General features: G+C 49.8%; 1 protein-coding gene across 1 annotated transcript; it reads right to left on the bottom strand.

Moving 5' to 3' along the window:
- Positions 1-15,334: 15,334 nt before the first annotated feature.
- Positions 15,335-66,777, bottom strand: MSLN (mesothelin). The gene is made up of 18 exons (XM_038762705.1): positions 66,699-66,777; positions 58,862-58,943; positions 53,858-53,895; positions 44,217-44,366; positions 35,804-35,853; positions 35,555-35,675; positions 35,312-35,400; positions 34,875-35,097; positions 33,894-34,057; positions 29,364-29,454; positions 28,973-29,102; positions 27,953-28,131; positions 23,168-23,326; positions 22,750-22,910; positions 21,426-21,553; positions 19,642-19,736; positions 18,081-18,267; positions 15,335-15,732 (listed from the first exon to the last, which is right to left on the bottom strand). The coding sequence occupies exons 2-18, from the start codon at positions 58,911-58,913 to the stop codon at positions 15,632-15,634; spliced, it is 2,118 nt and encodes a 705-aa protein (XP_038618633.1). The 5' UTR covers positions 58,914-58,943; positions 66,699-66,777; the 3' UTR covers positions 15,335-15,631.
- Between the last annotated feature and the right edge of the window lie 2,674 nt (positions 66,778-69,451).

The following is a 69,451-nucleotide window of genomic DNA, read 5'->3' as shown; positions in this document are numbered from 1 at the left end:
CATCATCATCATCATCAATCGTATTTATTGAGCGCTTACTATGTGCAGAGCACCGGACTGAGCGCTTGGGAAGTACAAATTGGCAACACATAGAGACAGTCCCTACCCACCAGTGGGCTCACAGTCTAAAAGGGGGGAGGCAGAGAACAAAACCAAACATACCAACAAAATAAAATAAATAGGATAGATATGGACAAGTAAAATAAATAAACCCCTGACCTCTGACCTCAAAGCCCGGGCTCTTTCCACAAGTTTCTCTAAGGTTGCCAGGCTCTGGGTGGTGAGGGTGGAGGGGAGAGGGGGAGGGACAGAGCCACTTTTCATTTGTTCATTCATTCAATCGTATTTATTGAGCGCTTACTGTGTGCGGAGCACTGTACTAAGCGCTTGGGATGTACAAGTATAGCGACGGTCCCTTCGCGACGACGGGCTCCCAATCTAGAAGGGGGAGATGGAAAACAAAACCCGTAGACGGGTGTCAGAATCGGCAGAACAAATAGAATTAAAGCTGTATTCATTCATTCAATTGGATTTATTGAGCACTTATTGTGTGCAGAGCACTGTACTAAGCGCTTGGGAAGTACAAGTCGGCAACAGATAGAGACGGTCCCTACCCAACGACGGGCTCCCAGTCTAGAAGGGGGAGATGGAAAACAAAACAAAACACGCAGACGGGTGTCAGAATCGTCGGAACAAATAGAAATAAAGCTGTATTCATTCATTCAATCGGATTTATTGAGCACTTATTATGTGCAGAGCACTGTACTAAGCGCTTGGGAAGTCCAAGTCAGCAACCTATAGAGACGGTCCCTACCCGACAACGGGCTCACAGTCTAGGAGGGGGAGACGGAAAACAAAACAAAACATGTAGACGGGTGTCACAATCATCGGAACAAATAGAATTAAAGCTGTATTCATTCGTTCAGTTGCCTTTATTGAGCGCTTACTGTGTGCAGAGCACTGTGCTAAGCGCTTGGGAAGTCCAAGTTGGCAACATCTAGAGATGGTCCCAACCCACCAGCGGGCTCACAGACTTAGAACATGTCTGCTGTGTGACCTTGGGCAAGTCACTTAACTTCTCTGAGCCTCAGTTACCTCATCTGCAAAATGGGGATTAAGACTGTGAGCCCCACGTGGGACAACCTGATCACTTTGTAACCCCCCCCCAGCGCTTAGAACAGTGCTTTGCACATAGTAAGTGCTTAACAAATGCCAACATTATTATTATTATTATTAGAAGGGAGAGACGGACGACAAAACCAAACGTATTAACAAAATAAAATAAATAGAATAAATACGCACAAGTAAAATAAATAGAGTAATTCATTCATTCAATCAATCGTATTTATTGAGTGCTTACTGTGTGCAGAGCACTGTACTAAGCGCTTGGGAAGTACAAGTCGGCAACCTACAGAGACAGTCCCTACCCAACGACGGGCTTGCGGTCTAGAAGGGGGAGAGAGCCAACAAAGCAAAACATATTAACGAGATAAAATAAATAGAATAAAATTGTACGAGTGAAATAAATAAATAGAGTAATAAATATGTGTGACTGTGGGCAAATCACTTCGCTTCTCTGGGCCTCAGTTCCCTCATCTGTAAAATGGGGATTAAGACTGTGAGCCCCCCGGGGGACAACCTGATCACCTTGTAACCTCCCCGGTGCTTAGAACAGCGCTTTGCATGTAGTAAGTGCTTAATAAATAATAATAATAATAAGGATGGCATTTGTTAAGCGCTTACTCTGTGCAAAGCACTGTTCTAAATGCCATCATCATTCATTCATTCAGTCGTATTTATTGAGCGCTTACTGTGTGCAGAGCACTGTACTAAGCGCTTGGGAAGTACAAGTTGGCAACATATACATATATACAGGTGCTGTGGGGAGGGGAAGGAGGTGAAGCGGGAGGGATGGGGAGGGGGATATATATCATCATCATCAATCGTATTTATTGAGCGCTTACTATGTGCAGAGCACTGTACTAAGCGCTTGGGAAGTACAAGTTGGCAACATATACATATATACAGGTGCTGTGGGGAGGGGAAGGAGGTGAAGCGGGAGGGATGGGGAGGGGGATATATATCATCATCATCAATCGTATTTATTGAGCGCTTACTATGTGCAGAGCACTGTACTAAGCGCTTGGGAAGTACAAGTTGGCAACATATACATATATACAGGTGCTGTGGGGCGGGGAAGGAGGTGAAGCGGGAGGGATGGGGAGGGGGATATATATCATCATCATCAGTCGTATTTATTGAGCGCTTACTATGTGCAGAGCACTGTACTAAGCGCTTGGGAAGTACAAGTTGGCAACATATACATATATACAGGTGCTGTGGGGAGGGGAAGGAGGTGAAGCGGGAGGGATGGGAAGGGGGATATATACATATATATGTATATATGTCTGTACATATTTATTACTCTATTTTACTTGTCCATATCTATTCTATTTATTTTATTTTGTTAGTATGTTTGGTTTTGTTCTCTGTCTCCCCCTTTTAGACTGGGAGCCCACTGTTGGGTAGGGACCGTCTCTATATGTTGCCAACTTGTACTTCCCAAGCGCTTAGTCCAGTGCTCTGCACACAGTAAGCGCTCAATAAATGCGATCGATTGATTGATTGATTGAGGGGGAGAATCCCGGCTTGGCCACTTGTCCGCTGTGTGACCTTGGGTAAGTCACGTCGCCAATTTGTACTTCACAAGCACTTAGTACAGTGCTCTGCACATAGTAAGCGCTCAATAAATGCGATTGATTGATTGATTGATTGATTGATTCCCCGAGCCCGGGAAGTTAGGCAGGGAGTAGGCCGGGAGGGAGGCCGAGGCCAAGCACAGCCTGGCTCTGGGCAACACCTGCTTTCCCAAAACACGCATGGAATGCTTCCCATCCGTCTCCAGCCGGACGGGATGATCCAGGGAATTGCCTCACTGCTGGCAGGAGTTAAGGGGCTCCTCCCTTGGCTCCACCGCAGTGCTCTGCACACAGTAAGCGCTCAATAAATACGATCGATTGGGGGATCATCAATCGTAGTTATTGAGCGCTTACTGTGTGCAGAGCACTGGACTAAGCGCTTGGGAAGTACAAATTGGCAACATATAGAGACAGTCCCTACCCACCAGTGGGCTCGGGATGTTCCCAGCCGTCCCTTCCCACCACCCATCACTTGCCTTTCCCATTAGTCCAGTGCTCTGCACACAGTAAGCGCTCGATAAATACGATTGACCTTCCCAAGCGCTCAGTCCAGTGCTCTGCACACAGTAAGCGCTCAATAAATACGATCGATCAATTGATTGGGGGATGTTCCCAGCCGTCCCTTCCCACCACCCATCACTTGCCTTTCCCATTAGTCCAGTGCTCTGCACACAGTAAGCGCTCGATAAATACGATTGACCTTCCCCAGCGCTTAGTCTAGTGCTCTGCACACAGTAAGCGCTCAATAAATTCGATCAATTGATTGGGGGATGTTCCCAGCCGTCCCTTCCCACCACCCATCACTTGCCTTTCCCATTAGTCCAGTGCTCTGCACACAGTAAGCGCTCGATAAATACGATTGACCTTCCCAAGCGCTTAGTCCAGTGCTCTGCACACAGTAAGCACTCGATAAATACGATTGACCTTCCCCAGCGCTTAGTCCAGTGCTCTGCACACAGTAAGCGCTCAATAAATACGATCGATCGATTGATTGGGGGTGTTCCCAGCCGTCCCTTCCCACCACCCATCACTTGCCTTTCCCAGTTAGTCCAGTGCTCTGCACACAGTAAGCGCTCGATAAATACGATTGACCTTCCCAAGCGCTTAGTCCAGTGCTCTGCACACAGTAAGCGCTCAATAAATGCGATCGATCGATTGATTGGGGGATGTTCCCAGCCGTCCCTTCCCACCACCCATCACTTGACTTTCCCAATTAGTCCAGTGCTCTGCACACAGTAAGCGCTCGATAAATACGATTGACCTTCCCCAGCGCTTAGTCCAGTGCTCTGCACACAGTAAGCGCTCAATAAATACGATCGATCGATTGATTGGGGGATGTTCCCAGCCGTCCCTTCCCACCACCCATCACTTGACTTTCCCAATTAGTCCAGTGCCGTGCACACAGTAAGCGCTCGATAAATACGATTGACCTCCCCAAGCGCTCAGTCCAGTGCTCTGCACACAGTAAGCGCTCAATAAATACGATTGAATGAATGAATGAATGACCTCCGGCTGGTGCCTCAACTGCTCCGGGCTTATTTTTTCCCCCCAACCTATGGCAGGAGGAGCCTGACGTAGTCACGAATCTGTGGTCACGGGAAGGTCACGGGTGGTGGGGGGCTATGGAGATGGCCAACAAGGATAGACTGTGAGCCCACTGTTGGGGAGGGACCGTCTCTATATGTTGCCAACTTGGACTTCCCAAGCGCTTAGTACAGTGCTCAGCACACAGTAAGCGCTCAATAAATACGATTGAATGAATTCCCAGTCCCCTGTCCCCTTCCCCAGGCCCCTCCTGTTTCCACGGCTGCACAGCCTCACGCCCATCTTCTAGACTGTGAGCCCGCTGTTGGGTAGGGACCGTCTCTATATGTTGCCAACTTGGACTTCCCAAGCGCTTAGTACAGTGCTCAGCACACAGTAAGCGCTCAATAAATACGATTGAATGAATTCCCAGTCCCCTGTCCCCTTCCCCAGGCCCCTCCTGTTTCCACGGCTGCACAGCCTCCCGCCCATCTTCTAGGCTGTGAGCCCGCTGTTGGGTAGGGACCGTCTCTAGATGTTGCCAACTTGGACTTCCCAAGCGCTTAGTACAGTGCTCAGCACACAGTAAGCGCTCAATAAATACGATTGAATGAATTCCCAGTCCCCTGTCCCCTTCCCCAGGCCCCTCCTGTTTCCACGGCTGCACAGCCTCCCGCCCATCTTCTCGACTGTGAGCCCGCTGTCGGGTAGGGACCGTCTCTATATGTTGCCAACTTGGACTTCCCAAGCGCTCAGTACAGTGCTCTGCACACAGTAAGCGCTCAATAAATACGATTGAATGATTCCCAGTCCCCTGTCCCTTTCCCCAGGCCCCTCCTGTTTCCACGGCTGCACAGCCTCACGCCCATCTTCTAGACTGTGAGCACGCTGTCGGGTAGGGACGGTCTCTAGATTTTGCCAACTTGGACTTCCCAAGCGCTCAGTACAGTGCTCAGCACACAGTAAGCGCTCAATAAATACGATTGAATGAATTCCCAGTCCCCTGTCCCCTTCCCCAGGCCCCTTCTGTTTCCACGGCTGCACAGCCTCCCGCCCATCTTCTAGGCTGTGAGCCCGCTGTTGGGTAGGGACCGTCTCTAGATGTTGCCAACTTGGACTTCCCAAGCGCTTAGTACAGTGCTCAGCACACAGTAAGCGCTCAATAAATACGATTGAATGAATTCCCAGTCCCCTGTCCCCTTCCCCAGGCCCTTCCTGTTTCCACGGCTGCACAGCCTCCCGCCCATCTTCTCGACTGTGAGCCCGCTGTCGGGTAGGGACCGCCTCTATATGTTGCCAACTTGGACTTCCCAAGCGCTTAGTACAGTGCTCTGCACACAGTAAGCGCTCAATCAATATGATTGATTGTATCTACAGCAGAGAATCCGTAATTTATCTGTATTGATGTCTGCCTCCCTGTCTCTAGACTGTGGGCTCATTGTGGGAAGGGCTGGGAGTCAGAAGGACCTGGGTTCTAATTCCAGCTCCGCCGCTTCTCTGCCGTGTGACTTTGGGCGAGTTACTTCACTGCTCCGTGCCTCAGTTACCTCGCCTGTAAAATGGGGATTAGGGTTGCGAACCCCATGGGGGACATGGACTGTGTCCAACCCGATCAGCTTGGAGCTACCGCAGTGCTTAGTACAGAGCCCGGCACATAGTAAGTGCTTAACAAATAGCATAAAAAAAACAGGAGCAGAATCCCCTCCCCACAGCACCTGTATATATGTATATATGTTTGTGCATATTTATTACTCTATTTATTTGTACATATTTATTCTATTTATTTTATTTTGTTAATATGTTTTCTATCTCCCCCTTCTAGACTGTGAGCCCGTTGTTGGGTAGGGACCGTCTCTAGATGTTGCCGACTTGGACTTCCCAAGCGCTTAGTCCAGTGCTCTGCACACAGCAGGCGCTCAATAAATACGATTGAATGAATGAATGAATGAGAAGCAGCGCGGCTCAGTGGAAAGAGCCCGGGCTTTGGAGTCCGAGGTCCTGGGTTCAAATCCCGGCTCCGCCAACTGTCAGCTGTGGGACTTCGGGCAAGTCACTTCACTTCTCTGGGCCTCGGTTTCCTCATCTGGAAAATGGGGGTGAAAACTGTGAGCCCCCTGTGGGACAACCTGATCTCCTTGTCACCTCCCCAGCGCTTAGAACAGTGCTTTGCACATAGTAAGCGCTTAATAAATGCCACTATTATTATTATTATTATTACTCCCTCCCGCCAGGCCCAAGTGGGGCTAGGCTGGTCCTGGTGAGTGAAAATCTTTTAGACCGTGAGCCCACTGTTGGGTAGGGACTGTCTCTATATGTTGCCAATTTGTACTTCCCAAGCGCTTAGTACAGTGCTCTGCACACAGTAAGCGCTCAATAAATACGATCGATGATGAAAATCAAGCCAAACTGCCGGTTCCCCAGCCCTCTGCCACCTCGGCCGGGCCGGGAGCTCCCCAACCCCAGCCCGGGGCTTCTCTCCCCCTTCTAGACTGCGAGCCCGCTGTTGGGTAGGGACCGTCTCTAGATGTTGCCACAGTGCTCTGCACACAGTAAGCGCTCAATAAATACGATTGAATGAATGAATGAATGAATGAATGAATGGACAGGCCGGGCCCAGCCGGAGGAGAAACCCCGCTCTCCCCATCTCTCCTCTGCACCTTCCCAGGTTGGGGGGGACAACAAAGAGAACGGGTACCGACCTTGACGACAATCCTCAAACTGAGACCTCAGTTTCCCCTCTGTGAAACAGGTCCACGCTCCCCCCCCCTCCTCCCAGAGCCTGGTGGGGAGAGGGAGGCTGGCCAGATGGGCTAGCGGGATCCAAAGTTCCCGCTTTCCGGCTTGTTTTGGAGTTTGAGGGAGGGAGCGTGGGCACCAGATGCCCTAGGCCAAGGACAGAGGACTGGCTGCACCCGCGTCCATCCGGCCCCGCCTCTGCCATGCCCCCCACTCCCAACCTTGGTGCCCACCCGTAGCGGCATGGAGTGGGGAAAACCAGGCTGTCGTCTCTGTTGTCTCTCCCTTTTAGACTGTGAGCCCGACGTTGGGTAGGGACTGGCTCTATATGTTGCCAATTTGTACTTCCCAAGCGCTTAGTACAGTGCTCTGCACATAGTAGGCGCTCAATAACTATTGATTGATTGATTGATTGATTGGGAAACACAAACTTGGCTGGAAAGCGGAGCCCACGGGCCCATCCAGGGCATTGACCGTGCTTAGTAGTTATAATAATGATGGTATTTATTAAACACTTACTCTGTGCCAAGCACCAGAATAGATCCAAAATCATCAGCTCGGGAGGAGCCATGAAAAGCCCCTTAACTCCTGCCAGCTGCTGCCCCCCATGCCACCACTCGATGCCACAGTGGTCAGGCAGGGTGCCCACGGCCACCTCCAGTTAGCCAAATTAGTAGGCCGTGTTTAGTAGTTATAATAATGACAGTATTTATTAAACACTTACTCTGTGCCAGGCACCAGGGTAGATCCAAAATCATCAGCTCGGGAGGAGCCACGAAAAGCCCCTTAACTCCTGCCAGCTGCTGCCCCCCATGCCACCACTCGATGCCACAGTGGTCAGGCAGCGTGCCCACGGCCACCTCCAGTTAGCCAAAAGAGTAGTCCGTGCTTAGAATCAATCAATCAATCATATTTATTGAGCGCTTACTATGTGCAGAGCACTGTACTATGCGCTTGGGAAGTACAAATTGGCAACATATAGTCATATATAATGACCGTAATATATAAATATAATATATATATATATCCAAATTAGTAGTCCATACTTAGTAGTTATAATAATGACGGTATTTATTCAACACTTACTCTGTGCCAAGCACCAGGCTAGATCCAAAATCATCAGCTCGGGAGGAGCCACGAAAAGCCCCTTAACTCCTGCCAGCTGCTGCCCCCCATGCCACCACTCGATGCCACAGTGGTCAGGCAGGGTGCCCACGGCCACCTCCAGTTAGCCAAATTAGTAGTCCGTGCTTAGAATCAATCAATCAATCAATCATATTTATTGAGCGCTTACTATGTGGAGAGCACTGTACTATGCGCTTGGAAAGTACAAATTGGCAACATGTAGTCATATATAATGACCGTAATATATAAATATATTATATATATATGTAGCCAAATTAGTAGTCCGTGCTTAATAGTTATAATAATGACGGTATTTATTAAACACTTACCCCGTGCCAAGCACCAGACTAGATCCAAAATCATCAGCTCGGGAGGAGCCACGAAAAGCCCCTTAACTCCTGCCAGCTGCTGCCCCCCATGCCACCACTCAATGCCACAGTGGTCAGGCAGGGTGCCCACGGCCACCTCCAGTTAGCCAAATTAGTAGTCCGTGCTTAGTAGTTATAATAATGACGGTATTTATTAAACACTTACCCCGTGCCAAGCACCAGACTAGATCCAAAATCATCAGCTCGGGAGGAGCCACGAAAAGCCCCTTAACTCCTGCCAGATGCTGCCCCCCATGCCACCACTCGATGCCACAGTGGTCAGGCAGCGTGCCCACGGCCACCTCCAGTTAGCCAAATTAGTAGTCCGTGCTTAGTAGTTATAATAATGACGGTATTTATTAAACACTTACTCTGTGCCAGGCACCAGGGTAGATCCAAAATCATCAGCTCGGGAGGAGCCAAGAGAAGCCCCTTAACTCCTGCCAGCTGCTGCCCCCCATGCCACCACTCGATGCCACAGTGGCCAGGCAGTGTGCCCACGGCCACCTCCAGTTAGCCAAATTAGTAGTCCGTGCTTAGAATCAATCAATCATATTTATTGAGCGCTTACTATGTGCAGAGCACTGTACTATGTGCTTGAGAAGTACAAATTGGCAACATATAGTCATATATAATGACCGTAATATATAAATATATTATATATATATAGCCAAATTAGTAGTCCGTGCTTAATAGTTATAATAATGACGGTATTTATTCAACACTTACTCTGTGCCAGGCACCAGACTAGATCCAAAATCATCAGCTCAGGAGGAGCCACGAAAAGCCCCTTAACTCCTGCCAGCTGCTGCCCCCCATGCCACCACTCAATGCCACAGTGGTCAGGCAGCGTGCCCACGGCCACCTCCAGTTAGCCAAATTAGTAATCCGTGCTTAGAATCAATCAATCAATCATATTTATTGAGCACTTACTATGTGCAGAGCACTGTACTATGTGCTTGGGAAGTACAAATTGGCAACATATAGTCATATATAATGACCATAATATATAAATATATTATATATATATATATCCAAATTAGTAGTCCATACTTAGTAGTTATAATAATGACGGTATTTATTCAACACTTACTCTGTGCCAGGCACCAGGCTAGATCCAAAATCATCAGCTCGGGAGGAGCCACGAAAAGCCCCTTAACTCCTGCCAGCTGCTGCCCCCCATGCCACCACTCGATGCCACAGTGGTCAGGCAGGGTGCCCACGGCCACCTCCAGTTAGCCAAATTAGTAGTTCGTGCTTAGAATCAATCAATCAATCAATCATATTTATTGAGCGCTTACTATGTGGAGAGCACTGTACTATGCGCTTGGAAAGTACAAATTGGCAACATGTAGTCATATATAATGACCGTAATATATAAATATATTATATATATATGTAGCCAAATTAGTAGTCCGTGCTTAATAGTTATAATAATGACGGTATTTATTAAACACTTACCCCATGCCAAGCACCAGACTAGATCCAAAATCATCAGCTCGGGAGGAGCCACGAAAAGCCCCTTAACTCCTGCCAGCTGCTGCCCCCCATGCCACCACTCGATGCCACAGTGGTCAGGCAGCGTGCCCACGGCCACCTCCAGTTAGCCAAATTAGTAGTCCGTGCTTAGAATCAATCAATCAATCATATTTATTGAGCGCTTACTATGTGCAGAGCACTGTACTATGTGCTTGGGAAGTACAAATTGGCAACATATAGTCATATATAATGACCGTAATATATAAATATATTATATATATATATATATATATATATAGCCAAATTAGTAGTCCGTGCTTAATAGTTATAATAATGACGGTATTTATTAAACACTTACTCTGTGCCAGGCAGCAGGCTAGATCCAAAATCATCAGCTCGGGAGGAGCCACAAAAAGCCCCTTAACTCCTGCCAGCTGCTGCCACCCATCATCATCATCATCATCATCAATCGTATTTATTGAGCGCTTACTATGTGCAGAGCACTGTACTAAGCTCTTGGGAAGTACAAATTGGCAACATATAGAGACATGCCACCACTCGATGCCACAGTGGTCAGGCAGCGTGCCCACGGCCACCTCCAGTTAGCCAAATTAGTAGTCCGTGCTTAGAATCAATCAATCAATCATATTTATTGAGCGCTTACTATGTGCAGAGCACTGTACTATGTGCTTGGGAAGTACAAATTGGCAACATATAGTCATATATAATGACCGTAATATATAAATATATTATATATATATATATATAGCCAAATTAGTAGTCCGTGCTTAATAGTTATAATAATGACGGTATTTATTAAACACTTACTCTGTGCCAGGCACCAGGCCAGGTCCAAAATCATCAGCTCGGGAGGTGCCACAAAAAGCCCCTTAACTCCTGCCAGCTGCTGCCACCCATCATCATCATCATCATCATTAATAGTATTTATTGAGCGCTTACTATGTGCAGAGCACTGTACTAAGCTCTTGGGAAGTACAAATTGGCAACATATAGAGACATGCCACCACTCGATGCCACAGTGGTCAGGCAGCGTGCCCACGGCCACCTCCAGTTAGCCAAATTAGTAGTCCGTGCTTAGAATCAATCAATCAATCATATTTATTGAGCGCTTACTATGTGCAGAGCACTGTACTATGTGCTTGGGAAGTACAAATTGGCAACATATAGTCATATATAATGACCGTAATATATAAATATATTATATATATATATATATATATATAGCCAAATTAGTAGTCCGTGCTTAATAGTTATAATAATGACGGTATTTATTAAACACTTACTCTGTGCCAGGCACCAGGCCAGGTCCAAAATCATCAGCTCGGGAGGAGCCACAAAAAGCCCCTTAACTCCTGCCAGCTGCTGCCCCCCATGCCACCACTCAATGCCACAGTGGTCAGGCAGGGTGCCCACGGCCACCTCCAGTTAGCCAAATTAGTAGTCCGTGCTTAGTAGTTATAATAATGACGGTATTTATTCAACAGTCTGTGCCAGGCACCAGGCTAGATCCAAAATCATCAGCTCAGGAGGAGCCACGAAAAGCCCCTTAACTCCTGCCAGCTGCTGCCCCCCATGCCACCACTCGATGCCACAGTGGTCAGGCAGCGTGCCCACGGCCACCTCCAGTTAGCCAAATTAGTAGTCCGTGCTTAGAATCAATCAATCAATCATATTTATTGAGCGCTTACTATGTGCAGAGCACTGTACTATGTGCTTGGGAAGTACAAATTGGCAACATATAGTCATATATAATGACCGTAATATATAAATATATTATATATATATATATATATAGCCAAATTAGTAGTCCGTGCTTAATAGTTATAATAATGACGGTATTTATTAAACACTTACTCTGTGCCAGGCACCAGGCCAGGTCCAAAATCATCAGCTCGGGAGGAGCCACAAAAAGCCCCTTAACTCCTGCCAGCTGCTGCCACCCATCATCATCATCATCATCATCAATAGTATTTATTGAGCGCTTACTATGTGCAGAGCACTGTACTAAGCTCTTGGGAAGTACAAATTGGCAACATATAGAGACATGCCACCACTCGATGCCATAGTGGCCAGGCAGCGTGCCCACGGCCACCTCCAGTTAGCCAAATTAGTAGTCCGTGCTTAGAATCAATCAATCAATCATATTTATTGAGCGCTTACTATGTGCAGAGCACTGTACTATGTGCTTGGAAAGTACAAATTGGCAACATATAGTCATATATAATGACCGTAATATATAAATATATTATATATATATATATATATATATAGCCAAATTAGTAGTCCGTGCTTAATAGTTATAATAATGACGGTATTTATTAAACACTTACTCTGTGCCAGGCACCAGGCCAGGTCCAAAATCATCAGCTCGGGAGGAGCCACAAAAAGCCCCTTAACTCCTGCCAGCTGCTGCCACCCATCATCATCATCATCATCATCAATCGTATTTATTGAGCGCTTACTATGTGCAGAGCACTGTACTAAGCTCTTGGGAAGTACAAATTGGCAACATATAGAGACATGCCACCACTCGATGCCACAGTGGTCAGGCAGCGTGCCCACGGCCACCTCCAGTTAGCCAAATTAGTAGTCCGTGCTTAGTAGTTATAATAATGACGGTATTTATTCAACACTTACTCTGTGCCAAGCACCAGGCCAAGTCCAAAATCATCAGCTCGGGAGGAGCCACGAAAAGCCCCTTAACTCCTGCCAGCTGCTGCCACCCATGCCACCACTCGATGCCACTAGTAGTTATAATAACGACGGTATTTATTCAACACTTACTCTGTTCCAAGCACCAGGGTAGATCCAAAATCATCATCTCGGGAGGAGCCACGAAAAGCCCCTTAACTCCTGCCAGCTGCTGCCCCCCATGCCACCACTCGATGCCACTAGTAGTTATAATAACGACGGTATTTATTCAACGCTCACTCTGTTCCAGGCACCAGGCCAGGTCCAAAATCACCAGCTCGGCCCCAGTCCCTGCCCCACCTGAAGAGGCAGCAGGCATCTTCTCCCCATTTCTTAGGTGAGGAAACCGAGGCAGGCAGCGGGCCAGGGGCGGATCCGGTTCTCCGCGCTCTCTCTGCAGGCTCTGCTGTTTGGTTACCGGGCGGCCTGCTGGGGCCGGACCCAGACGAGGCCAGCCGCCTCAGCCTGCCCGGCAGAATAATAATAATAATAATATTTGTTAAGCGCTTACTACGTGCCAAGCACTGTGCTGAGCGCTGAAGGGGACGGTCCTCACAGATCCCCTGTGGCCTAGTCCCTTGAGGACAGGGCTTGGGGACCAAGGCTGTCGGCTGGCGGGGATGGGCGGCCGTGTCCATCTCAATGCCGGGAGGGTGGCATCGTAACATCATCATCATCATCAATCGTATTTATTGAGCACTTACTGTGTGCAGAGCACTGGACTAAGCGCTTGGGAAGTCCGAGTTGGCAACATATGGAGACAGTCCCTACCCAACAGTGGGCTCACGGTCTAAAAAAAAAAACTCTCCACGCCTGCCGCCCCTCAGCGCGGGAAGTGTGTTCTCTTGTCCGGTCCTTTCCCAAGCGCTTAGTACAGTCTTGGCACACAGTCAGTGCTCGATAAACACCACTGATTGATTGGTCCTCACCATTAGGCCTCGTTCTCCCCCGTCCCACCATCGACCCCCGGCCCACGTCCTCCCCCCGGCCCGGAATGCCCTCCCTCCGCACATCCGCCAAGCTAGCTCTCTTCCTCCCTTCAATAATAATAATAATGATGATGGCATTTATTAAGCGCTTACTACGTGCAAAGCACCGTTCTAAGCGCCGGGGAGGTGACAAGGTGATCAGGTTGTCCCACGGGGGGCTCACAGTCTTCACCCCCATTTTAGAGATGAGGGAACTGAGGCCCAGAGAAGCGAAGTGACTTGCCCAAAGTCACCCAGCTGACAATTGGCGGAGCCGGGATTTGAACCCATGACCTCGGACTCCAAAGCCCGGGCTCTTTCCACTGAGCCACGCTGCTTCTCAAGGCCCTACTGAGAGCTCACCTCCTCCAGGAGGCCTTCCCAGACTGGGCCCCCTCCTTCCTCCCCCTCTCCATCCCCCCCACCTTACCTCCTTCCCTTCCCCACAGCACCTGTATATATGGATATATGTTTGTATGGATTTATTACGCTATTTATTTATTTTACTTGTACATATTTATTCTACTTATTTTATTTTGTTAATATATTCTGTTTCGTTCTCTGTCTCCCCCTTCTAGACTGCGAGCCCACTGTTGGGTAGGGACCGTCTCTTTATGTTGTCAACTTGTACTTCCCAAGCGCTTAGTCCAGTGCTCTGCACACAGTAAGCGCTCAACAAATACGATTGAATGAATGAATGAATTTGTGACTCAGATATGGGAGGAAGGGACAGCGGGGGTGGGAATTCATTCATTCATTCATTCAATTGTCTGCACACAGTAAGCGCTCAACAAATACGATTGAATGAATGAATGAATTTGTTGGGTAGGGACCGTCTCTAGATGTTGCCAACTTGGACTTCCCAGCGCTTAGTCCAGTGCTCTGCACACAGTAAGCGCTCAACAAATACGATTGAATGAATGAATGAATTTGTGACTCAGATATGGGAGGAAGGGACAGCGGGGGTGGGAATTCATTCATTCATTCATTCAATCGTATTTATTGAGCGCTTACTGTGTGCAGAGCACTGTACCAAGTCCCAAGCGCTTAGTCCAGTGCTCTGCACACCGTAAGCGCTCAATAAATACGATTGAGTGAATGAATGAAGTGCTTGGGAAGTCCAAGTTGGCAACGTATAGAGACGGTCCCTACCCAACAGTGGGCTCACAGTCTAGAAGGGGGAGACAGAGAACAAAACAGAATATATTAACAAAATAAAATAAGTAGACTAAGTATGTACAGGTAAAATAAATAAATAAAGAGCGGGCTCACCGTCTAGATGATGGCATTTATTAAGTGCTCACTATGTGCAAAGCGCTGTTCTAAGCGCTGGGGAGGTTACAAGGTGATCAGGTTGTCCCACGGGGGACTCCCAGTCTTCACCCCCATTTTCCCGATGTGGTAGCTGAGGCCCAGAGAAGCGAAGTGGCTTGCCCAAAGTCACCCGGCCGACAGTTGGCGGAGCCGGGATTTGAACCCACGACCTCTGACTCCAGAGCCGCGGAATCCGAGGGGATGGGGCTGCCCCCCACTCCGCCCGCCGACCCAATGCAGGTGCCCCGCCGCCCTCATCATGGCGGGCAGAGCCTCAGCGGGGTCCGTGACCGGAGATGGAGACCACCTCATCCCTCCCCCGCCTTCGACGCACCGGCAAACCAATCAGTCAATCAATCAATCGTATTTATTGAGCGCTCACTGTGTGCAGAGCACTGTACTGAGCGCTCGGGAAGTACAAGTCGGGAACGTATAGAGACAGTCCCTACCCACCAGTGGGCTCACGGTCTAAAACCAAGTACAGCGGTCTCACGATCGACCCCGTTTATTCACCGTGACCCCCGCCACCAGGAAGAGGAGGATTTTAGGAGTGCGGAAGCGCTCCCGTCCTCGGGAGGAATTCCCAGCCCAAACCTAGAGGAATAAATAAATCCCGGCCACCATCCCAGGGAAGGCCCCGGCTTCCGGGAAGTGACCGCCAGGCCCGCCGCGGACCCACCGTGGGCCCGCGATGGCCGACGGGGGGTCAGGCAAGATGGGGGAGCAGAAAGGCGCTCAGCAGGAGCAGGGTGAAAGGTGGGACGTGGAGCTGGGCGGCGGCGCCGGAGGTGGGTTCGAGTGACGACACTAAAAAACAGAGAGAGAACCCATGCTGCGGATGCGAGAGGGCGACTGAGGCCCGCGTCTCCCAGCGTCACCCCGCATCCCACGTGCCCGGCCGAGTCTCCCTCGCCCCAAGCTCCCTCCAGCTTTATGAGTTTCCCAACCTCCGCCCGGATCCAACTCCCGAGAGGGAAATCGATCCATCGTATTTATTGAGCGCTTACTGCGTGCAGAGCGCTGTACTGAGCGCTTGGGCAGTCCAAGGCGGCAACGCAGAGAGACGGGCCCTACCCAACGGCGGGCTCGCAGTCTAGAAAAACTGTTCTAAGCGCTGAGGAGGTGACGGGGCGATCAGGTTGTCCCATGTGGGGCCCATTTTACAGATGAGGTCACTGAGGCCCAGAGAAGTTCAGTGACTGGCCCGGAGTCATACCTGACAAGTGGCGGAGCGGGGATTTGAACCCATGACCTCCGACTCCAAAGCCCGGGCTCTTTCCACTGAGTACAGTGCTGAGTAAAGCGCTTAGTCCAGTGCTCTGCACAGAGTAAGCGCTCAATAAATACGATTGATGATGAGTCGTATATATGTATATATGTTTGTACATATTTTTTACTCTATTTATTTATTTTATTTCTACATATCTATTCTATTTCTTTTATTTTGTTAGTATGTTTGGTTTTGTTCTCCATCTCCCCCTTTTAGACTGTGAGCCCACTGGTGGGTAGGGACTGTCTCCATACGTTGCCAACTTGTACTTCCCAAGCACTTAGTACAGTGCTCTGCACACAGTAAGCGCTCAATAAATACGATTGATGATGAGTCATATATATGTATATGTGTTTGTACATATCTTTTACTCTATTTATTTATTTATTTATTTTATTTGTACATATCTATTCTATTTCTTTTATTTTGTTAGTATGTTTGGTTTTGTTCTCCGTCTCCCCCTTTTAGACTGTGAGCCCACTGGTGGGTAGGGACCGTCTCTATATGTTGCCAATTTGTCCTTCCCAAGCGCTTAGTCCAGTGCTCTGCACAGAGTAAGCGCTCAATAAATACGATTAATGATGAGTCGTATATATGTATATATGTTTGTACATATTTTTTACTCTTTATTTATTTATTTATTTATTTTATTTGTACATATCTATTCTATTTCTTTTATTTTGTTAGTATGTTTGGTTTTGTTCTCCGTCTCCCCCTTTTAGACTGTGAGCCCGCTGTTGGGTAGGGACTGTCTCTATAGGTTGCCAATTTGTACTTCCCAAGCGCTTAGTCCAGTGCTCTGCACAGAGTAAGCGCTCAATAAATACGATTGATGATGAGTCGTATATATGTATATACGTTTGTACATATTTTTTACTCTATTTTATTTGTACATATCTATTCTATTTCTTTTATTTTGCTAGTATGTTTGGTTTTGTTCTCCGTCTCCCCCTTTTAGACTGTGAGCCCACTGTTGGGTGGGGACTGTCTCTATAGGTTGCCAATTTGTACTTCCCAAGCGCTTAGTCCAGTGTTCTGCACATAGTAAGCGCTCAGTAAATACGATTGATGATGATGATGAGTCGCGCTGGAGCTCTGGGGGCGGAAAACCAGGTCACACTCACTGTGATCATCAAACAAATGATGGCAGGCCCCGGGCCCCGGGCCGACCCTGGAATTATCCCGACGCAAATGGAATATCCGTTCTACCCGAGTCCTGCCTGCTTCCGCAATTTACAAATAGTCATCTTTTCCCATCAAACTGCAAGCTCCTTGAGGACTGGGAGCGTGTTTCTCGTGCCCCTCAGGAGCTCAGCACAGAGCCTTGCTCAGCAGGCGCTCAGCATCATCATCATCATCATCATCAATCGTATTTATTGAGCGCTTACTATGTGCAGAGCACCGGACTAAGCGCTTGGGAAGTCCAAATTGGCAACATCTAGAGACAGTCCCTACCCAACAGTGGGCTCCCAGTCTAAAAGGGGGAGACGGAGAACAAAACCAAACCTACTAACTAAATAAAATAAATAGGATAGATATGTACAAATAAGATAAATAAATAATAAATAGAGTAAAAAAAATTATGTACAAACATATATACATATATACAGGTGCCGTGGGGAAGGGAAGGAGGTAAGATGGGGGAAATCGGCAGATTCCACCGATGGGTTGATCGATCCACGGAGCTTACTGGATGCCGAGCACCAGAGTAGCTGCCTGCTGGACCGTGAGCCCGTTGTAGGGACCGTATAAGTCGCCAACTTGGCCTTCCCAAGCGCTTAGTCCAGTGCTCTGCACGCAGTAAGCGCTCAGTAAATACGATTGAATGAATCGATGTAGGATCAGCGCGATCCGGTGACCGGCCTCCCCCGGCCGCCAGCCTCACTCTTGCCAATCCGCGGGATGACGAGGTAGCCGTCGGGCCTCCCTCCGACATAGCCAACGCCGAGGGCTTCCAGGGCAGCGGCCGTCTGCTTCCCGATCCAGCGGCTGATGAGCGGATTCCTCCTCCGGTCCCTCAGCTCCTTGACGTTGCTCCCGAGTAAACCGCGGACTTCCAACGGAGTCAGCTCCTGGGATTGGGGGGGACAGGGGAGCGTGCGACGGGGAGCGCGGGACGGGGCCCACGGGACGGGGAGCTAGGTCAGAGGAAGTAAAAATGTCCCTTCATCGTCATCGATCGTATTTATTGAGCGCTTACTGCGTGCGGAGCACTGGACTGAGCGCTTGGGAAGTCCAAATTGGCAACATCTAGAGACGGTCCCGACCCACCGGCGGGTTCCCGGTCTGACGCCTCCGCTCCCGGCCTCGGCTCCCATATCAGGGAGCCGGTGCGGCCTAGCGCACTGGGGCGGCAGGGGGAGAGGGAGGGTGGGATGTGTTGTCGGCCTGCCTTTGTAACCCAGGGCGAGGCGCTGAACGTCTCCGGGCCTCAGTTTCCTCATCTGTACAGTGGGGTTAAGATAGATGTATATATTTTTATTTTGTTGGTAGGTTTGGTTTTGTCCTCCGTCTCCCCCTTTTAGACTGTGAGCCCGCCGTTGTGTAGGGACCGTCTCGCTATGTTGCCAACTTGGACTTCCCAAGCGCTTAGTACAGCGCTCTGCACATAGTAAGCGCTCAATAAATACGATTGATGATGATGATGATGATAAAAGGGGGAGACAGAGAACAAAACCAAACATACTAACGACCTGCAGCACCTGCTCCGGTCCCGTCCACGCTCCCCGTCCCCTTCCCACAAGCGTCCTACGCCCCGCCAACTTCGCCCACCTTCTCCGGTGCCCGCCGCGCCCCGTGCCCCTGTATATATGTTAGTACATATTTATTACTCTATTTATTTTACTTGTACCTATCTATCCTATTTATTTTATTTCGTTCGTATGTTTGGTTCTGTTCTCTGTCTCCCCCTTTTAGACTGGGAGCCCGCTGGTGGGCAGGGACTGTCTCTATATGTTGCCAATTTGTACTTCCCAAGCGCTTAGGACAGGGCTCTGCACACAGTAAGCGCTCAATAAATACGATTGATGATGATGATGATGATGCTCTGCCCCTGCATCCCCTCGAAGCCTTCCCCTTGGGAAGTAGTCGAGAGAGAGGAGCGAGGGCCCCCCGCCGTGCCCTTCGTGCCCCCCGCCCGGGGTTGGCTGAGCGCTGGATAATAAAAATAATAATAATAACGGTACTTATTAAGCGCCTACGATGTGCACTGTTCTGAGCCCTGAGGCAGATATAAGGTAATCAAGTTGTCCCCCGTGGGGCTCACAGGCCTAATCCCCTTTTTATTCATTCATTCAACAGGTGAGGTAACTGAGGCCCAGAGAAGTTGAGTGGCTGGCCCAAAGTCACACAGCTGACAAGGGACAGAGCCGGGATTGGGATGCCACAAGGACACGCCGCTCCCGGGCACGGCCGGACCCCAGGACCCCCGCGCCGCACACACTCACGAGGACCGCGCTTTCCTGCAGGGTGAGGAATGTCGGCACGTCCATGTTGAGGTCCTTCCGGCTCAGCCACCTGAGGTCCTTAAGAGACGCCCCTCCTGGGAGAGGAACGGAGGCCCCCAGATTCCTTAGCCCCAACGAGGACCACAATCCGGGACCCCCACACACTGCAACCCAGCTCCATCATCATCATCATCCATCGTATTTATTGAGCGCTTACTGTGTGCAGAGCACTGTACTAAGCGCTTGGGAAGTCCAAATTGGCAACATCTAGAGACGGTCCCTACCCAACAGTGGGCTCCCAGTCTAAAAGAGTCCCAGCCCAGTTCCCGGGGGACAGAAAAAGGCTCTGACTTGGGCTGACGATGGGGCCTTGGGATCCACCCACTCATTCATCATCATCATCGATCGTATTTATTGAGCGCTTACTATGTGCAGAGCACTGTACTAAGCGCTTGGGTAGTCCAAATTGGCAACATCTAGAGACAGTCGCTACCCAACAGTGGGCCCACAGTCTAAAAGGGGGAGACAGAGAACAAAACCAAACATACTAACAAAAGAAAATAAATAGAATGGAATAGAATAGAATAGAATTCATGCATTCATTAATTCATTCAATCGTATTTATTGAGCGCTTACCGTACCAAGCGCTTGGGAAGTCCCAGTTGGCAACATATAGAGACGGTCCCGACCCAACAGCGGGCTCGCAGTCCAGAAGGGAAGAAGGGGAGGGAAGTCTAGAAGGGGAGGACGTGGGCCGGGGGTCGACGGCGGGACAACGATAATTACGGTTGAATGAACGAATGAATCCCGCAACGCCCCCACCCCGGCGCTGTGAGCCCGCTGTTGGGTAGGGACCGTCTCTATGTGTTGCCGACTTGTACTTCCCAAGCGCTTAATACAGTGCTCTGCACACGGTAAGCGCTCAATAAATACGATTGATTGATTGATTGATTCCCCATCGGGCCCGGGCCCCGTCCGCCCTTCTTCCCCGGTGCTCATCTTGGGACCCCAAACCACCCGCCCAAGGCCGCCCCGGGGACCGAACCGGGGTCGGGGATCATCATCAATCGTATTTATTGAGCGCTTACTATGTGCAGAGCACTGGACTAAGCGCTTGGGAAGTACAAATTGGCAACATATAGAGACGGTCCCTACCCAACGGTGGGCTCACAGTCTAAAAGGGGATGGCACCGCCTGGCCCGGGGGAGCTCCGGCCGCGGGTTCCCGGGGTCGGATGGCCGACGCGAAGGGACGGTGGAGGACGGGTGGAAGAAGGATGGCGCGCGGAGCACTGTACTAAGCGCTTGGGAAGTACAAGTTGGCATCACCTAGAGACTCCCACCCTCTGAGAGTTTCCGGGGCCCCTTCTGCCCGCTCCCCAGGCCCGAGGCTGAAGGAGGTATTGGGTGCTTTTCCCACCGGCTAAGGGGGTGGCCTCGGGAAAACGTGCTCGGTCTCCCGGTGTCCCGGAAGGGTGGGAAGGTGCGGCGGGGCGCTGGGAAGGAGCAGTGGGAAGCCAGCATCCGGCCGGTGACATCCCTTTGGGAATCCCATCCCACGTTGACATCACCGACTGTTGACAGGCTTCCCCCGACGGCGTCACACAGGCCGTCACCAGAGTTAGAAGCTCCGGCCCTCGGGGACATCACATACTCAAGCCTTGCCCCCGTCGCCTTGGTGACGCCGTACGTACCGTGGCTGATCTTGGCGCACCCGGCCCTCGGGTGACATAATAACCTGACATAATAATAACAGGGGGCGGGTGGAGAAGGGCAGTCCCTCACCCAGGAAGGGCTGGATCAGGAGATAAAACTGTGGCGGCCTCTCGTCCTGGAAAGCCAGCTGGGCCTTGCGGTACAGGACGCTCTTCTGCGGCTGGGAGCACGCCGACAGGTTCAGCTGGGCCGCCATCCTGGGACGGGGAGGAAGGGACGGAGGTTGCCCTCGCCGCCATTCCCGGGACGGGGAGGAAGGGACGGAGGTTGCCCTCGCCGCCATTCCCGGGACGGACTGGCGGGGAGATGTCCCCCGGGATGTCGGCATCCCGTCCCCTTCCCCGACACGGGCTGAGCGCGGCTGGAGACGGGGGCGCCGACGGCCCCAGGGCGGAGCAATTGCATCAGAATAATAATAATAATAATGACGGTGGTATTTGTTGAGCGCTTACTATGTGCCGGGCACTGCTCTAAGCGCTGGGGTGGATGCCAGGTAATCAGGTTGTCCCCCGTAGGGCTCAAAGTCTCCATCCCCGTTTTACAGCTGAGGGAACTGAGGCACAGAGAAGTGATTTGCCCGACGGGTGACAAGCGGCGGAGCCGGGATTAGAACCCGCGACCTCTCACTCCCAAGCCCGGGCTCTTTTCCGCCAAGCCACGCCGCTTTTCTTAGCTGACGGCGCATGTTCTCCGTGCCCCGTTGGGAGGAGAACCAGGTGGAACAGGAATGGGGAGGGGAGCCGTTGGCCGAAGGCCCTGCCCAGTCCCGCCCCGGCCAGTGATGCCACGTGGAATCAATCAATTAATCAATCAATCGTATTTATTGAGCGCTTACTGTGTGCGGAGCACTGGACTAAACGCTTGGGAAGTCCAAATTGGCAACATCTAGAGACGGCCCCTACCCAACAGCGGGCTCACGGTCTAGAAGGGATCGGTGGGAAGAAGCAGCGTGGCTCAGCGGAAAGAGCCCGGGCTTTGGAGTCAGAGGTCACGGGTTCAAATCCCCGCTCTGCCAGTAGTCAGCTGGGTGACTTATTTTATTTTGTTGGTATGTTTGGTTCTGTTCTCTGTCTCCCCCTTTAAGACTGTGAGCCCACTGTTGGGTAGGGACTGTCTCTATGTGATGCCAATTTGTACTTCCCAAGCGCTTAGTACAGTGCTCTGCACATAGTAAGCGCTCAATAAATACGATTGATTGATTGATTGATTGATTGACTTCTTTGGGCAAGTCACTTCCCGTCTCTGGGCCTCAGTTCCCTCACCTGCAAAATGGGGAGTAAGGCTGTGAGACAACCTGATCCCGGCGCTCAGAGCGGTGCCCTGCACATAGGAAGCGCTTAATAAATGCCATTATTGTTATTATTGGCGGGCAGCCCAGACTAGAGGCACTCACCGGAGGGCCTGGGGCGTGACGGTGTCCAGCTGGGCCTCGGACAGCAGGCACACGTACTTGGAACCAAGGATGCTCAGGGCGGCGGAGCTGAGGGGATTCCCTCCAAGCACAAAACGCTTGACGACCGCCGCGGCGACCTGCAGCAGCCGGGAATCACCGACCTGCTGGCCCCCGAAACCCCGGGGGCCGTGCCCAGGGGTTCAGCAAGGCCCCGGAAAACCGGGATCGGTGCCCGGGGGCCCGGAAAACCCAGGGTGTGGGCCTGGGGGCTGGCATCCGCAGCCGAAGGAGTCAGATTGGAGGGAGGAGGAGGCTGAGAGGGAGCGGACCACCCGAGGACGGGAAAGGCCTAGCAGAGGACGGACCACAGCGGAGGTCAAGGGGTCGTCGGAACGGGGCCCGGTGCGACGGTACTGACCGATGAATTCATCTCCTCCCCCTCCTCCTTCGGTCCCAGCAGGGAGTCGAGCGTTTCCACGGAGGTCACGTTCCACTTCTCCACGTCCCGCGACGTCACGAAGCGGGCGATGCTCCCGAGGCGTCGGATCACCTCCTCCGGGTACCCGGCGGGATAGGCCTGGGTGGGGAGAGGCGGAGGGTCGGTCGTTCCCTCGCTCAGTTGTATTGAATAATGATAATAATGGCATCTGTTAGACGTTCAAAGCACTGTTGTAAACGCTGGGGAGGCTACGAGGTGATCAGGTTGTCATCATCATCAATCGTATTTATTGAGCGCTTACTGTGTGCACAGCACTAAGCACTTGGGACGTACAAGTTGGCAACATATAGAGACGGTCCCTACCCAACAGCGGGCTCACAGTCTAAAAGGGGGAAAAGGACTAAAAGGTTGTCCCATGCGGGACTCACAGTCTTCATCCCCATTTTCCAGATGAGGTCACCGAGGCACAGAGAAGTGAAGTGCCCAAAGTCGCCCAGCTGACAGTTGGCGGAGCCGAGATTTGAACCCGTGACCTCTGACTCCGAAGCCCGGGCTCTTTCCGCTGAGCCACGCTGCTTCTCGGCTTCTTTACTGAGCGCTTACTATGTGCGGGGCACTGTACTAAGTGCTTGGGTGGGCACAATACAACATCAGACACATTCCCTGCTCGCAGGGAGCTTACAGGCTAGAGTGGGGAGACGGGCATTAATATAAAAATAAATTTAAAGATACGTACATAAGCGCCGTGGGGCTGGGGACAACGGACACATTCCCTGCTCGCAGTGAGCTTACAGTCTAGAGTGGGGAGATGGGCATTAATATAAAAAAAATTTACAGATACGTACATAATAATAATAATAATAATAATAATGGCATTTATTAAGCCCTTACTATGTGCAAAACACTGTTCTAAGCACTGGGGAGGTTACAAGGTGATCAGGTTGTCCCCCGTGGAGCTCACAGTCTTCATCCCCATTTTACAGATCAATCAATCAATCAATCAGTCGTATTACAGATGAGGTAATAATTTAAAAAAAATTTACAGATACGTATATAAGTGCCATGGGGCTGGGAACAATGGACACATTCCCTGCTCACAGTGAGCTTACAGTCTAGAGTGGGGAGATGGGCATTAATATAAAAATAAATTTACAGATACGTACATAAGCGCCGTGGGGCTGGGAACAACGGACACATTCCCTGCTCACAGTAAGCTTACAGTCTACAGTGGGGAGACAGGCATTAATATAAAAAAAATTTACAGATATGTACATAATAATAATAATAATAATAATAATGATGGCATTTATTAAGCGCTTACTATGTGCAAAACACTGTTCTAAGCACTGGGGAGGTTACAAGGTGATCAGGTTGTCCCACGTGGAGCTCACAGTCTTAATCCCCATTTTACAGATGAGGTAATAATAGAAAAAAAATTTACAGATACGTACATAAGCGCCGTGGGGCTGGGAACAACGGACACATTCCCTGCTCGCAGTGAGCTTACAGTCTAGAGTGGGGAGACGGGCATTAATATAAAAAAATTTACAGCTATGTACATAATAATAATAATAATAATGGCATTTATTAAGCGCTTACTATGTGCAAAACACTGTTCTAAGCACTGGGGAGTTTTCAAGGTGATCAGGTTGTCCCCCGTGGAGCTCACAGTCTTAATCCCCATTTTACAGATGAGGTAATGATTTTAAAAAAATTTACAGATACGTACATAAGCGCCGTGGGGCTGGGAACAACGGACACATTCCCTGCTCGCAGTGAGCTTACAGTCTAGAGTGGGGAGACGGGAATTAATATAAAAAAAATTTACAGATACGTACATAATAATAATAATAATAATAATAATGGCATTTATTAAGTGCTTACTATGTGCAAAACACTGTTCTAAGCACTGGGGAGGTTACAAGGTGATCAGGTTGTCCCCCGTGGAGCTCACAGTCTTAATCCCCATTTTACAGATGAGGTAATGATTTTAAAAAAATTTACAGATACGTACATAAGTGCTGTGGGGCTGGGAACAATGGACACATTCCCTGCTCGCAGTGAGTTTACAGTCTAGAGTGGGGAGAAGGGCATTAATATAAAAAAATTTACAGATACGTACATAATAATAATAATAATGATGGCATTTATTAAGCGCTTACTATGTGCAAAGCACTGTTCTAAGCACTGGGGAGGTTACAAGGTGATCAGGTTGTCCCCCGTGGAGCTCACAGTCTTAATCCCCATTTTACAGATGAGGTAATAATTTTAAAAAAATTTACAGATACGTACATAAGTGCCGTGGGGCTGGAAACAACAGACATTCCCTGCTCGCAGTGAGCTTACAGTCTAGAGTGGGGAGACGGGCATTAATATAAAAAAAATTTACAGATACGTACATAATAATAATAATAATAATGGCATTTATTAAGCGCTTACTATGTGCAAAACACTGTTCTGAGCAATGGGGAGGTTACAAGGTGATCAGGTTGTCCCCCGTGGAGCTCACAGTCTTAATCCCCATTTTACAGATGAGGTAATAATAGAAAAAAAATTTACAGATACGTACATAAGTGCCGTGGGGCTGGGAACAACGGACACATTCCCTGCTCACAGTGAGCTTACAGTCTAGAGTGGGGAGATGGGCATTAATAGAAAAAAAATTTACAGATACGTACATAATAATAATAATAATAATAATGGCATTTATTAAGTGCTTACTATGTGCAAAACACTGTTCTAAGCACTGGGGAGGTTACAAGGTGATCAGGTTGTCCCCCGTGGAGCTCACAGTCTTAATCCCCATTTTACAGATGAGGTAATGATTTTAAAAAAATTTACAGATACGTACATAAGTGCTGTGGGGCTGGGAACAATGGACACATTCCCTGCTCGCAGTGAGCTTACAGTCTAGAGTGGGGAGAAGGGCATTAATATAAAAAAAATTTACAGATACGTACATAATAATAATAATAATAATGGCATTTATTAAGCGCTTACTATGTGCAAAGCACTGTTCTAAGCACTGGGGAGGTTACAAGGTGATCAGGTTGTCCCACGTGGAGCTCACATGCATATTTATTCATTTTAGTTTGTTAATATTATTTGTTTGTATATGTTTGTACAGATCGATTACTCTATTTTGCTGGTACATATTGACTATTCTATTGATTTCATTTTGTGAATATGTTCTGTTTGGTTGTCCATCTCCCCCTTCTAGACTGTGAGCCCACTGGTGGGTCGGGACCGTCTCGAGATGCTGCCGACTTGGCCTTCCCAAGCGCTTAGTCCAGTGCTCTGCACATAGTAAGCGCTCAATAAATACAAATGAGTGAATGAATGAATAATCCCCATTTTACAGATGAGGTAATAATTTTGAAAAAAATTTACAGATACGTACATAAGTGCTGCGGGGCCGGGAAGCGGAGAGAGCAAGTCAGGGTGATGCAGAAGGGAGTGGGAGAAGAGGAAAGGGGGCTTGGTCAGGGAAAATCTGGAGGAGATGGGCCTTCTTTAAGGATTTAAAGCCGGGGGGGGAGAATAACTGTTATATCTGAGGAGAAAGGGCGTTGCGGGACAGAGGCGGGACATGGGTGAGAGGTGAGTGGTGAGGCCGATACAGCCTTAGAGGAGTGAAACGTGCTCGTTGAGTCGTAGCGGGCGAAGCCATCGAGTGCTTAAAAGCCAATGCTAAGGAGATTCTGGCTGATGCCAAGTGGATGGGCAACCACTGGGATTTTCCGGGGAGTCGGGTGGCGTGTCCTGAACGTTTTTCTGATAAATGATCCGGGCAGCAGAGTGAAGTACGGAATTGGCTGGGGAGAGGCAGGAGGCTGGGAGCTCAGCAAGGAGAGCGATGCAGTGACCCGCGGCGGGTAGGATGAGTGACCGTAGTGACGTGGTAGCAGTTTGGATGGAGAGGAAAGGGCCGACTTTAGCGATGTTGCCAAGGTGGGACCGACGGGATTTAGTGATGGATTGAATATGTGGGCTGAAGGTGGGACCGACGGGATTGAATATGTGGGCTGAATGAGAGAGAGGAGATCAATCAATCAATCAATCACTCAATCGTATTTATTGAGCGCTTACTGTGTGCGGAGCACCGTACTAAGCGCTTGGGAAGTCCAAGTTGGCAACATCTAGAGACGGTCCCTACCCACCAGTGGGCTCACAGTCTAGAAGGGGGAGACGGAGAACAAAACCAAACATACTAACCAAATAAAATAAATAGAATAGATAGGTACAAGTAAAATCAATAAGTAGAGTAATAAATCTGTACAAACATATATCCATATATACAGGTGCTGTGGGGAAGGGAAGGAGGTAAGATGGGGGGGATGGAGAGGGGGACGAGGGGGAGAGGAAGGAAGGGGCTCGGTGTGGGAAGGCCTCCTGGAGGAGGTGAGCTCTCAGTAGGGCCTTGAAGGGAGGAAGAGAGCGAGCTTGGCGGAGTCATTCTTTGAGCCCTCCCCGTGGGAAAACCTGATCACCTTGTCACCTCCCCAGCGGTTAGAACAGTGCTTGGCGCGTAGTAAGCGCTTAATAAATGCCATCATCATTATTATTATTATTATTATTCCCTTCTCCTGCTCAGCATAACGCACTGCGCGTCAATACCACGGCTATGCCTACAGCCGTCGGGGATGGGAAGGGTGCTCCCACCCCTGGACCCCGTTTCCCCCCCAAAATGGCCCCGGAGCCCAGGCGGGTGGCCTTGCCCGGGGGCTGGGGTTCAGTCCCTGTGTCCCCCCGCCTCCCCGTCACCTCGTCCAGTTTCTCCTTGAGGATGGCGAACTGCTGCTCGGAGAAAGGGTAGAGGCCCAGCGACTCCAGCTTCTCGGCCACGATGCTGGCGTTGAGGCAGTCCTGCAGCGTCTGCTCCGAGTACACAACCACGTCCACGTTTTCTATGTCCTCCAGCGCCTTCTTGTCCGACGGGCAGCCTGGGGGACGTCGCCGGGTGACGGGGACCGCCGCCCTGCACCTTCCCCGGCGGGCTGGGGTCCCCACCCCACCTTTCCTGCCTCGTGGGCCACCGGCGGCGGTCATACGGTGGCTACTTTTAGACCGTGAGCCCGCTGTTGGGTAGGGACCGTCTCTATACGTTGCCATCTTGCCATCCAGTGCTCTGCACGCAGTAAGCGCTCGATAAATACGATTGATTGATTGATTGATTGATTGGATTTGAGAGGAGGGGGCTCTCCCCCCTTGGCACCCCACTGCAGCTCAGTCACACAACATCCCCGGTTGCCGAGCCACTCTGAAGGCCTCGGGCCTCTCCCCCCGGCCCCCGGAACATCCTGACACTACCCTGGGGCAGAGATGGGGAAGCAGAGGCCCGGAGAGGCCAAAGGACTCGGCTGAGGTCACCCGGAAGGACTAGGGCAGACCCGGGGCGAGCGGCCACTCGCCACCCGGGGAGTCACCCCCACCCGGGTAGCACCCTACAGCAGGCAGGGCGGGCACCAGGTGCCACAGTTGGCACGGGCCACCCGTGCCGCAATGCTGGCACAGCCGGCCGTTCATCTTCCTCTCCGGTCACCTCCCTCTCTCCGCCGACCCTCGCCAGCCACCAACGCCGGGGCCTTCCCTGCACCTCACCCGCCCCCCGACTCTCCCCTAACCTCGACATCACCCCCGACCCTTTCCCCGAACCCCGGGGTCTCCCCCGAGCTTCTCCGGCCACCCACCCCTCTCTACCCCGGCCCCGGATCCCCCCCCCGGGCCCTCTCCGGCCACCCACGGATCTCTCCCACCGCCCCGACGTCTCTCCCCGACCCTCACTCGTCTCTCCCCCAGGCCCAACGTCTCTCCTGATCCGCGTCGGCCGAAGGTGCCGGGCGAAGTCGACGAGGTCTTGCCGAGGCCACGCGGGGTCCGTGATGGCCCCCTTCAACCAAGCGGACGCGACGCCCTGGAAGGAAAACCGATGCTGTTGGCCAGCGGGGCCTGACCCAGGAGGCCCCTGGGGCTGGGGGAGACGCCAAGAGTGTCGACCCAGTGGGCAGAGGGCGGAACCCAGTGTCCACTCACCCCGGGACTGCCCTGGCCCTTCCGGGTGACCTCAGCCGAGTCATTTGGCCTCTCCGGGCCTCTGTTTCCCCAGGGTAGTGTCGGGAAGTACCGGGGCCCGGAGGGAGTGTCCCGAGGCCTTCGGAGTGGGCTCCCGGCTCACCTCGGGGATGCTCCGAACGATGTGCCGGTCAAATGCCCGGAGTAGCCCGCGGAGGCCATTCAAGGTGGCCACTGTCCAGTTGGAGGGAGGCCTGTCCGCAAAGAAACACGCCCGCCCAGTCTGGGGGGGAGGCAGGGATGGGACCAGGGGATGGGGGGAGTTGGGGCCATCACAATTCATCCATTCAGTCGCATTTACGGTGTGCAGAGCACTGGACGAAGCGCTTGGGAAGTACAAACTGGCAACGTATCGAGACGGTCCCTGCCCAGCAGCGGGCTTACAGTCTAGAGGATCACGAGGCCAGGGGAAGAGGGAGGGTGGTCCGTCCTGGGGGTGGGAATGGGCCTGGGCTGGGGCACCTCTCCGGATTCAGGATAAAACTTCATGGTGGGACCAGAGAAGAACACACGCCCGCATACAGGGAGGAAACAGAGAGCGGTTGTAATAGTAGTCGTGACAGTAGTAGTAATAGTAATAGTCAGTTGGTAGTGTTTATTTAGCTCTTACTGTGTGTGAAGCTTGGGAGAGTACAATAAACAGACACATCCCCTGCCCGCGATGAGCTTACAGTCTAGCGGGGGAGGCAGACGTTAATAGAAATAAATAAATAACAGATGTGCGCGTGAGGGGTGCGGCCTAATGGAAAGAGCAAGAGCCCGGGAGTCGGGAGACGTGTTAATAGAAATAAATAACAGATATGTGCGTGAGGGGTATAAATAAATAACAGATATGTGCGTGAGGGGTGCGGCCTAATGGAAAGAGCAAGAGCCCGGGAGTCGGGAGACGTGTTAATAGAAATAAATAACAGATATGTGCGTGAGGGGTGCGGCCTAATGGAAAGAGCAAGAGCCCGGGAGTCAGGAGACGTGTTAATAGAAATAAATAAATAACAGATATGTGCGTGAGGGGTGCGGCCTAATGGAAAGAGCAAGAGCCCAGGAGTTGGGAGACGTGTTAATAGAAATAAATAACAGATATGTGCATGAGGGGTATAAATAAATAACAGATATGCGCGTGAGGGGTGCGGCCTAATGGAAAGAGCAAGAGCCCGGGAGTCGGGAGACGTGTTAATAGAAATAAATAACAGATATGTGCGTGAGGGGTGCGGCCTAATGGAAAGAGCAAGAGCCCAGGAGTCAGGAGACGTGTTAATAGAAATAAATAAATAACAGATATGTGCGTGAGGGGTGCGGCCTAACGGAAAGAGCAAGAGCCCAGGAGTCGGGAGACGTGTTAATAGAAATAAATAACAGATATGTGCATGAGGGGTATAAATAAATAACAGATATGCGCGTGAGGGGTGCGGCCTAATGGAAAGAGCAAGAGCCCGGGAGTCGGGAGACGTGTTAATAGAAATAAATAACAGATATGTGCGTGAGGGGTATAAATAAATAACAGATATGTGCGTGAGGGGTGCGGCCTAATGGAAAGAGCAAGAGCCCGGGAGTCGGGAGATGTGTTAATAGAAATAACAGATATGTGCGTGAGGGGTATAAATAAATAACAGATATGTGCGTGAGGGGTGCGGCCTAATGGAAAGAGCAAGAGCCCAGGAGTCGGGAGACGTGTTAATAGAAATAAATAACAGATATGTGCATGAGGGGTATAAATAAATAACAGATATGTGCGTGAGGGGTGCGGCCTAATGGAAAGAGCAAGAGCCCAGGAGTCGGGAGATGTGTTAATATAAATAAATAACAGATATGTGCGTGAGGGGTGCGGCCTAATGGAAAGAGCAAGAGCCCGGGAGTCGGGAGATGTGTTAATAGAAATAAATAAATAACAGATATGCGCGTGAGGGGTGCGGCCTAATGGAAAGAGCAAGAGCCCGGGAGTCGGGAGACGCGGGTTCCAAATCCCAGCGCTGCCGCTTGCCCGCCGGGTGACCTGGGACAAGTCATTTCCCTCCTCAGTGTCCTCGTCTGGAAAATTGGGATACGGTGCCTGTTCGCCCTTCCTCTTTGTCTGTCAGTCTCCTGTGGGAGCGGGACTTTATCTAGTCTGAATGTATTTTATCTACAGTTATAATATTCATTCAATCATCTTTACTGAGCGCTTACCGTGTGCAGAGCACTGTACTAAGCGCTTGGGAAGTCCAAGTTGGCAACGTAGAGAGACGGTCCCTACCCAACAGTGGGCTCACAGTCTAGTAATATTTGCAGGAGTTGTAGTAGTAATAATAATAATAATGATGGTATTTGTTAAGCACTTACTATGTGCCAAGCACTGTTCTAAGCCCTGCAGGAGATACAGGGTCATCAGACTGCCCCACGGGGGGCTCACAGTCTTCATCCCCATTTGACAGATGAGGTCACTGAAGCACAGAGAAGTGAAGTGACTTGTCAAGGTCACACAGCAGACGAGCGGCGGAGGTGGGATTAGAACCCGCGTCCTCTGATCCCCAAGCCCGTGCCCTTTCCACTAAGCCACGAGCAGCAGTAGTAATGGTAGTCGTCGTAGTAGTAGCAGCAGTAATATTCGGAGCCCACTGTTGGGTAAGGACCGTCTCTATATGTTGCCAACTTGGACTTCCCAAGCGCTTAGTACAGTGCTCTGCACACAGTAAGCGCTCAATAAATATGATTGATTGAATAGAATAATAATAATGGCATTTATTAAGTGCTTACTATGTGCAAAGCCCTGTTCTAAGCGCTGGGGAGGTTACAAGGTGATCAGGTTGTCCCTCGGGGGGTTCACAGTCTTAATCCCCATTTTCCAGATGAGGGAACTGAGGCCCAGAGAAGTGAAGTGACTTGCCCAAGGCCACCCAGCAGACATGTGGCAGAGCTGGGATTCGAACCCATGACCTCTGACTCCCAAGCCCACTGAGCCACGCTGCTTCTCTAGCAGTGGTGGTGATAGTAGTAGTAGCAGCACCAGTAGCTATAGTAGCAGTAGTAGGGACTGTCTCTATATGTTGCCAATTTGTACTTCCCAATCGCTTAGTCCAGTGCTCTGCACATAGTAAGTGCTCAATAAATACGATTGATGATGATGATGAGTAGTAATAGTAGCAACAATAATAATAATAATAATGATGATGGCATTTGTTAAGCGCTTACTATGTGCCAAGCACCATTCTAAGCGCTGAGGGGGGGAATACAAGGTGATCAGGCTGTCCCACGTGGGGCTCACAGTCTTCATCCCCATTTTACGGATGAGGGAACTGAGGCTCAGAGAAGCTACGTGACTTGCCCAAGGCCACCCAGCAGACACGCGGCAGAGCCGGGATTCGAACCCACCACCTCTGACTCCCAAGCCCGCTGAGCCACGCTGCTTCTCTAGCAGTGGTGGTGACAGTAGTAGTAGCAGCACCAGTAGCTATAGTAGCAGTAATAATAGTAGCAATAATAATAATAATAATAATGATGGCATTTGTTAAGCGCTTACTATGTGCAAAGCACTGTTCTAAGCGCTGGGGGGGGGATACAAGGTGATCAGGTTGTCCCACGTGGGGCTCACAGTCTTTATCCCCATTTTACAGATGAGGGAACTGAGGCTCAGAGAAGCTACGTGACTTGCCCAAGGCCACCCAGCAGACACGCGGCGGAGCTGAGATTCGAACCCACCACCTCTGACTCCCAAGCCCGCTGAGCCACGCTGCTTCTCTAGCAGTGGTGGTGACAGTAGTGGTAGCAGCACCAGTAGCTATAGTAGCAGTAATAATAGTAGCAATAATAATAATAATAATAATGATGGCATTTGTTAAGCGCTTACTATGTGCCAAGCACTGTTCTAAGCGCTGGGGGGGGGGGATACAAGGTGATCAGGTTGTCCCACGTGGGGTTCACAGTCTTCATCCCCATTTTACGGATGAGGGAACTGAGGCTCAGAGAAGCTACGTGACTTGCCCAAGGCCACCCAGCAGACACGCGGCGGAGCTGGGATTCGAACCCACGACCTCTGACTCCCAAGCCCGCTGAGCCACGCTGCTTCTCTAGCAGTGGTGGTGACAGTAGTAGTAGCAGCACCAGTAGCTATAGTAGCAGTAATAATAGTAGCAATAATAATAATAATAATAATGATGGCATTTGTTAAGCGCTTACTATGTGCCAAGCACTGTTCTAAGCGCTGGGGGGGGGATACAAGGTGATCAGGTTGTCCCACGTGGGGTTCACAGTCTTCATCCCCATTTTACGGATGAGGGAACTGAGGCTCAGAGAAGCTACGTGACTTGCCCAAGGCCACCCAGCAGACACGCGGCAGAGCTGGGATTCGAACCCACCACCTCTGACTCCCAAGCCCGCTGAGCCACGCTGCTTCTCTAGTAGCGGCGGTGACGGCCATAATGGCATTTACTGAGCACCTTCTGAGTGTGGTGTACTGTACTGAGCGCTGAGAGAGGAGGGGGAGAGGGAAAATGAAGGGTAACAAAAAAAGACGTGAGAGATTTGACACCCCGTTCTTCCGCCCGGCCCCCCGGCCCTATTCTACGTGATTGATTGATTGATTGATCATACTCTAGAAGGAAAACGGATTTATCCCAGTTCCCGGTTTTCCGCGTAGGGGAAGAGGGGTAAGGTGACTAACCCGAAGGCCGTGCGGCCGTCCCGGAGGGCCGCGCGGACGGCTCCGGCCTGGTCCGGGCTGAGGCCGGCCCGGCAGCGGGTGAGTACGAAACGCCCGTCGAGGTCGCGGGCCGGGCGGCCCAGGACCCCGGTGGCCTCGGCGCTCGGCCCGCGGCCCCGGACCCCCTGCAAGAGAAGGGACCCCCCCGGCTTCGAGACCCCAACTCCCCGATCCGCCCCCTCCAGCCGCGCTTGCGGCCAGACCGTCGCCCCGGCCTCTTCGCCGTCCCCACGGCCCGCGCCGGTCAGCGTCATCATCATCAATCGTATTTATTGAGCGCTTACTATGTGCAGAGCACCGTCCTAAGCACTCGGGAAGTACAAATTGGCAACATCTAGAGACAGTCCCTACCCACCAGCGGGCTCACAGTCTAAAAGGGGGAGACGGAGAACAAAACCAAACGTACTAACAAAATAAAATCAATAGAATAGATATGTACAAGAGTAAAAAATATGTACAAACGTATATCCATCTATACAGGTGCTGTGGGGAAGGGAAGGAGGTAAGATGGGGGGGATGGAGAGGGGGACGAGGGGGAGAGGATAAAATAAATAGAGTAATAAATATGTATAAACATCTATACAGGTGCTGTGGGGAAGGGAAGGAGGTAAGATGGGGGGGATGGAGAGGGGGACGAGGGGGAGAGGGAGGAAGGGGCTCAGTCTGGGAAGGCCTCCTGGAGGAGGTGAGCTCTCAGCAGGGCCTTGAAGGGAGGAAGAGAGCCAGCTTGGCGGATGGGCGGAGGGATTGGCGGCATTCCGGGCCCGGGGGAGGACGTGGGCCGGGGGTCGACGGCGGGACGGGCGAGAGCGAGGTACGGGGAGGAGATCAGCGGTGGAGGAGCGGTCTGGGCCCAAGCGCCCAGCACAGTGCTCTGCACACAGTAAGCGCTCAATAAATACGACTGATGATGATGAGCAGGATGGTCCCGGGTGGGGACGCCGGCAGCGGGGGCCTCGAAGCCGGGCCCGGAGTCTCCCGCCCTCCGCCCGCCGTCCCTCCAGCCCCCGCGGCCCCCGCGACGCTCAGTACCAGGCAGGCTAAGGCAGCGGCCAGCAGCCGGGCACGCGGCGGCCGGCCGGGCGGGAGCAGGGCGTCCACTCTGGCTTCTCCGACGCGGCCGAAGATCCTCCGGCAGCCGCTCGCTCCCGCCAACTCCGACGGGCTGCGGGGCACACGCGGCCAGGCCGGCATCCCGCCACGCGGCCGAGCCGGGCCCGGAGACGCTCGCGCCGCCCCGCAAGTCCAACCCCGCACGCCGTCCCCTTCCTCCGCTCCGCCCCGACAGCCGCCCCGGGGAAAGCCGTGCCCCCCAGCCCGGGCCGCCCCGCGCCACCGTCCCCGAAACGAATGCTCCGCGGAAACCCGCGGGGCCGGACCTGAGGAACGGCAGCAGGTCCCCGGGGAGTCGGTTCGAGTCCCGGGACAGACGGGAGGCCTCCGCCACTCTGTCCGCCAGGCAGCTCAGCTGGGAAAGGCAGGGGCCGGGGCTCAGCGCCCAACCTAGGCCCAACTTAGCCCAGGTCACACCACACCGGGCCAGATCGGACGGAGCCGGGAATGACGCACCCCAGCCCATTCCGGACCGGTCCAGCCCACTTCCCGCCGCTCCCGGAGCCCACCTGCTCCGCCGCCAGCCGGACGTCCAGCCGCCCCAGGGCCACCGCCAGCCGTCGGAGCCACCGCGGGGTCAGGGCGCGGACCGCCGCGCAGGAGAAGCCGTGCAGGACGTGGGCCGAGAGGCTGCGGACCCGAACCGGCGGAGATGCTCGCCCGGCCCGGCGGCCCCGCCGCCCCCCGACCGCCCCCGGCCCTGCCCCAGCCCGACCTCCGCTCCCGCCTCGGCCCGCGGGGCCCGGCGGCCCGCTCACCTGGAGAAGCCGGACCCGTTCCTCACCACGGCGTCGAAGAACACGGTGGCCTGCGGTGGGGCGGGGAATGGTCAGGGCTCGGGAGAACCCGAGGAAACTGAGGCCGGGAGAGAGGGCGACCCAAGGCGCGGGACCCGGCAGCGGAAAACCAAGATGGTGCCAGGCCGCATGGCGTGCACGTGTGCGTGGTTGATTTCAATCCGGGGATAGATCCCAGGATGTGCCCTGGGTGAGGAGGGAGGAATGTTCTCCCAGGTGGATGGTGGGAAGGAGGGCGAGAGGGAGGAAGGGAGCCCCCTCATCCATCCATTCATTCATTCATTCATTCATTCATTCAATCGTACTTATTGAGCGCTCACTGTGTGCAGAGTGCCCCGGTCCACGGCAACAGTGCCCTGCTCCTCGTCTTCTCATCTGCCTCCATACCTCCCCTACCCGCTCTTACGTATATAATAATAATAATAATGGCATTTGTTAGGCGCTTACTATGTGCAAAGCACTGTTCTACGCGCTGGGGGGGATACAGCGTGATCGAGTTGTCCCACGTGGGGCTCACAGTCTTCACCCCCATTTTTACAGATGATAATAGTAATAGTGACGGCGTTTATTAAGCGCTTACTGTGTGCAAAGCACTGTTCTAAGCGCTGGGGGGGGTACAAGTTGTCCCACGTGGGGCTCACAGTCTTCATCCCCATTTTTACAGATAATAATAATAATAATGTCGGCGTTTATTAAGCGCTTACTATGTGCAAAGCACTGTTCTAAGCGCTGGGGGGGATACAAGGCGATTGAGTTGTCCCACATGGGGCTCACAGTCTTCATCCCCATTTTTACAGATAATAATAATAATAGTGACGACATTTATTAAGCACTTATTATGTGCAAAGCACTGTTCTAAGCACTGGGGGGGATACAAGTTGTCCCACGTGGGGCTCACAGTCTTCACCCGTATTTTTACAGATAATAATAATAATAATGACGGCGTTTATTAAGCGCTTACTATGTGCAAAGCACTGTTCTAAGCACTGGGGGGGTACAGTGTGATCAAGTTGTCTCACGTGGGGCTCACAGTCTTCATCCCCATTTTTACAGATAATAATAATAATAATGACGGCATTTATTAAGCGCTTACTATGTGCAAAGCACTGTTCTAAGCGCTGGGGGGGGATACAAGTTGTCCCACGTGGGGCTCACAGTCTTCATCCCCATTTTTACAGATAATAATAATAATAATGACGGCATTTATTAAGCGCTTACTATGTGCAAAGCACTGTTCTAAGCGCTGGGGGGGGGATACAAGTTGTCCCACGTGGGGCTCACAGTCTTCACCCCTATTTTTACAGATAATAATAATAATAATGATGGCGTTTATTAAGCGCTTACTACGTGCAAAGCACTGTTCTACGCGCTGGGGGGGATACAGTGTGATCGAGTTGTCCCACGTGGGGCTCACAGTCTTCATCCCCATTTTTACAGATAATAATAATAATAGTGATGGTATTTATTAATCTCCCCCTCGTCCCCCTCTCCATCCCCCCATCTTACCTCCTTCCCTTCCCCACAGCACCTGTATATATGGATATATGATTGTACATATTTATTACTCTATTTATTTATTTTACTTGTACATTTCTATCCTATTTATTTTATTTTGTTGGTATGTTTGGTTTTGTTCTCTGTCTCCCCCTTTTAGACTGTGAGCCCACTGGTGGGTAGGGACTGTCTCTATGTGTTGCCAATTTGTACTTCCCAAGCGCTTAGTACAGTGCTCTGCACATAGTAAGCGCTCAATAAATACGATTGATTGATTGATTGATTAAGCGCTTACTGTGTGCAAAGCACTGTTCTAAGCGCTGGGGGGGATACAGTGTGATCGAGTTGTCCCACGTGGGGCTCACAGTCTTCACCCCCATTTTTACAGATAATAATAATAATAATGACGGCGTTTATTAAGCGCTCACTACGTGCAAAGCACTGTTCTAAGCGCTGGGGGGGATACAGTGTGATCAAGTTGTCCCACGTGGGGCTCACAGTCTTCATCCCCATTTTTACAGATAATAATAATAATAATGACGGCGTTTATTAAGCGCTTACTATGTGCAAAGCACTGTTCTAAGCGCTGGGGGGGATACAGTGTGATCAAGTTGTCCCACGTGGGGCTCACAGTCTTCATCCCCATTTTTACAGATAGTTATAATAATAATAATGACGGCATTTATTAAGCGCTTACTATGTGCAAAGCACTGTTCTAAGCGCTGGGGGGGATACAGTGTGATCAAGTTGTCCCACGTGGGGCTCACAGTCTTCATCCCCATTTTTACAGATAATAATAATAATAGTGACAGCATTTATTAAGTGCTTACTATGTGCAAAGCACTGTTCTAAGCGCTGGGGAGGTACAGTGTGATCAAGTTGTCCCACGTGGGGCTCACAGTCTTCATCCCCATTTTTACAGACAACAATAATAATAATGACAGCATTTGTTAGGCGCTTACTATGTGCAAAGCACTGTTCTAAGCGCTGGGGGGGATACAAGGCGATCGAGTTGTCCCACGTGGGGCTCACAGTCTTCATCCCCATTTTTACAGATAATAATAATAATAGTGACGGCGTTTATTAAGCGCTTACTATGTGCAAAGCACTGTTCTAAGCGCTGGGGGGGATACAGTGTGATCGAGTTGTCCCACGTGGGGCTCACAGTCTTCACCCCCATTTTTGCAGATAATAATAATAATAGTGATGGCATTTATTAAGCGCTTACTACGTGCAAAGCAATGTTCTAAGCGCTGGGGGGGATACAAGGCGATCGAGTTGTCCCACATGGGGCTCACAGTCTTCACCCCCATTTTTGCAGATAATAATAATAATAATGACGGCGTTTATTAAGCGCTTACTATGTGCAAAACACTGTTCTAAGCGCTGGGGGGGATACAAGGTGATCGAGTTGTCCCACGTGGGGCTCACAGTCTTCACCCCCATTTTTGCAGATAATAATAATAATAGTGATGGCATTTATTAAGCACTTACTATGTGCAAAGCACTGTTCTAAGCGCTGGGGGGGATCATCATCATCATCAATCGTATTTATTGAGCGCTTACTATGTGCAGAGCACTGTACTAAGCGCTTGGGAAGTACAAATTGGCAACATCTAGAGACAGTCCCTACCCAACAGTGGGCTCACAGTCTAGAAGGGGGAGACAGAGAACAAAACCAAGCGTACTAACAAAATAAAATAAATAGAATAGATATGTACAAATAAAATAAATGAATAAATAAATAGAGTAATAAATCTGTACAAACATATATCCATCTATACAGGTGCTGTGGGGAAGGGAAGGAGGTAAGAAGGGGGGGATGGAGAGGGGGACGAGAGTGTGATCGAGTTGTCCCACGTGGGGCTCACAGTCTTCACCCCCATTTTTACAGATGATAATAATAATAGTGACGGCATTTATTAAGCGCTTACTATGTGCAAAGCACTGTTCTAAGCGCTGGGGGGGATACAAGGTGATCGAGTTGTCCCACGTGGGGCTCACAGTCTTCACCCCCATTTTTACAGATAATAATAATAATAGTGACGGCATTTATTAAGCGCTTACTATGTGCAAAGCACTGTTCTAAGCGCTGGGGGGATACAGCGTGATCAAGTTGTCCCTCGTGGGGCTCACAGTCTTCACCCCCATTTTTACAGATAATAATAATAATAATAATGACGGCGTTTATTAAGCGCTTACTATGTGCAAAGCACTGTTCTAAGCGCTGGGGGGGATACAAGGTGATCGAGTTGTCCCACATGGGTTTCACAGTCTTCATCCCCATTTTTACAGATAGTAATAATAATAATAATGACGGCATTTATTAAGCGCTTACTATGTGCAAAGCACTGTTCTAAGCGCTGGGGAGGTACAGTGTGATCAAGTTGTCCCACGTGGGGCTCACAGTCTTCATCCCCATTTTTACAGACAACAATAATAATAATGACAGCATTTGTTAGGCGCTTACTATGTGCAAAGCACTGTTCTAAGCGCTGGGGGGGATACAAGGCGATCGAGTTGTCCCACGTGGGGCTCACAGTCTTCATCCCCATTTTTACAGATAATAATAATAATAGTGACAACATTTATTAAACGCTTACTATGTGCAAAGCACTGTTCTAAGCGCTGGGGGGGATACAGTGTGATCAAGTTGTCCCACGTGGGGCTCACAGTCTTCACCCCCATTTTTACAGATGATAATAATAATAGTGACGGCATTTATTAAGCGCTTACTATGTGCAAAGCACTGTTCTAAGCGCTGGGGGGGGGATACAGTGTGATCAAGTTGTCCCACGTGGGGCTCACAGTCTTCATCCCCATTTTTACAGATAGTAATAATAATAATAATGACGGCATTTATTAAGCGCTTACTATGTGCAAAGCACTGTTCTAAGTCCTGGAGGGGATACAGTGTGATCAAGTTGTCCCACGTGGGGCTCACAGTCTTCACCCCCATTTTTACAGATAATAATAATAATAATGACGGCGTTTATTAAGCGCTTACTATGTGCAAAGCACTGTTCTAAGCGCTGGGGAGGTTACAAGGGGATCAGGTTGTCCCACAGGGGGCTCCCAGTCTTAACCCCCATTTTCCAGATGAGGGAACCGAGGCCCAGAGAAGTGAAATGATTTGCCCAAAGTCACCCAGCTGACAAGTGGCGGAACCAGGACTCGAACCCATGACCTCTGACTCCAAAGCCTGTGCTCTTCCCACCGAGCCGCGCTGCTTCTCGGCTTCCTTGCTTCTAATACAGACCGACTAATCCCAGCTTCAAGCTCAGTTTGGGTTTACGACCAGGCCTGACCCACGATGATTATTTTGTTAGTATGTTTGGTTTTGTCTCCCCATTTTAGACTGTGAGCCCACTGTTGGGTAGGGACCGTCTCTAGATGTTGCCAATTTGGACTTCCCAAGCGCTTAGTCCAGTGCTCTGCACACAGTAAGCGCTCAAGAAATACGATTGATGGTTGATGAGGATGATGATAATTATGATAGTTGTTCAATTGTATTTACTGAGTGCTCACTGTGTGCAAAGCACTGTTCACGATGAGGCCCAGCCTCTGCCCATCACGGACCTCACGGTCTAAGGTGGGAGAGAAGAGCTTGGGAATCGGAAGACTCCGATTTTAATCCTGGCTCCGCCACCCGCGGGATGGGTGACTTTGGGCAAGTCTCTTCATTCATCATCATCAATCAAAATAACATATTTATTACTCTATTTATTTATTTATTTATTTATCTTACTTGTACATTTCTATCCTATTTAATTTTGTTGGTATGTTTGGTTCTGTTCTCTGTCTCCCCCTCTTAGACTGTGAGCCCACTGTTGGGTAGGGACTGTCTCTGTGTGTTGCCAATTTGTACTTCCCAAGCGCTTAGTCCAGTGCTCTGCACATAGTAAGCGCTCAATAAATACGATTGATTGATTGATTGATTGATTGATCAATCGTATTTATTGAGCGCTTACTGTGTGCAGAGCACTGGACTAGGCGCTTGGGAAGTCCAAGTGGGCAACACAGAGAGACGGTCCCTACCCAACAGCGGGCTCACAGTCTAGAAGGGGGAGACAAAACCAAACATACTAACAAAATAAAATAAATAGAATCGATATGTACAAGTAAAATAAATAAATCAATAAATAGAGTAATAAATAGGTACAAACATATATACATCATCATCATCATCAATCGTATTTATTGAGTGCTTACTGTGTGCAGAGCACTGGACTAGGCGCTTGGGAAGTCCAAGTTGGCAACGTATAGAGACGGTCCCTACCCAACAGTGGGCTCACAGTCTAGAAGGGGGAGGCAAAACCAAACATACTAACAAAATAAAATAAATAGAATAGATATGTACAAGTAAAATAAAGAAATAAATAGAGTAATAAATATGTACAAACATATATCCATCTATACAGGAGGGGGCCGAGGGGGAGAGGAAGGAAGGGGCTCAGTCTGGGAAGCATTCATTCATTCATTCATTCATTCAATCGTATTTATTGAGCGCTTACTGTGTGCAGAGCACTGGACTAAGCGCTTGGGAAGTACAAATTGGCAAAATATAGAGACAGTCCCTACCCAGCAGCGGGCTCACTGTCTAGAAAGGGGAGACAAAACCAAACATACTAACAAAATAAAATAAATAGAATAGATATGTACAAGTAAAATAAATAGAGTAATAAATATGTACAAACATATATCCATATATACAGGTGCTGTGGGGAAGGGAAGGAGGTAAGATGTGGGGGATGGAGAGGGGGGCGAGGGGGAGAGGAAGGAAGGGGCTCAGTCTGGGGAGGCCTCCTGGAGGAGGCCTTCATTCATTCATTCATTCATTCATTCAATCGTATTTATTGAGCGCTTACTGTGCGCAGAGCACTGGACTAGGCGCTTGGGAAGTCCAAGTGGGCAACATCTAGAGACGGTCCCTACCCAACAGCGGGCTCACAGTCTAGAAGGGGGAGGCAAAACCAAACATACTAACAAAATAAAATAAATAGAATAGATCTGTACAAGTAAAATAAATAAATCAATAAATAGAGTAATAAATATGTACAAACATATATACATCATCATCATCAATCGTATTTATTGAGCGCTTACCGTGTGCAGAGCACTGTACTAAGCGCTTGGGAAGTACAAATTGGCAAAATATAGAGACAGTCCCTACCCAACAGCGGGCTCACAGTCTAGAAGGGGGAGACAAAACCAAACATACTAACAAAATAAAATAAATAGAATCGATATGTACAAGTAAAATAAATAAATCAATAAATAGAGTAATAAATATGTACAAACATATACATCATCATCATCATCAATCGTATTTATTGAGCGCTTACTGTGTGCAGAGCACTAGACTAAGCGCTTGGGAAGTACAAATTGGCAAAATATAGAGACAGTCCCTACCCAACAGCGGGCTCACAGTGTAGAAGGGGGAGACAATACCAAACATACTAACAAAATAAAATAAATAGAATAGATATGTACAAGTAAAATAAATAAATAAATAGAGTAATAAATATGTACAAACATCTATACAGGTGCTGTGGGGAAGGGAAGGAGGTAAGATGGGGGGATGGAGAGGGGGATGAGGGGGAGAGGAAGGAAGGGGCTCAGTCTGGGAAGGCCTCCTGGAGGAGGCCTTCATTCATTCATTCATTCATTCATTCAATCATATTTACTGAGCGCTTACTGTGTGCAGAGCACTGGACTAGGCGCTTGGGAAGTACAAATTGGCAACATATAGAGACGGTCCCTACCCAACAGCGGGCTCACAGTCTAAAAGGGGGAGACAAAACCAAACATACTAACAAAATAAAATAAATAGAATAGATATGTACAAGTAAAATAAATAGAGTAATAAATATGTACAAACATATCTACATATATACAGGTGCTGTGGGGAAGGGAAGGAGGTAAGATGGGGGGATGGAGAGGGGGACGAGGGGGAGAGGAAGGAAGGGGCTCAGTGTGGGGAGGCCTCCTGGAGGAGGCCTTCATTCATTCATTCATTCATTCATTCAATCGTATTTGTTGAGCGCTTACTGAGTGCAGAGCACTGGACTAGGCGCTTGAGAAGTCCAAGTTGGCAACGTATAGAGACGGCCCCTACCCAACAGCGGGCTCACAGTTGAGAAGGGGGAGACAAAACCAAACATACTAACAAAATAAAATAAATAGAATAGATAGGTACAAGTAAAATAAATAAATAAATAAATAGAGTAATAAATATGTACAAACATATATCCATCTATACAGGTGCTGTGGGGAAGGGAAGGAGGTAAGATGGGGGGGATGGAGAGGGGGGCGAGGGGGAGAGGAAGGAAGGGGCTCAGTCTGGGAAGCATTCATTCATTCAATCGTACTTATTGAGCGCTTACTGTGTGCAGAGCACTGTACTAAGCGCTTGGGAAGTCCAAGTGGGCAACATCTAGAGACTGTCCCTACCCAACAGCGGGCTCACAGTCTAGAAGGGGGAGACAGACACTTCTCCGGGCCTCAGTGAAACGGGGATTTGATGCCCGTTCTCCCGACCACTTTGACGGTGAGCCCTGTGTGCGAAGGGCACTGTGTCCGACCTGATGATCTTGTATCCACCCCAGTGCTTACTGCAATGTGAAGCACAGGGGAAGCCCTTACCAAATCCCACAGTTTGTATGGGGATTATTACGGCCTACCCCCGGCACCTTTTAGACTGCGAGCCCACTGTTGGGTAGGCCAATTTGGACTTCCCAAGCGCGTAGTCCAGTGCTCCGCACACAGTAAGCGCTCATTAAATAGGATCGATGATGATGATCCGCTTGCCCGCCCCCGAGGCCTGGGGCGAGGGGCTCAGGGGACAGGGCCCGGGGCGGGCCGGGGGTAGCACGCTCACTTGTTGGCGGGTCCACGGCTTCCCGTTGAGGTCGTCGAGTCGTGGCGGCGATTCCTCCCTGAAGGCCCGCAGGGCCAGGGGGACGGTGCCCGCCAGCCCGGCCGGGACGGTCCTCACCAGCTCCGTGGGGCCCGACGCCGCGGCTGCCATCTGCACGGGAGGACACGTGTGGGTCAGCCCCGGCTGGCTTCCCTCCGCTCCGGGCACGGCGTGGCGGCAGTCAGAGTGGCAGCGCGTGGAGGGCAGGAGTCTTCCCCGTGGAGGTGGGTATGGCAGTCGCGTCTTCACCTGTGCATGCCAGTTGCCTTGGGCACCACTGCGTGATTCTCCATAGTTGGCTCCGCGTGCACGACAAGGCCAGCTTACGCTTCGTGTGTGTGTGTGTGCATGGCCGCGGATCTGTGATGATGCTGATTGATTAATTAATCAATTAATAACGGCATTTATTAAGCGCCTACTATGTGCCGAGCACTGTCCTAAGCGCTGGGGAGGTTACGAGGTGATCGGGTTGTCCCATGGGGGGCTCACGGTCTTAATCGCCATTTTCCAGATGAGGGAACTCGTGTGTGTGCGTGGCCACGGATCTGTGATGATGCTGATTGATTAATTAATTAATTAATAATGGCATTTATTAAGTGCTTACTATGTGCCGAGCACTGTCCTAAGCACTGGGGAGGTGACGAGGTGATCGGGTTGTCCCACGGGGGGCTCCCAGTCTTAATCGCCATTTTCCAGATGAGGGAACTCGTGTGTGTGCGTGGCCGCGGATCTGTGATGATGCTGATTAATTAATTAATTAATTAATAATGGCATTTATTAAGCGCTTACTATGTGCCGAGCACTGTCCTAAGCGCTGGGGAGGTGACGAGGTGATCGGGTTGTCCCACGGGGGGCTCCCGGTCTGAATCGCCATTTTCCAGATCAGGGAACTCGTGTGTGTGCGTGGCCGCGGATCTGTGATGATGCTGATTGATTAATTAATTAATTAATAATGGCATTTATTAAGCGCTTACTATGTGCCGAGCACTGTCCTAAGCGCTGGGGAGGTGACGAGGTGATCGGGTTGTCCCACGGGGGGCTCCCGGTCTGAATCGCCATTTTCCAGATCAGGGAACTCGTGTGTGTGCGTGGCCGCGGATCTGTGATGATGCTGATTGATTAATTAATCAATTAATAACGGCATTTATTAAGCGCTTACTATGTGCCGAGCACTGTCCTAAGCGCTGGGGAGGTGACGAGGTGATCGGGTTGTCCCAGGGGGGGCTCCCGGTCTGAATCGCCATTTTCCAGATCAGGGAACTCGTGTGTGTGCGTGGCCGCGGATCTGTGATGATGCTGATTGATTAATTAATCAATTAATAACGGCATTTATTAAGCGCTTACTATGTGCCGAGCACTGTCCTAAGCGCTGGGGAGGTGACGAGGTGATCGGGTTGTCCCACGGGGGGCTCCCGGTCTGAATCGCCATTTTCCAGATGAGGGAACTCGTGTGTGTGCGTGGCCACGGATCTGTGATGATGCTGATTGATTAATTAATTAATTAATAATGGCATTTATTAGGCGCTTACTATGTGCCGAGCACTGTCCTAAGCGCTGGGGAGGTGACGAGGTGATCGGGTTGTCCCTCGGGGGGCTCACGGTCTTCAGCCCCATTTTCCGGATGAGGGAAATGAAGCTTCACGTGTGTGTGCAGGGCCGCGGATCTGTGACGATGCTGATTAATTAATTAATAATGGCATTTATTAAGCGCTTACTATGTGCCGAGCACTGTCCTAAGCGCTGGGGAGGTTACGAGGTGATCGGGTTGTCCCTTGGGGGGCTCCCAGTCTTAATCCCCATTTTCCAGATGAGGGAACTGAAGCTTCACGTGTGTGTGCAGGGCCGCGGATCTGTGATGATGCTGATTGATTAATTAATTAATTAATAATGGCATTTGTTAAGCGCTTACTATGTGCCGAGCACTGTCCTAAGCGCTGGGGAGGTGACGAGGTGATCGGGTTGTCCCACGGGGGGCTCCCGGTCTGAATCGCCATTTTCCAGATGCGGGAACTCGTGTGTGTGCGTGGCCGCGGATCTGTGATGATGCTGATTAATTAATTAATTAATTAATAATGGCATTTATTAAGCACTTACTATGTGCCGAGCACTGCTGTAAGCGCTGGGGAGGTGACGAGGTGATCGGGTTGTCCCACGGGGGGCTCCCGGTCTTAATCGCCATTTTCCAGATGAGGGAACTCGTGTGTGTGCGTGGCCGCGGATCTGTGATGATGCTGATTAATTAATCAATTAATTAATAATGGCATTTATTAAGCGCTTACTATGTGCCGAGCACTGTCCTAAGCGCTGGGGAGATTACGAGGTGATCGGGTTGTCCCTTGGGGGGCTCCCGGTCTTAATCCCCATTTTCCAGATGAGGGAACTGAAGCTTCTCGTGTGTGTGCAGGGCCGCGGATCTGTGATGATGCTGATGGCATTTATGAAGCGCTTACTGTGTGCAAAGCACTGTTCTGATAATAATAATAATAATAATGACGACATTTATTAAGCGCTTACTATGTGCAAAGCACTGTTCTGATAATAATAATAATAATAATGACGGCATTTATTAAGCGCTTACTATGTGCAAAGCACTGTTCTGATAATAATAATAATAATAATGATGGCATTTATTAAGCGCTTACTATGTGCAAAGCACTGTTCTGATAATAATAATAATAATAATGGTGGCATTTATTAAGCGCTTACTATGTGCAAAGCACTGTTCTGATAATAATAATAATAATGGTGGCATTTATTAAGCGCTTACTATGTGCAAAGCACCGTTCTGATAATAATAATAATAATGGTGGCATTTATTAAGCGCTTACTATGTGCAAAGCACCGTTCTGATAATAATAATAATAATGATGGGATTTATTAAGCGCTTACTATGTGCAAAGCACTGTTCTGATACTACTACTAATAATAATAATGATGGCATTTATTAAGCACTTACTATGTGCAAAGCGCTGTTCTGAGCACTGGGGAGGTCACAGGGTGATGATGATGATGATGGCATTTATTAAGCGCTTACTATGTGCAAAGCACTGTTCTGATAATAATAATAATAATAGTAATGACGACATTTATTAAGCGCTTACTATGTGCAAAGCACTGTTCTGATAATAATAATAATAATAATGACAGCATTTATTAAGCGCTTACTATGTGCAAAGCACTGTTCTGATAATAATAATAATAATAATGATGGCATTTATTAAGTGCTTACTATGTGCAAAGCACTGTTCTGATAATAATAATAATAATAATAATGACGGCATTTATTAAGCGCTTACTATGTGCAAAGCACTGTTCTGATAATAATAATAATAATAATGACGGCATTTATTAAGCGCTTACTATGTGCAAAGCACTGTTCTGATAATAATAATAATAATGGTGGCATTTATTAAGCGCTTACTATGTGCAAAGCACTGTTCTGATAATAATAATAATAATAATAATGACGGCATTTATTAAGCGCTTACTATGTGCAAAGCACTGTTCTGATACTACTAATAATAATAATAATAATGGCATTTATTAAGCACTTACTATGTGCAAAGCGCTGTTCTGAGCACTGGGGAGGTCACAGGGTGATGATGATGATGATGGCATTTATTAAGCGCTTACTATGTGCAAAGCACTGTTCTGATAATAATAATAATAATAATAATGACGACATTTATTAAGCGCTTACTATGTGCAAAGCACTGTTCTGATAATAATAATAATGACGGCATTTATTAAGCGCTTACTATGTGCAAAGCACTGTTCTGATAATAATAATAATAATAATGATGGCATTTATTAAGTGCTTACTATGTGCACAGCACTGTTCTGATAATAATAATAATAATAATAATGACGACATTTATTAAGCGCTTACTATGTGCAAAGCACTGTTCTGATAATAATAATAATAATGACGGCATTTATTAAGCGCTTACTATGTGCAAAGCACTGTTCTGATAATAATAATAATAATAATAATGGTGGCATTTATTAAGCGCTTACTATGTGCAAAGCACTGTTCTGATAATAATAATATAATAATAATGACGGCATTTATTAAGTGCTTACTATGTGCAAAGCACTGTTCTGATAATAATAATAATAATGATGGCATTTATTAAGCGCTTACTATGTGCAAAGCGCTGTTCTGAGCACTGGGGTGGTCACAGGGTGATGATGATGATGATGGCATTTATTAAACGCTTACTATGTGCAAAGCACTGTTCTGATAATAATAATAATAATAATAATAATGGTGGCATTTATTAAGTGCTTACTATGTGCAAAGCACTGTTCTGATAATAATAATAATAATAATAATGATGGCATTTATTAAGCGCTTACTATGTGCAAAGCACTGTTCTGATAATAATAATAATAATAATGATGATGGCATTTATTAAGTGCTTACTATGTGCAAAGCACTGTTCTGATAATAATAATAATAATAATGACGGCATTTATTAAGCGCTTACTATGTGCAAAGCACTGTTCTGATAATAATAATAATAATAATGACGACATTTATTAAGCGCTTACTATGTGCAAAGCACTGTTCTGATAATAATAATAATAATAATGATGGCATTTATTAAGCGCTTACTATGTGCAAAGCACTGTTCTGATAATAATAATAATAATAATGATGGCATTTATTAAGCACTTACTATGTGCAAAGCACTGTTCTGATAATAATAATAATAATGGTGGCATTTATTAAGCGCTTACTATGTGCAAAGCACTGTTCTGATAATAATAATAATAATGGTGGCATTTATTAAGCGCTTACTATGTGCAAAGCACTGTTCTGATAATAATAATAATAATAATAATGACGGCATTTATTAAGCGCTTACTATGTGCAAAGCACTGTTCTGATACTAATAATAATAATAATAATGATGGCATTTATTAAGCACTTATTATGTGCAAAGCGCTGTTCTGAGCACTGGGGAGGTCACAGGGTGATGATGATGATGATGGCATTTATTAAGCGCTTACTATGTGCAAAGCACTGTTCTGATAATAATAATAATAATGGTGGCATTTATTAAGCGCTTACTATGTGCAAAGCACTGTTCTGATAATAATAATAATAATAATAATGACGGCATTTATTAAGCGCTTACTATGTGCAAAGCACTGTTCTGATAATAATAATAATAATAATAATAATAATGACGGCATTTATTAAGCGCTTACTATGTGCAAAGCACTGTTCTGGTAATAATAATAATAATGACGGCATTTATTAAGCGCTTACTATGTGCAAAGCACTGTTCTGATAATAATAATAATAATGATGGAATTTATTAAGCGCTTACTATGTGCAAAGCGCTGTTCTGAGCACTGGGGAGGTCACAGGGTGATGATGATGGCATTTATTAAGCGCTTACTATGTGCAAAGCCCTGTTCTAAGCACTGGGGAGGTTACAAAGTGATCAGGTTGTCCCACGGGGGGCTCACAGTCATCATCCCCATTTTACAGATGAGGTAACTGAGGCCCAGAGAAGCGACTTGCCCAAAGTCACCCAGCTGACAAGTGGCGGAGCCGGAATTTGAACTCAGGACCTCTGACTCCAAAGCCCGGGCTCTTTCCACTGAGCCACGCTGCTTCTCGCGAAGTGGCCAAACTGACGTCTTAGAGATGACTTTCCTCGCATGGCATTTATGAAGCGCTTACTATGTGCAAAGCACTGTTCTGATAAAATAATAATAATAATAATGGTGGCATTTATTAAGCGCTTACTATGTGCAAAGCGCTGTTCTGAGCACTGGGGAGGTCACAGGGTGATGATGATGATGATGGCATTTATTAAGCGCTTACTATGTGCAAAGCGCTGTTCTAAGCACTGGGGCGGTTACAAGGTGATCAGGTTGTCCCACGTGGGGCTCACAGCCTTCATCCCCATTTTACAGATGAGGGAACTGAGGCCCAGAGAAGCGACTTGCCCAAAGTCACCCAGCTGACAAGTGGCGGAGCCGGAATTTGAACTCAGGACCTCTGACTCCAAAGCCCGGGCTCTTGCCACTGAGCCACGCCCCCACGGGGCTCACAGTCTTCATCCCCATTTTCCAGATGAGGTCACTGAGGCCCGGAGTAGTTAAGTGACACAGCTGACGAGCGGCGGAGCCGGGATTTGAACCCGTGACCTCTGACTCCAAAGCCCGGGCTCTTTCCCGCTGCATACGTGTGCACGGCTGCGGGGCGGTGCACGTGGACTTTGCACATCACCATCATCATCAATCGTATTTATTGAGCGCTTACTATGTGCAGAGCACTGTACTAAGCGCTTGGGAAGTACAAATTGGCAACATCTAGAGGCGGTCCCTACCCACCGGTGGGCTCACAGTCTAAAAGGGAACAAAACCAAACATACTAACAAAATAAAATAAATACATGTGGACTTTGTGCGTGGCTTCCTGCATGTGCCCGGCTGCAGGGTGGTACATACGTGTGCACGGCGGGGGATTTGCAGGGGCATACATGGGCACGGCCGGGTTTGTGTGCGGTTGCGTGTGTGTGTTCACGACTGGCGTATATGTTGCCAACTTGTACTTCCCAAGCGCTTAGTCCAGTGCTCTGCACATAGTAAGCGCTCAATAAATACGATTGATGATGATGAAGCGCGTACCTATGCAGGAGACCGTGAGTCTGTACATGGCTGCGTGGGCGGGCATCGCTCCAGATTTTTGGGAGCTTGATAGTGGTGACCCCCCGCCGTGGGACAACCCGATCACTTTGTAACCTCCCCAGCGCTTAGCACAGTGCTTTGCACATAGTAAGCGCTTAATAAACGCCATCATTATTATTATTATTATTATTATTCCCAAGCGCCGGAGTGGATCCCAGTCAATCAGGTTGGGCCCAATCCCCGTCCCACGTGGGGCTCACGGTCTTATTCCCCATTTTACAGACGAGGGAGCTGGGGCCCAGAGAAGTGAAGCGACTTGCCCAGGGTCACACAGCAGACACACTGATCACAGGAAGCGCTCAATAATGACCCCTGATCGACCGGTGGGTGGGTTGCCGGGGGCCCAGCACCGGTCCCAGTCCGAGCGAGGGTCCGGTTTTCCTCTCTCCAAAGGGACCCCCGTGTCCGTCGTCCCACCCCGTGGGGACAGACGTATATATAGACATATATAGACCCCCAGACTGAGCCCCTTCCTTCCTCTCCCCCTCGTCCCCCTCTCCATCCCCCCCATCTTACCTCCTTCCCTTCCCCACAGCACCTGTATAGATGGATATATGTTTGTACAGATTTTTTTTTACTCCATTTATTTATTTATTTATTTATTTTATTTGTACCTATCTATTCTATTTATTTTATTTTGTGAGTATGTTTGGTTTTGTTCTCTGTCTCCCCCTTCTAGACGGTGAGCCCGCTGTTGGGTAGGGACCGTCTCTAGATGTTGCCAACTTGGACTTCCCAAGCGCTTAGTCCAGTGCTCTGCACACAGTAAGCGCTCAATAAATATGATTGATTGATTGATTGATTGATTGGGAAGGTACAACAGAACAGACTGCCTGCCTGTCTGTCAGCCTGTCTGTCTGCCCGTGGTCACAAGCCCCTGAGCTCGGCCCTGAATTTGGTTGCTAGAAGGATCTCAAGAGGCCATCGTTGCCAACTTGGACTTCCCAAGCGCTTAGTACAGTGCTCTGCACACTGTAAGCGCTCAGTAAATACGATTGATTGATTGATTGACTGATCCCCCTTGTCTTATGCCACTTTGGGGAGAAAGACCTACAACAATCCCGGCTCCGCCACTTAGCTGTGTGACTTTGGGGAAGTCACTTAACTTCTCTGGGCCTCAGTTACCTCATCTGGAAAATGGGGATTAAGACTGTGAGCCCCCCGTGGGACAACCTGATCACCTTGTAACCTCCCCAGCGCTTAGAACAGTGCTTTGCACATAGTAAGCGCTTAATAAATGCCATAAAAAAAAATAATCCGCCCCCTTCCCACCCCCCAGAGGCAGGAGACTGGGGCCCTGACTACTGGCAGTGCTCCTCCAGTCCCCAGGCCCCTGAGTACCCACCACCCTATGATACCCCTCCCTCAGTCCCCAAACTCCTGGTCACCCATCTCCCCCCACCCCGCACCCGGCACCCATCGCCCATCTGATTCCTATCCCACTGGTGCTTCCCAAGCGCTTAGTCCAGTGCTCTGCACACAGTAAGCGCTCAATAAATACAATTGATTGATTGATTGATCGATTGGTACCCAAAACCCTGGCATCCACTACCCCTTGGCACCCATCCTTCTCTGGGTCCCTCCCTCCTCTCCCCCTCCTCCCCACCTTACCACCTTCCCCTCCCCACAGCACCTGTATAGATTTTGCACGTATTTATTACTCAATTTATTTTATTTGTACATATCTATTCTATTTATTTTATTTGGTTAATATGTTTTGTTTTGTTCTCCGTCTCCCCCTTCTAGACTGTGAGCCCGCTGTTGGATAGGGACCGTCTCTCTATGTTGCCAACTTGGGCTTCCCAAGAGCTTAGTACAGTGCTCTGCACACAGTAAGCGCTCAATAAATACGATTATTTGATTGATTGATTGATTGATTGATATCCCACTGGTAACCAAAACCCTGGCATCCACTACCCCTTGGCACCCATCCTTCTCTGGGTCCCTCCCTCCTCTCCCCATCCCCCCCTGCCTTCCCTCCTTCCCCTCCCCACAGCACCTGTATATATGTCTGTACATATTTATTACTCTATTTATTTATTTTATTTGTACATATTTATTCTATTTCTTTTATTTTGTTAATATGTTTTGTTCTCCATCTCCCCCTTCTAGACTGTGAGCCCGCTGTTGGGTAGGGACTGTCTCTCTATGTTGCCAGCTTGGACTTCCCAAGCGCTTAGTATGGTGCTCTGCACACAGTAAGTGCTCAATAAGTACGATTGATTGATTGATTGATTGATTGATTGATTGATATCCCACTGGTACCCAAAACGCTGGCATCCACTACCCCTTGGCACCCATCCTTCTCTGGGTCCCTCCCTCCTCTCCCCCTCCTCCCCGCCTTACCTCCTTCCCCTCCCCACAGCACCTGTATATATGCTTGTACGTATTTATTACTCGATTTTATTTGTACAGATTTATTCTCTTTCTTTTATTTTGTTAATATGTTTTGTTCTCCGTCTCCCCCTTCTAGACTGTGAGCCCGCTGTCGCGTAGGAACCATCTCTCTATGTTGCCAGCTTGGACTTCCCAAGGGCTTAGTATGGTGCTGTGCACACAGTAAGCGCTCAATAAATATGATTGAATGAATGAATGAATGAACGAATGAATGAATGAATGAATGATATCCATCTCCCAATGCCCTGGTACCTATTCCACCGTTACCCACACTGGGACCCAATCCACCAGCCTCTATTACCCCGTGGCACCCCCATATCCCAGTCCCCAATCTCTTGGCACCCACCACCCCTGTTTCCTTGTCTCCCAGTCCCCAATCCCCTGGTACCCAGTACACCCAGTCTCCATCTCCCAGTTCCCACCCCGCTGGCACCCATCACCAAGCGCCCTCCTCCCCGGTACACAGCCCCAAGCAGACCGAAGGTGGACTCTCACCATCTCGGCCACCGCTGGCCCCGTCTGCGCCATCCAGGCTGAAAGAGAAGAAATCATCGTCATCATCATCAATCGTATTTATTGAGCGCTTACTGTGTGCAGAGCACTGGACTGAGCGCTTGGGAAGGACAAGTCGGCAACATCTAGAGACAGTCCCTACCCAACAGTGGGCTCACAGTCTAAAAGGGGGAGACGGAGAACAAAACTAAACGTACTAACAAAATAAAATAAATAGAATAGATAGGTACAAGTAAAATAAATAAATAGAGTAATAAATCTGTACAAACATATATCCATATATACAGGTGCTGTGGGGAAGGGAAGGAGGTAAGATGGGGGGGATGGAGAGGGGGACGAGGGGGAGAGGAAGGAAGGGGCTCAGTCTGGGAAGGCCTCCTGGAGGAGGTGAGCTCTCAGTAGGGCCTTGAAGGGAGGAAGAGAGCGAGCTTGGCGGATGGGCAGAGGGAGGCCATTCCAGGCCCGGGGGAGGACGTGGGCCGGGGGTCGATGGCGGGACAGGCGAGAGCGAGGTACGGGGAGGAGATCAGCGGCGGAGGAGCGGAGGGTGCGGGCTGGGCTGGAGAAGGAGAGAAGGGAGGTGAGGTAGGAGGGGGCCAGGGGATGGACAGCCTGGAAGCCCAGGGTGAGGAGTTTCTGCCCAATGTGCAGGTTGATTGGTAGCCACTGGAGATTTTTGAGGAGGGGAGGAACATGCCCAGAGCATTTCTGGACAAAGACAATCCGGGCAGCGGCGTGAAGTATGGATTGAAGTGGGGAGAGACACGAGGATGGGAGATCGGAGAGGAGGCTGATGCAGTAGTTCAGACGGGATAGGATGAGAGCTTGAACCTGTGGGCCTCCCCCGGGCCTCTCCCAGAAGTTGAACCAACCATTCCTCCCCCACGGCCCTCCCGCTTCCCGGCTCTCCTCCTGGAATGCCCTCCCTCCCACTGACTCCTGCAGTCCGGCCTCCTCCCAACCACTGCAACGGCAGCCCACTGTTGGGTAGGGACCGTCTCTCTATGTGGCCAACTTGGACTTCCCAAGCGCTTAGTACAGTGCTCTGCACACAGTAAGCGCTCAATATATATGACTGATTGATCTCCTCCAGGCAGTCTTCCTTTATTTAACTCAGCTCCCGCGTTGATCATATGGGAAGCAGCGTGGCTCGGTGGAAAAGAGCCCGGGCTCGGTGGAAAAGAGCCCGGGCTTGGGAGTCAGAGGTCACGGGTTCAAGTCCCGGCTCCGCCAACTGTCAGCTGGGTGACTATGGGCAAGTCACTTCACTTCTCTGGGCCTCAGTTACCTCATCTGGAAAATGGGGATGAAGACTGCCAACCTCCCGGGGGACAACCTCATCACCCTGTAACCTCCCCAGTGCTTAGAACAGTGCTTTGCACAGAGTAAGCGCTTAATAAATGCCATTATTATTGTTATTATTAGAACAGTGCTTTGCACATCATAAGCACTAATAAATACCATCACTATTACTGTACTTCTGCATAGCTACGTGAGTATATATTTCTGGGCGTCTCTGACTGTGCTCTGCACACAGTAAGTGCTCAATAAATACGATTGAATGAATGAATCCCCCCCCGCCCTACCTCCTTCCCCTCCCCACAGCACCTGTATATATGTTTGTACGTACTTATTACTCTATTTATTTCCTTATTTTATTTGTACATATTTATTCTATTTATTTTAGTTTGTTAATACGTTTGGTTTTGTTCTCTGTCTCCCCCTTCTAGACTGTGAGCCCACTGTTGGGTAGGGACCGTCTCTCTATGTTGCCAACTTGGACTGCCCAAGCGCTTAGTACAGTGCTCTGCACACAGTAAGCGCTCAATAAATACGATTGTATGAATGTGTGTAGGAGATTTCATTCATTCAATTTCATTTACTGAGCGCTTACTGTGTGCAGAGCACTGTACTTACTAAGCAGTTGGGAAAGTACAGTGATAGACACATTCCCTGCCCACAACGAGCTTACAGTCTAGAGAGGGAGACAGACATTACTATAAATAAAGGAATTAGAAATATGCACATTCATTCATTCATTCAATCGTATTTATTGAGCGCTTACTGTGTGCAGAGCACTGAACTAAGCGCTTGGGAAGTCCAAGTCGGCAACATCTAGAGACGGTCCCTACCCAACAGCGGGCTCACAGTCTAAAAGGGGGAGACAGACAATAAAACAAGACATATTAACGTAAGCGCTGTAGGGCCACCCACTGTTGGGTAGGGACCGTCTCTATATGTTGCCAACTTGCCCTTCCCAAGTGCTTAGTACAGTGCTCTGCACACAGTAAGCGCTCAATAAATACGATTGATTGATTGATTGATTGAGGGATGAAGAAAGGGAACAAGTCAGGGTGATGTGGAAGGAAGTGGGAGAAAAGGAAAGGAGGGCTTAGTCTGGGAGAGCCCCTCGGAGGAGGTGCGCCTTCAATAAGACTTGGAAGTGGGATAGAGGGATTGTCTGTGGGATTTGAGGAGGGAGGGCATTCCAGGCCGGATAGGATGTGAGCGAGGGGTCGGCCGTGAGACGGCTGAGGCCACAGTCCAGTGAGAAGGTTGGCATTACGGGAGCGAAGAAGTGAGCGGGCGACGTTGTAGGAGAGTAGCGAGGTGAGGTATGTGCCTCACACATCTGCGTGTGTGCTATGTGTGAACATGGGTGTATCTGTGTGCTCTCTACGATACTAATTATAATTATCACTGTGGTATCTGTTCTGTACTTACTGAGCGCTAAGAACCGGAGTAGATATGAGATAATCGGGTGGGACACGGGCCCTGTCTCACACGGTCTAAGGGGGAGGGAAGGCAGGTGAGGAAACTGAGGCCCAGAGAAGTGAAGTGACGGGCACGGGGTCACACGGCAAATTCTATAAGGAGATGTTTGGGTTGGGGGGCGGTGGCGGTGGGGTGGGGTGGGGGAACAGGTGCATTTCCAAGTCAGATTGTGAGCTCCTTCAATTCTGTGGAGCCCCAATTCACCTCCTGGCCCCAAAGAACCGCTCCTCTGTCCGTCCGTCTCCCGCTCTAGACTGTCAGCTCGCTGTGGGCAGGGAATGTGTCTATTACTGTACTTTCCCAACTGCTTAGTAAATACAGTGCTCGGCACACGGTAAGCGCTCAATGACAGATTGAACAGGTGCATTTCCAAGTCAGATTGTGAGCTCCTTCAATTCTGTGGAGCCCCAATTCACCTCCTGGCCCCAAAGAACCACTCCTCTGTCCGTCTGTCTCCCGCTCTAGACTGTCAGCTCGTTGTGGGCAGGGAACGTGTCTATTACTGTACTTTCCCAACTGCTCAGTAAGTACAGTGCTCGGCACACAGTAAGCGCTCAATAACAGATTGAACAGATGCATTTCCAAGTCAGATTGTGAGCTCCTTCAATTCTGTGGAGCCCCAATTCACCTCCTGGCCCCAAAGAACCACTCCTCTGTCCGTCTGACTCCCGCTCTAGACTGTCAGCTCGTTGTGGGCAGGGAACGTGTCTATTACTGTACTTTCCCAACTGCTCAGTAAGTACAGTGCTCAGCAAACGGTAAGCGCTCAATAACAGATTGAACAGATGCATTTCCAAGTCAGATTGTGAGCTCCTTCAATTTTGTGGAGCCCCAATTCACCTCCTGGCCCCAAAGAACCGCTCCTCTGTCCGTCCGTCTCCCGCTCTAGACTGTCAGCTCGTTGTGGGCAGGGAATGTGTCTATTACTGTACTTTCCCAACTGCTTAGTAAGTACAGCGCTCGGCACACGGTAAGCGCTCAATAACAGATTGAACAGATGCATTTCCAAGTCAGATTGTGAGCTCCTTCAATTTTGTGGAGCCCCAATTCACCTCCTGGCCCCAAAGAACCGCTCCTCTGTCCGTCCGTCTCCCGCTCTAGACTGCAAGCTCGTTGTGGGCAGGGAATGTGTCTATTACTGTACTTTCCCAACTGCTTAGTAAGTACAGTGCTCGGCACACAGTAAGCGCTCAATAACAGATTGAACAGATGCATTTCCAAGTCAGATTGTGAGCTCCTTCAATTCTGTGGAGCCCCAATTCACCTCCTGGCCCCAAAGAACCGCTCCTCTGTCCGTCCGTCTCCCGCTCTAGACTGTCAGCTCGTTGTGGGCAGGGAATGTGTCTATTACTGCACTTTCCCAACTGCTTAGTAAGTACAGTGCTCTGCACACGGTAAGCGCTCAATAACATTGATGCATTTCAGGCTGATCGACCCTGGCCCCAAAGAACCGCTCCTCTGTCCGTCCGTCTCCCACTCTAGACTGTAAGCTTGCTGTGGGCAGGGAATGTGCCTATTACTGCACTTTCCCAACTGCTTAATCAATCACTCGTATTTATTGAGCGCTTCCTGTGTGCAGAGCACTGGACTAAGCGCTTGGGAAGTCCAAGTTGGCAACAGTCCCTACCCAACAGTGGGCTCACAGTCTAAAAGTACAGTGCTCTGCACACAGTAAGCACTCAATAAATATGATTGATTGATTGATTGATTGATCAAACCTGGACCCAAAGAACCACTCCTCTGTCCGGGTGGAGGTGGGGCCCCCGGGGGTGGGTTCGTCCATCCCGGCCCAGCCTCCGAGAGATCCCATCCGAGAGCCCCCGACTCACTCCAACGGATGGAAGGGGAAGCTGAGCCCAGACAGGGCGAGTGACCGGCCCCAAGTCACACAGCAAGAGTTTGGCCCCTGCAGGATCAATCCGTCAATCAATCGTATTTATTGAGCGCTTCCCGTGTGCAGAGCACTGGACTAAGCGCTTGGGAGGTCCAAGTCGGCTTCGGACACCGCCCGCCCTCCCGGAGGGTTTCCGTGGGCTCGGAGCGGGTCGACTTTCCCATCACGTCCAGCCAGTGTACTGGACGGCGCTGGGGACCGGAGCAAATGAGGATGGGACGGATGGACGGATTTCGGGGGGACGGGCTTGGGTTGGCCCTGAAACTCGACTCGGGAGAAGCCCCGGCCCCCCGTCGCCTCCGCGCCCCCAGACTCACCCAGAAGGATCAGCAGCCGCCTCAGGGGCCGGGGGCTCCCACCCCACTCCATCACTGCCGTCTGGCCTCCGAGAAGCCCACCCTGAGGGCAAACCACAGACAGGGCAGGGTGCGGTTTGTTCAGCTCTTCCTATGTCGCCAACTTGTACTTCCCAAGCGCTCAGTACAGTGCTCCGCACACAGGAAGCGCTCAATAAATACGATTGATCGATTGGGAAGCGCTGGGCGGGAGTCAGGGCGATCGGGTTGGCCCACGTGGGGCTCGCGGCCTTCATCCCCGTCACTGAGGCCCAGAGAATAATGATAATAATAATTCAATCAATCAATCAATCAATCAGTACAGTGCTCTGCACACAGGAAGCGCTCAATAAACACGATTGATCGATTGGGAAGCGCTGGGCGGGAGACAGGGCGATCAGGTTGGCCCGCGTGGGGCTCACGGCCTTCATCCCCATCACTGAGGCCCGGAGAATAATAATAATAATAATGATAGTATTTATTAAGCGCTTACTATGTGCCAAGCACTATTCTAATCAATCAATCAATCAATCAGTACAGTGCTCTGCACACAGGAAGCGCTCAATAAATACGATTGATCGATTGGGAAGGGCTGGGCGGGACACAGGGCGATCAGGTTGGACCACGTGGGGCTCACGGCCTTCATCCCCGTCACTGAGGCCCAGAGAATAATGATAATAATAATTCAATCAATCAATCAATCAATCAATCAGCACAGTGCTCTGCACACAGGAAGCGCTCAATAAACACGATTGATCGATTGGGAAGCGCTGGGCGGGAGACAGGGCGATCAGGTTGGCCCGCGTGGGGCTCACGGCCTTCATCCCCATCACTGAGGCCCGGAGAATAATAATAATAATAATGATAGTATTTATTAAGCGCTTACTATGTGCCAAGCACTATTCTAATCAATCAATCAATCAATCAGTACAGTGCTCTGCACACAGGAAGCGCTCAATAAATATGATTGATCGATTGGGAAGCGCTGGGCGGGAGACAGGGCGATCAGGTTGGCCCGCGTGGGGCTCACGGCCTTCATCCCCGTCACTGAGGCCCAGAGAATAATGATAATAATAATGACAGTATTTATTAAGCGCTTACTATGTGCCAAGCACCATTCTAATCAATCAATCAATCAATCGTATTTATTGAGCGCTTACCGTGTGCAGAGCACTGGACTAAGCGCTTGGGAAGTCCAAGTTGGCAACATAGAGAGACAGTCCCTACCCAACAGCGGGCTCACAGTCTAAAGGGGGGAAACAGAGAACAAAACCAAACATACTAACAAAATAAAATAAATAGAATAAATATGTACAGGTAAAATAAATAATAAATAAATAAATAGAGCACTGGGGAGCTTACAAGGTGACCAGGTTGGCCCACGGGGGGCTCACAGTCTTCATCCCCGTTTGACAGATGAGGTCACTGAGGCCCAAAGAATAATAATAATAATAATAATAATAATAATAATAATAATAATAATAATAATGGTATTTGTTAAGCGCTTACTCTGTGCCAAGCACTGTTCTAAGCACTGGGGAGCTTACAAGGTGACCAGGTTGGCCCACTGGGGGCTCACAGCCTTCATCCCCGTTTGACAGATGAGGTCACTGAGGCCCAAAGAATAATAATAATAATAATAATAATAATAATAATAATAATAATAGTATTTGTTAAGCGCTTACTCTGTGCCAAGCACTGTTCTAAGCACTGGGGAGCTTACAAGGTGACCAGGTTGGCCCACTGGGGGCTCACAGCCTTCATCCCCGTTTGACAGATGAGGTCACTGAGACCCAAAGAATAATAATAATAATAATAATAATAATAATAATAATAATAATAATAATAATAATAATAGTATTTGTTAAGCGCTTACTCTGTGCCAAGCACTGTTCTAAGCACTGGGGAGCTTACAAGGTGACCAGGTTGGCCCACGGGGGGCTCCCAGCCTTCATCCCCATTTGACAGATGAGGTTACTGAGGCCCAAAGAATAATAATAATAATAATAATAATAATAATAATAATAATAATAATAATAATAATAATAATAGTATTTGTTAAGCGCTTCCTCTGTGCCAAGCGCTGTTCTAAGCGCTGGGGAGCTTACAAGGTGACCAGGTTGGCCCACTGGGGGCTCACGGTCCTCATCCCCGTTTGACAGATGAGGTCACTGAGGCCCAAAGAATAATAATAATAATAATAATAATAATAATAGTATTTGTTAAGCGCTTACTCTGTGCCAAGCACTGTTCTAAGCACTGGGGAGCTTACAAGGTGACCAGGTTGGCCCACGGGGGGCTCCCAGCCTTCATCCCCATTTGACAGATGAGGTTACTGAGGCCCAAATAATAATAATAATAATAATAATAATAATAATAATAATAATAATAATAATAATAGTATTTGTTAAGCGCTTCCTCTGTGCCAAGCGCTGTTCTAAGCGCTGGGGAGCTTACAAGGTGACCAGGTTGGCCCACGGGGGGCTCACAGCCTTCATCCCCATTTGACAGATGAGGTCACTGAGGCCCAGAGAAGTGAAGTGACTCGCCTAAAGTCACACAGCTAAGTGGCGGAGCGGGGATTAGAACCCATGACCTCTGACTCCCGAGCCCGAGCTCTTTCCACTGAGCCACGCTGCTTCTCTAATCGTAATCATAATAATCCTCATAATAATCATGATGGCATTTGTTAAGCGCTCACTGTGTGCAGAGCACTGTTCTAAGCGCTGGGGTAGATACGAGGTAATTAGGTTGTCCCACAGTTTTCATCCCCATTTGACAGATGAGATAACTGAGGCACAGAGAAGTCAAGTAATAATAATAATAATAATGGCATTTGTTAAGCGCTTACTATGTGCCAAACACTCTTCTAAGCACTGAGGGGATACAAGGTGATCAGGTTGTCCCACATGGGGCTCACAGTCTTCATCCCCATTTGACAGATGAGATAACTGAGGCACAGAGAAGTCAAGTAATAATAATAATAATAATAATAATGGCATTTGTTAAGTGCTTACTATGTGCCAAACACTCTTCTAAGCACTGAGGGGATACAAGGTAATCAGTTGCCCCACATGGGGCTCACAGTCTTCATCCCCATTTGACAGATGAGATAGCTGAGGCACAGAGAAGTCAAGTAATAATAATAATAATCATAATAATGGCATTTGTTAAGCGCTTACTATGTGCCAAACACTCTTCTAAGCACTGAGGGGATACAAGGTAATCAGTTGCCCCACATGGGGCTCACAGTCTTCATCCCCATTTGACAGATGAGATAGCTGAGGCACAGAGAAGTCAAGTAATAATAATAATAATGATAATAATAATAACAATAATAATAATGGCATTTGTTAAGCGCTTACTATGTGCCAAACACTCTTCTAAGCCCTGAGGGGATACGAGGTAATCAGGTTGTCCCACATGGGGCTCACAGTCTTCGTCCCCATTTGACAGACGAGAGAACCGAGGCACAGAGAAGTGAAGTGACTTTGTGCACAAAGTCACACAGCTGATCAGTGGTGGAGGTGGGATTAGAACCCACGACCTCTGACTCCCAAGCCCGGGCTCTTTCCCCTAAACCACACTGTTAAGCGCTTACTATGTGCTAAGCACCGTTCTAAGCGCTGGGGTAGGCACCAGGTCACCAGGTTGTCCCACATGGGGCTCACAGTCTCCATCTCCATTGCAGAGATGAGGTCAGTGGGGCCCAGAGAAGTGAAGTGAGTTGCCCAAGGTCGCACAGCAGGCCCATGGAGAAGGATCAGGGAGGGGATTTAGAGGAGGGACTCCGGAGGTGAAGGGAGTGCGGAGCAGGGAGCAGCAGCGCAGAGCAGAGACGCGCAGAGAGGGGGACAGAAGCGCAGAACGGAGTAGAGTAATAATAATAATAATAATAATAATAATAATAATAATAATAATAATGTTGGTATTTGTTAAGTGCTTACTATGTGCAAAGCACTGTTCTAAGCGCTGGGTAGATACAAGGTGATCAGGTTGTCCCACGAGGGGCTCCCAGTCTTCATCCCCATTTTCCAGATGAGGGAACTGAGGCCCAGAGAAGTGAAGCGACTTGCCCAAAGTCCCACAGCTGACAAGTGGCGGAGCCGGGATTTGAACCCATGACCTCGGACTCCAAAACCCAGGCTCTTTTCCACTGAGCCACGCGAGCGCCGTATTGAGCAGAGAAGCGCAGAGCGGAGCAGAGGAGCGCAGTACTGGGCAGAGGAGCGCAGAGCGGAGCAGAGGAGCGCAGGACGGAGTAGAGTAATAATAATAATAATAATAATAATAATAATAATGTTGGTATTTGTTAAGCGCTTACTATGTGCAAAGCACTGTTCTAAGCGCTTGGGGGGATACAAGGTGATCAGGTTGTCCCACGGGGGGCTCCCAGTCTTCATCCCCATTTTCCAGATGAGGGAACTGAGGCCCAGAGAAGTGAAGCGACTTGCCCAAAGTCCCACAGCTGACAAGTGGCGGAGCGGGGATTTGAACCCATGACCTCGGACTCCAAAGCCCGGGCTCTTTTCCACTGAGCCACGCGAGTGCAGTATTGGGCAGAGAGGCGCAGAGCGGAGCAGAGGAGTGCAGGACGGAGTAGAGTAATAATAATAATAATAATGTTGGTATTTGTTAAGCGCTTACTATGTGCAAAGCACTGTTCTAAGCGCTGGGGTAGATACAAGGTGATCAGGTTGTCCCACGGGGGGCTCCCAGTCTTCATCCCCATTTTCCAGATGAGGGAACTGAGGCCCAGAGAAGTGAATCGACTTGCCCAAAGTCCCACAGCTGACAAGTGGCGGAGCCGGGATTTGAACCCATGACCTCGGACTCCAAAACCCAGGCTCTTTTCCACTGAGCCACGCGAGCGCCGTATTGAGCAGAGAAGCGCAGAGTGGAGCAGAGGGGCACAGTACTGGGCAGAGGAGCGCAGGATGGAGCAGAGAAGTGCAGAGGAGCGCAGTACTGAGCAGAGGAGCGCAGTACTGAGCAAAGAAGCGCAGAGAGGAGCAGAGGAGCGCAGGGAGGAGCAGAAAAGCGCAGAGAGGAGCAGAGGAGCGCAGAGAGGAGCTGAGAAGCGCAGTACTGAGTAGAGAAGCGCAGAGAGGAGCAGAGAAGTGCAGAGAGGAGCAGAAAAGCGCAGAGCAGAGTAGAGAAGCGCAGTACTGAGCAGAGAAGCGCAGAGCGGAGGAGAGAAGCGCAGAGAGGAGAAGAGGAGCGCAGAGAGGAGCAGGGAAGTGTAGAGAGGAGCAGAGGAGCGCAGTACTGAGGAGAGAAGCGCAGAGTGGAGCTGAGAAGCGCACAGCAGAGCAGAGGAGCGCAGAGAGGAGCAGAGGAGTGCAGTACTGAGTACAGGAGCGCAGAGAGGAGCAGAGGAGCGCAGTACTGAGCAGAGAAGCGCAGAGAGGAGCAGAGGAGCGCAGTACTGAGCAGAGAAGCGCAGAGAGGAGCAGGGAGGAGCAGAGGAGCGCAGTACTGAGTAGAGAAGCACAGAGAGGAGCAGAGAGGAGTGCAGTACTGAGCAGAGAAGCGCAGAGAGGAGCAGAGAGGAGCAGAGGAGCGCAGTACTGAGCAAAGAAGCGCAGAGAGGAGCAGAGGAGCGCAGTACTGAGTAGAGAAGCGCTAGAGAAGTGCAGTACTGAGTAGAGAAGCGCAGAGAGGAGCAGAGCGGAGCAGAGGAGCGCAGTACTGAGCAAAGAAGCGCAGAGAGGAGCAGAGGAGCGCAGAGAGGAGCAGAGGAGCGCAGAGAGGAGCAGGGAAGTGCAGAGAGGAGCAGAGAGTGCAGAGCGGAGCAGGAAAGTGCAGTACTGAGCAGAGAAGCGCAGAGAGGAGCAGAGGAGCGCAGTACTGAGTAGAGAAGCATAGAGAGGAGCAGGGGAGCGCAGTACTGAGTAGAGAAGTGCAGAGAGGAGCAGAGAAGCGCAGAGCGGAGCAGAGGAGTGCAGAGGAGAGCAGAGGAGCGCAGTACTGAGTAGAGAAGCGCAGAGCGGAGCAGAGGCGCGCAGAGAGGAGCAGAGGAGCGCAGTACTGAGCAGAGAAGCGCAGAGAGGAGCAGAGGAGCGCAGTACCGAGTAGAGAAGCGCAGAGAGGAGCAGAGGAGCACAGAGAGGAGCAGAGGAGTGCAGTACTGAGCAGAGAAGCGCAGAGAGGAGCTGAGAAGTGCACAGAGGAGCAGAGGAGCACAGAGAGGAGCAGAGGAGCGCAGAGCGGAGCAGGAAAGTGCAGAGAGGAGCAGAGAGTGCAGAGCGGAGCAGGAAAGTGCAGTACTGAGCAGAGAAGCGCAGAGAGGAGCAGAGGAGCGCAGAGAGGAGCAGAGGAGTGCAGTACTGAGTAGAGAAGCATAGAGAGGAGCAGAGGAGCGCAGTACTGAGCAGAGAAGCGCAGAGAGGAGCAGAGGAGCGCAGTACTGAGTAGAGAAGTGCAGAGAGGAGCAGAGAAGCGCAGAGCGGAGCAGAGGAGCGCAGAGGAGAGCAGAGGAGCGCAGTACTGAGTAGAGAAGCGCAGAGCGGAGCAGAGGCGCGCAGAGAGGAGCAGAGGAGCGCAGTACTGAGTAGAGAAGCGCAGAGAGGAGCAGAGGAGCGCAGTACTGAGCAGAGGAGCGCAGAGAGGAGCAGAGGAGCGCAGTACTGAGCAGAGGAGCGCAGAGAGGAGCAGAGGAGCGCAGAGAGGAGCAGAGGAGCGCAGTACTGAGCAGAGGAGCGCAGTACTGAGCAGAGAAGAGCAGAGAGGAGCAGAGGAGCGCAGTACTGAGCAGAGAAGTGCAGAGAGGAGCAGAGGAGCGCAGTACTGAGTAGAGAAGCGCTAGAGAAGCGCAGTACTGAGTAGAGAAGCGCAGAGAGGAGCAGAGCGGAGCTGAGAAGCGCAGTACTGAGTAGAGAAGCGCAGAGAGGAGCAGAGGAGCGCAGTACTGAGTAGAGAAGCGCTAGAGAAGCGCAGTACTGAGTAGAGAAGTGCAGAGAGGAGCGGAGCAGAGGAGCGCAGTACTGAGCAAAGAAGCGCAGAGAGGAGCAGAGGAGCGCAGGGAGGAGCAGAGGAGCGCAGTACTGAATAGAGAAGTGCAGAGTGGAGCTGAGAAGCGCAGTACTGAGTAGAGAAGTGCAGAGAGGAGCAGAGAAGCGCACAGTGGAGCAGAGGAGCGCAGAGAGGAGCAGGGAAGCGCAGAGAGGAGCAGAGAGTGCAGAGCAGAGCAGGAAAGTGCAGTACTGAGCAGAGAAGCGCACAGCGGAGCAGGGGAGTGCAGAGAGGAGCAGAGGAGCGCAGTACTGAGTAGAGAAGCGTAGAGAGGAGCAGAGGAGCGCAGTACTGAGCAGAGAAGCGCAGAGAGGAGCAGAGGAGCGCAGTACTGAGCAAAGAAGCACAGAGAGGAGCAGAGGAGCGCAGTGCTGAGTAGAGGAGCGCAGAGAGGAGCAGAGGAGCGCAGAGAGGAGCAGAGGAGCGCAGTACTGAGCAGAGGAGCGCAGTACTGAGCAGAGAAGCGCAGAGAGGAGCAGAGGAGCGCAGAGAGGAGCAGAGGAGCGCAGTACTGAGTAGAGAAGCGCAGAGAGGAGCAGAGGAGCGCAGAGAGGAGCAGAGGAGCGCAGTACTGAGTACAGAAGCGCGGAGAGGAGCAGAGGAGCGCAGTACTGAGCAGAGGAGCGCTGAGAGCAGAGTAGAGAAGCACTGAGAGCAGAGTAGAGAAGCGCAGTGCTGAGCAGAGGCGCGCAGAGCAGAGGAGCGCAGTAGTGAGCAGAGCAGCACAGAGGTGAGGCGCGCAGTGCCGGAGGGGAGCCGCGCAGTACGGAGCAGATTCGCGCAGGGGGCTTCAAGGTGGGACTACCTGGACTGCCCCACGGCCGGCCGGCGCTGGAGGAGAGGAGCCTGGTTCCAATGGGGAAGGAGCGATTTGCGGTTTTCCTGGACTCGGTGGGGCGGGAGGAGGGGCGGAGGGGAGGGGAGGGGTGGGGCCCAAGGGCTGGTTGAGGCGTCCAAACACCAGCCTCAACTCCTTCCTGCTGGAGTGGAGGAGGGACACTAGACTGGGAGCCCACTGTCGGGTAGGGACCGTCTCTAGGTGTTGCCAACTTGGACTTCCCAAGCGCTTAGTCCAGTGCTCTGCACACGGTAAGCGCTCAATAAATACGACCGAATGAATGAATGGTTTTTGTTGAGTGCAAACTGTGCGCAGAGTGCCATGCTAAGCGCTGGGGAGAGTGCGGTACCGCAGAGTTTATAGGCCCGTCCCTTGCCTATAGGAGCTTACAGTCTAGAAGGGGAGGCCGACATTAATATAAATAAATGGTACAGAGATCATCATCATCAATCGTATTTATTGAGCGCTTACTCTGTGCAGAGCACTGTACTAGGCGCTTGGGAAGTACAAATTGGCAACATATAGAGACAGTCCCTACCCAACAGTGGGCTCACAGTCTAAAAGAGATGTGCATAAGTGCCGCGGCACTGATAATGGGTTGAATGTCAGGTACCCAAAGTGTGCAGAAAATAATAATAATTGTGGCATGCACTATGTGCCAAGCACGGTCCCTGTCACGGCCGCTCACAGTCTTAAACAGTGAGCCCGCTGTTTTGTAGGGACCGTCTCTAGATGTTGCCAACTTGGACTTCCCAAGCGCTTAGTCCAGTGCTCTGCACACAGTAAGCGCTCAATAAATACGACTGAATGAATGAATGGTTTTTAATGAGTGCAAACTGTGCGCAGAGTACCATACTAAGCGCTGGGGAGAGTACAGTACCGCAGAGTTTATAGGCCCGTCCCTTGCCTATAGGAGCGTACAGTCTAGAAGGGGAGGCCGACATTAATATAAATAAATGGTACAGAGATCATCATCATCATCATCATCATCATCAATCGTATTTATTGAGCGCTTACTATGTGCAGAGCACTGTACTGAGCGCTTGGGAAGTACAAATTGGCAACATATAGAGACAGTCCCTACCCAACAGTGGGCTCACAGTCTAAAAGAGATGTGCGTGAGTGCCGCGGCACTGATAATGGGTTGACTGTCAGGTACCCAAAGTGTGCAGAGAATAATAATAATTGTGGCATGCACTATGTGCCAAGCACGGTCCCTGTCACGGCCGCTCACAGTCTTAAACAGTGAGCCCGCTGTTTTGTAGGGACCGGCTCTCTATGTTGCCAACTTGGACTTCCCAAGCGCTTAGTCCAGTGCTCTGCACACAGTAAGCGCTCAATAAATACGACTGAATGAATGAATGGTTTTTATTGAGTGCAAACTGTGCGCAGAGTACCATACTAAGCGCTGGGGAGAGTACAGTACCGCAGAGTTTATAGGCCCGTCCCTTGCCTATAGGAGCATACAGTCTAGAAGGGGAGGCTGACATTAATATAAATAAATGGTACAGAGATCATCATCATCATCATCAATCGTATTTATTGAGCGCTTACTATGTGCAGAGCACTGTACTGAGCGCTTGGGAAGTCCAAGTTGGCAACATATAGAGACAGTCCCTACCCAACAGTGGGCTCACAGTCTAAAAGAGTTGTGCATAAGTGCCGCGGCACTGATAATGGGTTGAATGTCAGGTACCCAAAGTGTGCGGAAAATAATAATAATTGTGGCATGCACTATGTGCCAAGCACGGTCCCTGTCACGGCCGCTCACAGTCTTAAACAGTGAGCCCGCTGTTTTGTAGGGACCGTCTCTAGATGTTGCCAACTTGGACTTCCCAAGCGCTTAGTCCAGTGCTCTGCACACAGTAAGCGCTCAATAAATACGACTGAATGAATGAATGGTTTTTAATGAGTGCAAACTGTGCGCAGAGTACCATACTAAGCGCTGGGGAGAGTACAGTACCGCAGAGTTTATAGGCCCGTCCCTTGCCTATAGGAGCGTACAGTCTAGAAGGGGAGACCGACATTAATATAAATAAATGGTACAGAGATCATCATCATCATCAATCGTATTTATTGAGCGCTTACTCTGTGCAGAGCACTGTACTAGGCGCTTGGGAAGTACACATTGGCAACATATAGAGACAGTCCCTACCCAACAGTGGGCTCACAGTCTAAAAGAGATGTGCATAAGTGCCGCGGCACTGATAATGGGTTGAATGTCCAGTACCCAAAGTGTGCAGAAAATAATAATAATTGTGGCATGCACTATGTGCCAAGCACGGTCCCTGTCACCGCTGCTCACAGTCTTAAACAGTGAGCCCGCTGTTTTGTAGGGACCAGCTCTCTATGTTGCCAACTTGGACTTCCCAAGCGCTTAGTACAGTGCTCTGCGCACAATAAGCGCTCAATAAATACGATTGAATGAATGAATGGTTTTTATTGAGTGCAAACTGTGCACAGAGTGCCATACTAAGCGCTGGGGAGAGTACGGTACCGCAGAGTTTATAGGCCCGTCCCTTGCCTATAGGAGCTTACAGTCTAGAAGGGGAGGCCGATGTTAATATAAATAAATGTTACGGAGATGTGCATAAGTGCCGCGGCACTGATAATGGGTTGGATGTCAGGTACCCAAAGTGTGCAGAAAATAATAATAATTGTGGCATGCACTATGTGCCAAGCACGGTCCCTGTCACGGCTGCTCACAGTCTTAAACTGTG

This window comes from Tachyglossus aculeatus, chromosome 21 (assembly GCF_015852505.1).
Source record: "Tachyglossus aculeatus isolate mTacAcu1 chromosome 21, mTacAcu1.pri, whole genome shotgun sequence".
Lineage (NCBI taxonomy): Eukaryota > Metazoa > Chordata > Mammalia > Monotremata > Tachyglossidae > Tachyglossus > Tachyglossus aculeatus.
The sequence above is the reverse complement of the archived record's forward strand: the minus strand, read 5'-3'. Positions and strand labels throughout refer to the sequence as shown.

Bases quoted from the DNA above. Each gene is read 5' to 3' on its own strand.
- MSLN (XM_038762705.1), bottom strand. From the start codon at position 58,913: ATGGAGTGGGGTGGGAGCCCCCGGCCCCTGAGGCGGCTGCTGATCCTT. The intron at 29,455-33,893 runs GTTAGTCACCTT...CTTTGCGGACAG, and splicing joins GACGGCCGCACGGCCTTCGG to GCCTCCCTCCAACTGGACAG. The intron at 18,268-19,641 runs GTGAGTGTGTGC...CCCCAATCCCAG, and splicing joins TGCAGGAAAGCGCGGTCCTC to GAGCTGACTCCGTTGGAAGT.